Source organism: Arvicanthis niloticus, chromosome 26 (genome assembly GCF_011762505.2).
Source record: "Arvicanthis niloticus isolate mArvNil1 chromosome 26, mArvNil1.pat.X, whole genome shotgun sequence".
NCBI lineage: Eukaryota > Metazoa > Chordata > Mammalia > Rodentia > Muridae > Arvicanthis > Arvicanthis niloticus.
This window is the reverse complement of record NC_133434.1, coordinates 38,989,475-39,061,563: the sequence shown is the minus strand read 5'-3', so window position 1 is coordinate 39,061,563 and position 72,089 is coordinate 38,989,475. Positions and strand designations below refer to the sequence as shown.

General features: G+C 42.7%; 1 protein-coding gene across 2 annotated transcripts; it reads right to left on the bottom strand.

Annotated features, from left to right (window-relative positions):
- Positions 1-46,362: 46,362 nt before the first annotated feature.
- On the bottom strand, positions 46,363-63,902 carry LOC143439451 (uncharacterized). Of its 2 annotated transcripts, none has more exons than XM_076925890.1 (5): positions 63,673-63,902; positions 61,185-61,298; positions 57,021-57,196; positions 56,760-56,820; positions 46,363-55,425 (listed from the first exon to the last, which is right to left on the bottom strand). In XM_076925890.1, exons 3-5 carry the CDS (start codon positions 57,052-57,054, stop codon positions 53,976-53,978), a joined length of 1,545 nt encoding a protein of 514 aa, XP_076782005.1. In that variant the 5' UTR covers positions 57,055-57,196; positions 61,185-61,298; positions 63,673-63,902; the 3' UTR covers positions 46,363-53,975. The 2 variants fall into 2 exon arrangements, with proteins under 2 accessions (XP_076782005.1, XP_076782004.1); XM_076925889.1 differs by having other exon boundaries at positions 57,021-57,147; positions 63,673-63,898.
- Between the last annotated feature and the right edge of the window lie 8,187 nt (positions 63,903-72,089).

Genomic DNA, 72,089 nt, shown 5'->3' with positions numbered 1-72,089 from the left:
TTCACTTGGTTCTTTCACAAGGAACAAGGGATGTCCAGAGAGATGAAAACTTAGCAAAAGGTACCAAGGAATTTAATGTTTGTATTTGTTTGTTGTTTTTGTTCATTAAGGGGAGTCCAGAAGTGTTCACTTTGGGATAAGTGGTCCTAGAACTGCCAGTAGAAGATTGGGGCAGCAGATAGGCCTGGTGTTTGTTTGTCTTGGTTTTGCCATGTGATTTCTTGGGTCCCAGGTCTTAACAATTGCTGGGAGCCAAACCCATGAAATTACCTGCTGTTCTCAGAAAATCTAGTCAGTTAAAAGTACAAGGTTAAAAAAAAGACGTCTACCGTTTCAGATTCCAGGAGCTTAAAGAACGTCTGGAATTTCCTGGGAGCCAGTTACAACAGTGGGATTATCTTGGGCAATGAAGATACAATAGTGGAATAGCTTTAAGCAATGACCCTTGCCTAAACTTCCCATTTTGCTGTATCTTTATAGCCTGCTGCCTGAAATTAAAGTTTGAGAGCTTGATCAAAATCCTCCACTTGCTCTCCTTCTTTTTGTCTCTTGTCCCTTCATTCTTTTGCTCCCTTTCCTAGGGTCTCGTCAAATTCCCCACAGGCCAGGGCAACCAATAGTATGAGGCTCCTGAACGGCCGACCCACAACTGCTGCTCAGTGAGCCTTAGCTTTTCTTCCCTCCTTATTTTACTGGGTCTTTTTTGATGAGGACAGTACATGGTTGTAGTTCTCAGACTTGCTGAGCTCTCCTAGCTGGGAGTTGCCTAGTTTGTTAATTCTCACATAAGGGCAGACTCCAATGTGCCATGTTCTAGGCACTGCAGGAGAGGGTGGGCACTACCCCTTCACTCCCTCAGGCTTGCTCTAACCTTTGGGGACCCAGCTCTCTCCTGTGCCTTTTAGCTCAGTGTTCCCTGCTAGGTTTCCAGACACATTGCTGGTGTGCTCAGCACGTCCACTTCCTCAGGAAGCTGCCTTCATTCAAGCCTTCATCCTCTACTTGACACTAAACTTTGTCTACAATTTTCCCCATGAAGTTCTTCCTTCTGCAGAGTTCCCAGTCTCCAGCCAGCTTCTACGTGATTGGATTGCAGTTGCCAGCACTTCCTGGAGCTAGGTCACTGGAGAGCCATAAAAATCCAGGAGTGGGGCTGGAGAGATGGCTCAGAGGTTAAGAACACTGGCTGCTTGCTCTTCCAGAGGTCCTGAATTCAATTCCCAGCAACCACATGGTGGCTCATAACCATCTGTAATGGGATCCGATGCCCTCTTCTGGTGTGTCTGAAGATAGCAACAGTGTGCTCATATAAATGAAATAAATAAATCTTAAAAAAAAATTCCAGGAGTGTTTCTAGCCACCTTTCCATGTAGTCTGTAGTTCACTGTCACACGCCCTTGGAACACGTGAGTTTCACATGTATAGTTTCATGTGTGTATAATAGTGCACATGCTCATGGGTGCATGCCCACTGTGTGTACTCAGCTTTGACGGAGCTTTCATGTTGGGTTACCTATGCCATGCATCCCTGGCTGCCAATCTGAATTCCTTAAGTGGATTTTCTGACTCCGGGCTATAGGGGCCAGCCCCCTGTATGTCATTGGAGTGGGCACCGAGCCCATAGCAGAGTGTATTTGGGTCTTGGCTGCACACAGAAAAAGTGCCTGAGAATAACCCTGGGTTGAGATTGCCTGTGTAGAGGAGAAGCTGTGGCCTCCTCCTCGCCTTCACATTTGGTCCCTCTTGGCCCCTTCAAGCCCTTCCCTCCTACCTCCTCTTAATGGTAGATGAAACCAGCTGGGTGGCCCACAGGGCTTCACATGTCTGTCAATAGTTTAATGAGCTGACCAGCTTGGCTGCTGCCCTCTTCTCACCCTTGGAGGCTGCCGCTCAGGTGCCTATTCCTAGAATTTGTTCTCCACACCCAGATATGGAACCAACTGGGATGGCAAATAATGACATCACTCTTTCTCTCTCTTCCTTCCTGCATCACCCCTCTCTTCTTCACTTTCTTAAAAACAACAACAAAACCCTTTGAGCCAGCCTGTGGAATTGAACAGAAACACCAGCCATCAGGTATAAGTGAATCTGCTTGCAGATGGAAAAGCCCACTGGGTTGGTGTTCGACTGGGGCTTTTGGCTCAGATGCTCTCCACTCTCAAGTAGGTTTTCCTCCTCCTCTTCCTACTTCTCTCCTCCCCAGGGACTTCATAGTGGAAAATCTCTCCCTGGGGAGTCTGATCTCATTAGAAACTGGAGGCAAGGACCTTTCTTTCTGTTTTCCAAGGCAACTACTTTTTGTCACAGGAAGGCACTTGCCACTTCACAGCCCCTTGGTGCTCAGCTACCCAGGATGCCATTAGGGATTCAGTTCTTCTGGTTGTCTGCTTGCCCCCAACACCCAGTTCCTCTCTCACTTACCCATCAACCCTTTGCTGAAGGATGGGCTGGGCTTTGTGGTCCTCCTGTCCTTCTGCCTTCATCTGTGTTCAGAGGCCCCAGCAGCAGAAGAGACAAAGTGTATCTTGAAAATGAATGAATGAAGAACAGTCATGGGGACTCACAGGGAAAAAGACAGATCATGACGTCACTGTGGGTCCACTGGTATGAGATCTATGCTGTTCTGGGCTGTCTCTAGCCTGGAGGCCATAATCAGAGTCACTTTCTTTCCTTACATGGCACCAGAACGCACACTTGGAATCCGCTGTGTAAATCACAAAGACATAGAGGGTCCTGCACATGTAGTGGGTAGGGACCCCAGGGTGGCAAGAAGTCTGTGCTCAGTGTGGAATGCCTTGCCTCCTTTGATAGAATGTGGTGGGGGTGGTACGGGGCATGCTTTCTTTGAAGCTCTCAAGACTGCAGACTGATTGATGACACTCTTAACTTAGCTCCCGACCCCGTAGCATCCCCTACTGGCCCAAACGTGGCAAAGATGTCCCACCTCTTTCTTACCACAGTCTGTTTTTGGATCATGCTAGTTTATTTCAGGGTCAGAAGCAGCTGGGCTTATTTTTTTCATCTTTTTGTCTTTTAAATTTTTTTATATTTTATTTACATTTCAGATGCCATCCCCTTTCCCCATTTCCCCTCCCTAGAAAAGCCCTATCCCATGCCCCCTTTTCCTTTTTGCTTTTATACAATTTTTTTAAAATGTTAATCAAAGGCTTTATAAGTTTGGTAGTGCTCAATCAGAAGTGTAACCCAATACCCAACCTCGATATATAAACTATCTTTGACTGATGGAGACACGTGAATATCTGCCTCCATGCCCCCCTCTTTCTCTTTCTTTTTCTCTCTCATCACCTAGCTTCTTCTCTCCTTCATCTTCTCCTCTCCTTACTCCATCTCTTCCTCTCAATACTCCTTCCCCCTTAGCTCCTCCTACATATCACTCTTCCTGTTAAAATAAAGCTTTTCTCTCACAATACAATTAGCGCATACTTATTCCTAATTGTACCAGTGAGGTACAAGATAGTCCTAATACCCAGTCCATCATTTTGTTGGCTAACCAGAACCTCTGTCATCTCTCCTAACTAAAACACTTAGTTTTGAACCTGGCTTTTTTCTTGGCTTTAGAATGAATGTCAGCTGAAAACCATCCACTAAGATCTTTTCTCTCAAAGTAAATAGCCAGGATTGGCTATGAGACTATAGGTCTTCAACCCCGTCAGAAATCCAGAATGACTGAGTTAACTGAAGTTATGGGAAGCACTAAGCATAGCTTCTAAAACTTAGCCAATTTATAGAGACCACTGAACACCTGGAAAGCCCCTATACTACAGAACGTTGGAGCATCAAATCTTCAGCCTTCTGGCCCGCAGCTGGGCATTTTTAAAGAAATGTATCATTTTCTAAATCATGCTTTATAATAAGAATGCAAATCAAAGAGATAGAAAAAGCCTCACAAGCGACTGTCCTGATAAACCAACTTTCCATGGTGTCTTCACCCATGTTTGCTTACGAACATGTTGCTGTAGTCGTAATGTGCACAGGATTTTTGCATTGTTTGCTTTATTTAATATTCTACCACAGGCTCCATAATTGTCACAGGCAGACTTTTAAATGAACAGACTTTTAAATAGACTCCATTTCCCAGTAGCTTGTATATGTTGCTGTGACATTACATGTGTGAGAGTCCAGTGGTTAGTCTCTTGTAGGTTCCCACTGGTGGACAGCTGAGACCAGAGGTGATGAATATTCAGGAGAAAAGAAAAGGAATTTTCAGCTCTCTGGCTCCTTAGATTCAGCCCTCTTTTTTCTTCCCCTCAGCACTATCTTAGAGGAGCAGATATGTCCCTTGGGTGGATTTAAGGGAAGTTAGCGAGTCAAGTTATGGTTACTCCAGGCTCTAGGCTACACGCTGCCCTTCTCTCCCAAGACCACTTCTGCTGACTCTGGAAGCTCAGCCTCCTCACCCAGCTGATGCTGGAGGATGGAGTCACCTGTTGGCCAAGGTAGCAGTGTAGGACAGTGAACTGCGAAGGGCTCCGGCCTTCCCTATAATGTTGCCTGTGGGAAGGGGAGGGTCTTTCTTCAGGTACCCATGGACCGTTCCAGTAGTCCAGTGGCCCATGTGTTTTCTGCAAACTTTTTCACACTCCTTTCCATGGTGCCTGGCCCATCAAGGCCAGGCATTTCCATGCTCCTTCCTGCTGCCCACTGGCTGCCCACTGGCTGCCCACTGCAGAATCCTCATGGCCCAGAGGCTGCCTGGTGCTATCAGTTGGTGATGCATGAATGACTGCCTTGTCTCCTGAGCTCAGGCTGTTTCTCTCACTTCTGAGGGTTGTCTATGGGCCCACACTCACACCTGTTGTTGTTGTTTCATTTACTCTTTCGTGTTCCTGCCTGTCTTACCACTTCCTTGCTCCAATAAAATGTTTGAGCACAAGTCTTTCTTAGAACTGACACACCATGCATGGGGGCAGGGTCTGTATTGTACTCCTGTGTTTCACCCCACTTCTTCCCTGCCCAATCTGTTGTACCCACTCGTTGTGGATATTGTGAAGCTTACAAGGAGTAAGCGTGGTGTTCTCCATCTGTCGTGTAGGATTTGCATCTATCTGTGTAGCTAGCATCCACATGACTGTGTTCAGAAAGTATTACACTTGACTCTTGGCAGGAAGAATTGTAGCTGATAAGATGATGCTAATCCCTTGTTCTGCCCTGGAGGATGCAGAAAACCTCTGGTGTGAGCTGTGGCTTTGGGGATATGAGAGGCTCACCTGCTCTCATTGATGCCTTTTTGTGTTTCTTGTTCCTGCTGGGAAGGCAGCTGCAGCCCTGGTCAGCCCTCTGTTACAGGTTCTGGCCTGCGGTGTGGTGGTGAGCTGGGATGGGGGCCAGTTGGAAAGGCACTAAGATAAACAATGGTAGTGTCCTTGGATAAAGGACCCTGAGATTAGGGCTTCAGTGTTCATTTTATGCAAAGCTTCTAGTAGGAGAATAGGGAGGAAAGAAATGATGACCATGCTTTATACTCCTTATTATTCTTCTGGCCCACTTGTTCATGCCTCTTTCAATTCAAAAGCAAGAGAGGAGCCAGCCTGGGCAGGTTCCCAAGTGTGCCTGATGCCCAGGGACCCTGGAGGAAAGAGACCAGGATGTGGGAACATGCACTCTATGTCCAGCATGAGCAGAGATGGAGCTCAGATGGGAGCTTATCTCTCAGATGAGAGGATAAGTGGGTGGCAGAGATGTCACATATGGAGGAGCTGGCAGGGCCAGGATGTACATTCCTCTTTTCTGCCTCTTCTCCCTTTTTTCTTCCCATGAACCCTCCCTCTGTCTGCTAATCATTAGTACTTGCTTGCAAGTGGATGCATCCAGTCTCTTTACTGATGGGTGTCTCCAGACAGATGCTAGGGTTAGGGGAGACTTGGGCTCTGGCTGAGGAGGTTTTGGCCAGCCTCAGTTCTCTTCATAGCCCAGACCCTGAGCAGCCAAGATGTCACCTTGCTTCCTTCCTTTTCTAAGCATCTCTGTCAGTACATGGAACAAATGAGTAAGATGTGGTCTATCTGAGGCCCTGCTCTCTCTTCCAGCCAGCGTGGGCATGCAGATGGATGAGCTCAGGTTTGGACATGGCACAGGAGGAAGGTAGAAGAGGAGTATCAGATAATGATGTCGTGTGGTATTAAGTGGAGCAGAAGCAGGATGAATACACACACTCATCCTGTCTCTCACTGTCTCCACAGTCCAAACTGTCTGGCAGCAGGCTTCCTGGATGGGCCTGGCTGTGGAGTGTAGTCAGAAGAGAGAGCTGGCTCTGCTTCCACTCATGTGAGCCTTCTCTCAGCCCCCTGCAGCTTCCATGTGAGGGCAAGAGCCCTAATACTTGGGCTACCTTCCTTCTCTGTAAAGTGCTCTCTCTTTCTTCTTAGTGTACAAAAGCTACCCACAGCGTTTCAGGTGGTTGGGGAAAGTTTAGTGACTTTGGTGCCCTCTGAGAGAAGTCAAAGTCCATGTCTGGGAAATTATGGGGAGAGTCAGAGGGAAAGGGAAAGAGACAGGGAGAGAGGGAGAGGGGCAGAGATGGAGAGAGGGAGAGAGAGAGGGAATATGAGAGAGAGAATAAGAATGAGTGGAAGAATGAATGAATGAATGAATGAATGACGGCTTAACCAAAAGCTCCAATTCAGAATCCAACTAGTTTGGTGTTCATGTAAATCCCTTCATTCTCCTTTGTGATGCTATAACATTATACTTGAGCTAATCAACTTAATAAGGGACAGAGTTTATTTTGGCTTACAGGTTTGAATGTTTCAGTCCAAAGTTAGTTGGCCTGTTGCTTTGGGGTCTTGGCAAGCAGATACAATAATGGTAGCATGCTGCACCTCTTCCTGAGGAGACAAATATGTATCAACCTCACATAAGGAATCAATGACAGGGCAAAAATACCTCCTCCATTCAAGTCCTGCTTTTTGAGCCACAGAGTTGAGTTTTCTTATAGCAGTATGGATGATAACCTCACAGAAGACTTATTGATGCGGTTCTCCTGCCCCCAGGCAACTTTCCACCTCCTGTGTATTCTAACACTGTGCAAGACCACGAAGAGCTGGGACTTAAGTGGGTGATTCTCAGGTGAGGGTCTGATGGCTCTCACCCTCCCTCCTATGAGGGGGGCCATTGCTGCATCCTCAATGGCCCTCTCTGCTTGGCTGTGGCTGCCTCTGACCTCTCACTAGTTACCTTTCTTGTTGCTTGGTCAAATACCTGGCATGAAGCAGCTGGGGCCTATCTCATCTACAGTTTGAGGGTATCAGTGGGGTGAGGGGGTGTCGAAAGGCCCTTTTGGGCAGCAGGAGTGCAGCTGAAATGTGCTGCCAGCCTCATTGGCTTTCTCCAGTGATCCACTTTCTCCAGAGAAGAAAAGGTGGTACCATCTTCTAAAACAGCACCAGCTAGGGACTAAGTGTCTACACTGAGTCTTCACTGAGTGAGGACATACCACATCCAAACCATCATATGGTGCACACACCCCAGCCAGTGTGGTAGTGGATGGGCCCTAAAGTAGGAACCTGGTGTCTCAAGCTAGGGTAAGGTGGGCTGTTCTCTGCCCATCTCCTGTTTCCAGCTGCTTGAACTTGAGCAAGTCCGTTTACTCCTCGGGTTCCACATCTGTCATCAGGAATAACAACACCTGTCTCATGGAGTTGCCATGAGAAGTGAGTGAAGCAGGAGAGCAGCTGGGAAATGGAAGGTTCTCAGAGGGTGTCAGTTAGATCTGAATATCTGTCCCATTCATCTCAGTTATGGTGTTTGGGAGGAGTATGCCAGAGCAGTCTGACACATCCTCACTGGTCCATGCCAAATCTCAATAGTTTCCTTCTTCTATTTACAGAGACAAACTTTTCAGTCACCCTAGTTTCCTGTCTACTCACAGCATCTTTGTATTGGGCTCTCTGTTCTGAACATGTATTCACAGGGACCCCAAAAGCAGTTTTTATAAGAAAACCTCAAGAAGCAGGCATTTCTCTCTTCCCTTGTTGTCCAAGTCACGATGCTGACAAATCTCATTTAGTGGATTGTGAGGCATGGGAGTGAAGCCACCAAGCTCAGTGCCACAGTGAGGTGGACATGGCCTTAGGCATCAGTATCCCTCCTCTGTAGCAATGACTCCACATAGACGAGGATGTTAGGGGTACTAAGTGTGGTGACAAGTGGGGCAGAGCCAGTGGTACCTGCTAGGAAGCAAACAGGCAAAGATTTAAGCTCCTCTGTAACACCCTGGTCTTCTGGCAAAAGCTCCTCACTCAGCAGATCCTAAGGTCTCTTTATTAACAAAGTTCTTTGACTCATAAAATCATGAGCTCCATGTTCCTACCACTGGGACAACTGGTACGTGTCCCAGTGCATGGAAAAGCATACGTGTGTTCCCCTGGCCCAATCAATCAAGGTCATACTTTTCTTGCTGCTTTTGCAGCTATGCCCCAGTCCCAGGCTCCAACTGCCCCTGACACCTTCCCAGACCTTTCTGCTTCAAATAGCTACTGGTTATACCCCCCTTCTCTTTTTTTACTTTCTTGATAAAACATCATGACTTTTCTTAAATCTTCATTGCTGCCCATATAAGCTGTATAAGGCTTATCTGGTTTTATTCTGGTTTTCTGTGTTGCTATGAGTCCAGTAACTAGGTTGTTTACTTACTTGGTAATCTTTAGAAACTGTTGGATTTATGTCTGGGAATAGTGATCCACCCCCTTGTTACCTTTGATGTCAGCACCAGCCCAGAGAGTCCTTGACCCTGAGTATTATGATAGCTCTGGGTTTTCCCACCCCCTCAGATCTACCCCTCTTTAGGGTAATCATTAGTAATCTGTGCCTGTGTGTACCTGTAATAGATCTAGTAGATAAGAGAGTTGAATACTTGGCTTTGCTTTGCTAATCCTGCAGATCCCAGATACAAAGCCTTCCTCAGTATCCTCAGTAGGGTTGGTTCTAGGACCACCCCCTTTTAGATGCCAAAATCCATAGACTGTCAAGTCTCTTATGTAAAATGGTGTAGGTAGTATTTGCATATCAACTGCACATATCTTCCTACAGAGCTTTCTGGGTTACTTAGGGAGGTGATGCTATGCAAATGCTATGCAAATAATCATCATGCAATATTGTCCAGGGAATAATGACAAGAGCAAAATGACTGATGTCATTTTTTTTGATGTTTCATGTAGTTTTGATCTGAGATTGGTTAAATGTGTGGATAAAATGCCTTGGGCTCAGAGGAATGGCTGTAGTAGTAGAAGGCATTCAGGAAATCTAGTATTTGCTTACTTGCTGGCAAACATTTTAATGACCTGTCATTGACAAATTTGCCATTAGAAGTGCTCTGGGCCTTTGGAAGGTGTGTCATCTGTGCCATGGGATGCTATCTGCATTCATAGGGAAGAAACTGAGGCTGCAAAACGAGGCACTAGACATGTTGAGCACTTCTGCACTAAAGAGAAACTCCTGGGGTGTGCTGTTCCAAGTCAGTCCTTTCCATAGACTCCTTGTTTTCTGGAAAGTTTAAACCTCTAGCTCTCTCTTGGCTCCCACAGGCACAGCACAACGGTCTAGGATTTTTAATGTACTGAGAGGTAGTAAGTAAAAGGAGCCCAGACCAACAGGAAGCATTAGGAATCTGGCTTGCCACACCCAGGCTCCCTTCCTGGCATCAGTGGAGCCTGGTCCCATAACTTCTCTAGCGGCACAGGCCTGAATGCCAATGTCCTGGTTCCTTCTGTTTCTCTGTCTCACCCATGTATGACCCAAAGTCTAAATACCCCAGTACTTCCATGACCAAGTCCAAAGAAGCCTGATCCCTCCCATGCCCTACCAGCACCAACCACTCTGATGCCTTCTCTGCATCCAGGTCACTCAAAACCCACACATCATAATACCACACCAGCTCATCTCTCAAGAGACATATTCACAGAACACAGGGTAAGTCAGAGGCTTGTCCCAACATATCACATCACAAGAGACAATGATGGCAGCAAAAGCCTTTGAGTCCTACTGGCCACTTACTCAGAAAACAAGAAGGTACCAATGAAGGAGGCAACTGTCTTACACTACTACAATAAGAGGCACTATCTGTACCTTCATGTGAGTTGAAACCACAGGTGAGCAACTGGGAGCATGTGCTGGGCCTGAGACAGGGAAGCTCTGTGCCCATGCACAGGACAATGGACACAGCCACCTTCTCACTGTACAGGAGTATGGGATGTCATACTTTTGTCCCACTCTGTCATGCTGTGTGGTGAACTCTGTAACTGGCATTTCAGCATTGCAGTGAGGGTTGCTTTATAAATAGAATGATACTTAATATCAACCTGATACTTAATATTATGCCTGAGAGGGACGGTGGCTTCTCCAGCTGCACTGGAAACATGAGGATAGACATGTAGTTTTTGGAATCTGCATTAAGCAGCACCATGCTATTGGGTCCAGGCTGCATTCTTATGGGGGGATCATGCATTGCCCACCCAAGCCAGTTAAGTCTGAAGAGCCATGGTTTGATCGGGGTTTAGCCTGACCTCCGCCTCCATGGGCCTTCCCAGTCTTGAATGCTTTCTCCATCCTCTGTCAAGAGTTTCCATCCATCCCCATCAGCTGTCATTTGTCAGCTAGGCACTCTGTTAGATTCTGGGGTCCAAAGATCAGATAAGGATAACCCCATCCCTAGTTTCTCCAGTGTTAGGATGAGGATTCACAACAGTATGCAGAGCCTTAATTTTGGGGTGCTCAGAGAGTGGAGATGAACATGTGCACCTGGGGAGAAGAAGACAGTGGCTCCATAGAAAACCAAGTGACCCGGAAAGGATGTGCACTCCTTGCATGTACCAGGCACCTCCCTGCATTACTCTTGTGGATGGGAGGGCATTCTAATGGGCCTTGCCTGCCCTTTCCGTAGCTCGTATGGTCTTTGAGGACACCTACCACCACCTGCTAAGAAGTTAGAATGTTTTGTTTCTAACTAATTTCAAGCAGAGTGAAAATGTTACTTAAAATACACTCAATAGTTGAATGACTTCCCTGCCACTGAGGTGCCTGTCCCTACAATTTGGTGTGTTGGACTCTGTTCTAGGACCAGGTATAGCTAAGAAGACATCAGCCCAGGAAGAGAAAAACCTGAGAGAAGATTGAAGTGGCTCTCCAGTTTTACTGAATACTAGGTCCTCCCCACTCCCATCATTTCACTGAGATTTAGATACTGTTTCACGTTGCTTGCCTACCTATTCTTGTTTGACCCAATGCACACTGGAGCCATTGAGGTCTCTGGAGGGTTGGAAGTGTTGTAAAAGTGGCCAACATTTGAGTAAAGAGAGCCCTGGGTAGGAGGGGTCACACAGGAGATGTGAGAGGTCCCTTGGGAGCCACTGGGCAAGAGGTGTGGGGAGGTGGAGGGATTATGAAGGTGGAGAACCCACATTCTTACTGTTATCAAGAAGCCTTGTTTAAATTAAATTAAAAAAAGAATGTAGAGGCTAGAGGTGTTTATGGTTTTAATTTGCATAGTTTCTGCTGCTCCTTCGATCTTGGTAGCTAAGAAAGGAAGCATGGCTGGGGATGTCTATCAGGGTAGAGCATTTACCTGGACTGTGTGAGGTCTTGTGTTCTGACACCACACCCACATAAAACTGGAAAACAACCAAAAAAAAAAAAAAAAAAAAAAAGAACAAAAATAAGAAAGGGAGTTGTGAAATTTCTCACCACAGAAATGCAGACAGGCTTTGCCTTTTAGGGTACAGTGGTCCAGAGGCCGCAGAGGATGGGCAGATAATGAGCACTTTTTCTCAAGAATGTGACTCCACGGTTCAGCCTCCAGGAAGTATTGTGCCTGCCAGGGGCCTCTGGGCAAGTGTGAGCTCTGTTAGGCTCATCTGTCTAGGGTCTTGCACGTGATTTGGTGTCATTTCTGTAGACAGCTCAGTGCTGGGCATGCAGCCTGTGTTACCACATAGTGGTCATGGGCAGTTTGAGCTCCATGTAACCCCATGTTTCTCTTTCTTTTCTTGATGATCTTTTGTTTCTTCCCTCACCCTTTCTTCTGATCCCTGCATGCATGGTGTCTTTTTCTTCCAATCTGCATTTTTCTCTTTAGCATGATGGGTGAGCCATAGGGATGGAGGCTTTTGAATACCCCTGTGCCTGACACTTGCATGACGCAAATGTAGTCACTAGCTCATTCCCAAAAGCTTATGTGCTGTCTTCACATAGTTTGAGACACTGAGAAGGAGCTGTGTCCAGGCTGAGGGTACAGGTAGGACTCTGCCCCCACTACCATCTACTTGTGACACTGGGGTGGGAGGGCGGGCTTAGCTAGTGGGTAGGGGCAAGTGATCTTTCTGGGTACACAGCAGCGGGTCTAATGGACAGTTGTGAAAATGTTCTGTGGTTCCTACCTGCCTATTTCCTTATGCCCCATCACACAGAGATCTGGTTGCTCACCCTTTGAGGTAGTTTCTCCTGGGAGGATAAAGGAATGAGTTGTTCTGTAGCTTTTTATGCAGAGGAATGTGTGATTTGAACAATGCTGAGCTAGAAATGCCCTGGATTCCTCTGATGATGCTGGCATTAGACAGGACCCATCAGGATCTGGAAATAGGCTGTGGCACCCTGGGGAGATTCACCTGTTTGTGGCAACCCCAAAGCTATCACTCGGCCTCATCCTGGAACCAGGGATGCCGCAGACAGGAAGGCGCCTCCCAATGTCATCTAGGAAGGAAGGGAGTGTGAACAACCATACAGGGTAAATTACACAGTTTGACACTTGGCTGTGTGTACCCCAGTTGGGGCAGGCTCAGCTGGCCTAGGGTTACAGCTAGCACCTGCTTGGGCCACCTGTTCCTGTCCTTAACAGTGCCCCTCTGCAGGATTCCTGTTGCATTTAAAGCCTGTTCCTCTCTTCATCCCTGAATAAAACAAGAAGTGAGACCATCATTCTTCATTGTGGCACCTTGGGACTCAAGAGGGTATGATGTTTCCCTTCTGTTTTGGAGACCCAGTGGGAGGTTCCGTCTGCTACACACAGATGAGACAGGCAGCTGAATGAAATTTATAACAGATAAAATATTGGCTCAATTTGGAATTGGTTTTCTGTAATCTAATAGATCACAAAGGTATAGTTCTGTGCTGAGCTCACGTTTTTAAAGCTGGTTTTTAAAACCCAGCTTTGAATTGTTTCAGCAGTCAGGCAGTGAACCTATGAGTGAAGAGCCTGGGCTATATATTGTGCACTGGAGAGCTGGTGCCCTGCAGTAAAGCAAGCATCCAGAGTGCACATTCCTAACCAAAATCTGCAGCTGCCATGGGCTCAGATGGCCCAGGGACACTTTCCACAGCTACGATTCTGATTCCTTTTCTTCTCATGGTATGCCTAACTTCTTGGCAGCCATTAAACTCATTGTCATCTTTGACAATCCCCAGGTATTTCCTTCAGTTGGGTCAGCCTTCCTGGCCAGGTATGGCCCTGCAGGAGACAACCAGCTCAGAATTTCATGTCTGGGAAGTATACACTCCAGTGGGCCATCAACCCCCATTCAATGAGACTCTTGTGGGTGAGCCATGTCTTTACAGAGGTGCAGGGGCTACTTCCCAAGCCCTATGATCTCTCTCTTTCTCTCTCTCTCTCTCTCTCTCTCTCTCTCTCTCTCTCTCTCTCTCTCTCTCTCTCTCACACACACACACACACACACACACACACACATCTATAATGGAAAAAATCTCATGAAGTAATTAATTTAAAATTTATTATTATTATTAATTATTGTGCATGTGTAAGTGTGCATGCACACACATGCCAGAGCAGCAGTGTGGAGGTCAGAGGACAACTTTGTGGGAACAGTTCTTACTTACCTTAAATAGGTTCTTACTTAAATAGGTTCTTACGTACCTTAAATAGGTTATGGGGATCAAATTCAGGTCACCAGGCTTGTGTGGCAATTGCCTTTACCCACTGAGCCATGTGTGACTAGGGTCTCTGTCCACCCCCTCCCCTGCTCTGCTTCATTGCCAGAAGTAAAGATCCAGTGGACACAGGCATCAGGTCCCAGGTCCCAGATCCACACATTTGTTCTGTTTTCCCACAAACTCTCTGCTGACCCACTCAACTAATTCAGTAGCCCCTGAACAGACCACAGCCAGTGGTTTGAAAAGCACTGATTTGGGGTTGCCAACAGATTAGAGCAAATGGAGACAATGAACATAGAAATCCATTTGGGTCACAGCACAGGCCTAGTTAGTGTAGCTCAGGTTCTTTAATTCTTGAAATTGGATTTCCCATCTTCATAGTCATTGGTACATTCAGAGTGAGTGCCTGTCAGCCCTGTGTCTTCCATTGAGACCTCTCTCTCATCAGTATCCTCACACCATCTCTCTGAAGGAAACTGGGTCTCAAGTCAAACACGGCTCTTTCCAGGCATTGATTGAGGGTTTTCATTTATAAAATTACAATCACAATCAGAGCCCTGATTTGTGATTTCATTAGTTCAGCAACATTCATTGAGAAATTTTGGGGTCTAGCAGATCAACACACTGAATAAATCAGCAAATTCGGATTTGTGAGCTAGAGGCTCATAGAACCCACAGTGCCCTACCTTCAAGGAACCTTGTTTGGAAAGGGGGCATGAGGCACACAGGCACCACAAGCATGAAAAGTACCATCAAAGAGACACTGAGTAGTCCAACCAGAAGAAATTCAGAATGGGAGGAAGCAAGCAAGAAAGAGTAAGGTTTGAGTTGGGTCTTGAAGCTCACATAGGAGTTTGATTGGGAGAACTTGCCAGACTATGGGAATGTACTCAAGGTTTTCTGAGTTTAGAATAAAAGCAATGATTTCTAAGGTGAAGCAACTTATGACCAAATTTATCTCAGAAAGACAATTGCAAAGGCTTGTGTAGTAGAAGGCAATGAGAGCATAGGGAAGGACCTGGGGGAGAGCAGGCAGGGTATGTGATCATCTTTAGTTGGGTTATGGAGCATGACTAGGGAGGGATTGGTGGTCGGGAGAGGGCTGGGTTGGATGCTAGGCCTGGGGGCTCCCTCGGGAGTGTGAGCAGAGAACTAAGGGAGAAGAGCTCTCTCTAGGTTTCCAATCAAGAGAGCTTGTTGATGCTCTTTTCAGCAAGAGAAGAGAAGTAAACTCAGTGTTGAGACTCACATCTTTCCAGTTAGAGCCTGCTACCTGGATATTCCATGAGGCTAACCAGTGATAATTAGGATGAAACAATCATTCTCCACTATTTATTAACTGTACTTTGTGCCATGCACTGAACTCAGGTGCCATTGGCATACAATCACCATTAATACACACTGTGAGGAATTTACTGGGAATTCAGATAAGGAAACTGGGAAATGTTTTAGGAACAGAGCTGGGACTTTAATGCTGGTATGATGGATTTGTACACCATACACTCCCTTCCTAAAGCCGAGGCAGAGGCAGGCAGGTAGGGCTCAGTCAGAAAGTGTTATGATGGTGGAAACTGAGGCATGACCTGGCTATTTCAGCAGAGCTTGAGCAGAGTGTAACTGCTACTTCTGTGGCTGTTCTCTGTGATTTCTGGAGAGGGAAGAGAGGATAAGTAAGTATACCATGAACCCACTGCATCTTGGGACAGCTCAGCAGGGAGACAGGGTTGATACCCAACTTTGCCTGCAGGAAAACTGAAGGCCACAGAGGTGAAGTGACTCATTCACAGTCAGAACCTAGATTCACATGTGAGTCTTCCAGCCCCTCCTCCTGTGACCCTCCCTCTGGTCTCCACTGCCTCTCCAGAAGAACCATGCATTTTATGATCTGACTTTCCCCCAACATTCTGTCCACCCACTCCCTTGACTGAATCTGCCAGGTTTCCCATGATGTCTATTCATGGCTGAGCTTAAAACAAGCCACAGCCAGAATCTAAGTTGACTGAATAGTTTTTGTCATGGTACAGATGTCTTAGGGGGCCACAGAAGGCCTTGAAGTCTCTGTGAGGAGGTACTGTAAATGTTTAGGAGTAGACTGGGTTTTTGGCAACTTGTAGCTGGTGGAGAAGCTGTGGGCTCTAGAGCCTTGGCTTCTGATCTAGAAGCCCCTCCTGTCCAAAGAAAGGGGTGCAGCTGTGGGAAGATAATTACTCAATTAATTCTAATAGCAGTTAGTGTACCTCCAGGGTTCTTGGACCATGGCGTGCTTGAGTGTCAACCTTGTTGGTCTTAAGTGAAGGAGTAGCTTACCCACTTCTGCCTTTTTCCCCATGATTTCTTGCTCCTTAGCATTTGGTTTAGAACAATTTGTTGGGTTTCATCCACCCATCCATGAACCCACCCATCTATCCACCCATCCAACCATCCATCCATCCATCCATCCATCCATCCATCCATCTATCCATCCATCCATTTATCCATCCATCCATCTATCCACCCATTCATCCACCCGCTCACCCATCCAACCATCCATCCATCTATCCATCCTTGCTTGCTGAGTAGTGGGCACATGATGAAGGTGGGGTAGATGCTAAGGGAGACTTGCAGTGACGTGTTTCCTGCAGCTGACAGTCAGGTGCAGTCATTGTGCCCTCCTGGGCTGTCTAATCAATCAGTTACCTTGAGGTAGTGCAGGAGGAGCTGTGTGTTGTGGCCACAAGAAAGATCTTTAATTAGGCCATCAGCCTGAGGAACTTCCATGTCAAGGGGCAGTGGGCTGATTGAAGCTGAGAATTGGGACAGGTTGGTAGCATACTTAGTGAAAGTATGCAGTTACCTCTGTGGACAGATTGTACAGGATGGAACTGAGTTAGAAGCAGAAGGAGGAGAATCAGCAGCATGGCTATAGATAGATGATGTCTGAGATCAGGTTAAAAGCTGCCTGACTTATGTTGGGTACTGTTTTCATCTCTTTAGCTGTCTTTTGCCAGGGGTTAAAGTGTATGTAAAAGTAAGAGGAGAGGTCAGGGATCTGAGATGGTGCTTTGGTAAGCAGGATGGGTCGAAGTGAGGGTGATCTTTGGGAGATGGCACATTGCCCAGGGGATAGGGCTGAGCAAAGTTACTTTGACAGACATGTCCCTTTTGAAGATGGGAGAAGTTATTATTGTTGTTTTTAATTTATTTTTATTTTTAAATGATTTTTCTTACCATGATTATACAGTATTTGAAAGAAAGAAACAACATAAAGAAGGCCATTATGGCAGTGGACATATGGTGGTAGGAGTGTTTAAGACCAGCGCAGCAGGGGTGTAGAGTAGCTGGTTACATAATATCCTAGTCAGGACCTAGAGAGGTGGCGCTGGAATTAGACATGGCCCCCGTGTCTCCCAGATAGGCTCCGTCTCCCAAAGCTCCCTGGTATCCTGAAACACTGCCACCAGCTGAGGATCAATTGTTCAGGCCCCTGAGTTTTTAAGTGACTTTTCATCCCCATTTCATAATGGGGTGTAACTTTAGAGGCTGACAGAAGTGTCTTGAGATTGCTTTGATCTATATGCAAACCCCTTCAGAAGCGGGATCGAGGGATCGTGACAGTGAGGAACTTCTGCCCATGCATCTGTAGCTGAAGAAAGTTCTCTAGAGGTGGTAGAACACAGCTCCTGCATGTGTGGGAAGAGGAAGAGCCAGTTAGAGCAGGTCCACAGCCTTCTAAGCAGCAACCCTTAAATGGTTGCACATTTTAGCTGCAAAGTTTATTAACAAAGATGCTGTGTCAGGGTTCTGTCTCCAGATATTCCAGCTTTAGCTGGAGCAGTATGGGCCAGGACATTGCCTATGACTCAGATTCTAAATGCGGAGGCTTGGGAAGCACACTTAAGAGAAACTGCTTAGAAAGCACTCTGCATTGTGGAGAGTGTTGGACCAGGAGTACGAGGAGGTGGGTCTGAAAGGTAGGTGATCGGCCTTAGGTGAGGTCTTTTTGCTGGGGAGTGATGGTGTGTGCGATGGTATCTGCTGCAGTTATTTCCTGATACTCTGTGAGGGTCATGCCAGGAAGCTCCCTCTGACCAGCTTACATCTTCCTATACACAGAGCTGCTGTCATTGCTTATAAAGTGTTAGCAGATATGTTTAGAAGAGTCTGTCCAGATAGGTTGGAGCCACAGACAGGAAGGGAAAATACAAGGACTGTTCCTTCAGTCCAGAAAGTGAGACTATTCCTTTAAGGTGTGGGTAGCTGTTTCTAGCTCAAGGTAGACGGTGACAGGGAGCCAGGTCCCAGAGCTCCCTAATTAGAGCACCTGCTGGTATCTCTTCCCCTTTTACCAGTGCAGATACTGCTTAAACTAGGCAATTTGAGTTGTAAGATGATGCTGGTGGCCCCAGGCCTGTGTGACCTGTCCTGCCTGGAGTGATTTTGCTGATGTCCTGAAGCATGAGGTTGGATTGGGTACAGCTTGTGACCAGAGTGCCTGCTTTCTCTATCTCTTCTTGAGCCAGCTTCCAGTCACATGGGTATCTTTTGGTGGTGTACAGGTTGGAATATGGCCACTATGTACTACAGAAGGATGATGCCATTGTGTGTAGTTCCATGAGTAGCAGTATTTTGTTGCTAAATTCCATTGGTCCCTTGGTTCTGCGGTCTCTAGTCTTAGTTTTTGTTGTCCAGTGAGGTCAGAGGACATCACTAAAAATGATAATGACAAAGCTTATTTCTAGACTTCACCTTAGGCTTTAGAATGTTGACTGTGGCCATGTACCTGGCACAGTGCTGGGAGGGACTCCATGTTAGGGAGGGACAGGAGTCATTGTAGATACCATAGAATTCATCTCTTGGGACTGTGTTTTTATCTGACTGCTGTACTAGCTTTTGCTTCCTTGAAACTTCTGAGAATTGTAGGGTGAGGCTAGGAGAACTTTTGCTGTGGAGACTGGGTTCACACTCAGAAATGGAATCTGGGTATGCCTGAGGCAGCCCCTGAGTCATGTTCCCATGACCTGTAGGTTGGAAGGTGTGGCCTGGGGGTTTCTGGTCTTTTTACCAAGGGCTGGTGTAAGGAGATGACCAGTCCCTCTGACTCCCAGGTCAGCCCCTTCAGTGAGCCTAGCTTCTCAATCTCCTGTCCCGACTGGCTGTCTGCTATGGCTATGTGCTACAGTTAGGCCTGCAGAACTTAAAATAGCAGTCAGAGCTGTCTGCCTTGCATGTGGAGAGCCTGCCCGAGGCATGATGGAACAGCCTATTGGCCCTAACCACTGGGGTAGAGGTTCTAATCATTTGGGGGTGGGGGTTCTTCTTGGTTCAGAGTAGGGAATGGGGGATCATAGTGGCTGGAGACATATAACGGGTGTCAGGGGGTTTAGAGGGCTTGTCTTCTCTGGACCTTTTGAGGAACACATCAATCCTCACCTCAGATCTCCCACTGTAGCTCAGTGAAGGCCTTCAGGCTTGGCATCCTGTTTGGCCTCCTCCCTGGGACTTTCTGCGGGTCCAGGTTAGCCATATAGGGCCCCATTAAAGCCTAAATGAAGAAAGCAAGTGAAGTGCAGAGTTAGGACAAGGGACACTTGTCCTACATCCCAGTGGAAAAGCCAAGGCATCTGGGGTCTCTGCTGAGCAGGGAATAGCCTTCAGCCTAGCTATCCCCTCTAAGAAAATCAAGATGGTAGCTAAGGGAAACCACCTCCAGGCCTGCCTGCCTTCATTCACTGATGCAGAAAAATGTTCAGACCCCCCTGCTGCCTCCGCCCCCCCCCCCCCACATACATGTAGAGTTCTGTTCTTGGCTGTGGAAATGTGGCAGGGAACAGGACAGACACACCTTTGCCCTTCTGAAGATAGTTTCTAGTCGGTTGACATCATAAACAGTTTCTGTAGTAAAAAGACATGTTCCCTTGTGTTTGGGGAATAAGTGGATTGGAGGAAGCAGAAGGTGTCAAGAGTGTGCTGGGGACATCCTAGAGAAGGAGACATCTGAGTGAAGATTAAGAGGCAGGCGAATTGGTGGTGTGGAGATCTGAGGAAAGAATACTCAGGTAGACTGAACACCTAGGCTGAATTCAGGCTCTGAAGTAAGAGAACAGAATGGGTGGCTGGCCAGAGTGAGGAGGGTGGGAAGGGAGGGAGGAAGAGATCGATGGATTTTTGTAAGAACTTCATCTTTTACTCTGGGGGCCGTGGGAAGTGTAGAGTTTTGCACGGAGCACGGACTTAGCCTGCCTCATGGGACAGGATGACTGCAGTTGTCTTTCTGTGGTTCATGGTCTCTCTGAGGACGCCCCAGCGGACTGAGAAAGCTCCCTGTCCTGTTTTCCCTGTGCCTTGTTCAGCCTCCAACACTAAGCCCCAAACTCTAACCACTGAGACTTTTACTGGGGGTAGGGTGGGGGTGGAGGGCCCTGGATGGTGCTGGATTTGTTACAGTGTATTGCTGAAGTCTGCTTAGATGGCCAATTGAGAGCTTCATAGCAGTAAGTAATCAGAAAATTTGCTAGCTGGTGTTAATGGGTTGTTTGCAATTGGCTATGGTGGCCATTGGTAAGCATTGTGGATCAGGGCTTTCCCCATGGGCTGGTTGGTAAGCACTTAGTATCTATTGCAGTTTTATTATTTCTACTCTGCTGGGCCATGGTTTTGGAAGACAGGGCCTGTCTTTGCTTTCATTTGGCAAAGTGTCTGTGTTCATAGTCTGTAAGTGTGAAAGAAAAAGGGAGCTCTAGACGGAGGTGATGAAGGTGGTGTTTGGGGCAAGCAGCTAGCTGTCTGTTATGTTTCCCAGGATAGATAAGCTGCCTGTGTCCCCTGAGGTTGCAGTGGATATGGAAATTTTATGATTGTCCTAGCTTGGTAATCCTAATGGAGGATTGCTTCCTCTCACCCCAGCTTCTTTCCTTTCCTTTGTTTGTCTCTGTGTGTACAGGATGGTGTGAAGTACGGCTTCATGTGGGCCAGCCTTGTACACAGAAGCATAGCCTCAGATAATGCTGTTCTCAGAAAAAGCTGCTAGGTCTGTTTTAGAAGTCAGGAGACATAGATTCCACCAGCTCTACAAACTCATTTTTCATTCAGAACTTGGGATGCGTTTCTGGATTATCTCGCAGGGGTCTGGTGTGAGGATCAGATATGATCAGAAGTATGAAATTTCCTTAAAGAGAACGAGTCCTAAGAAATGTTGCTTTTGCCTATTCCCCCCTCCCCCATGTTTCTCCTGATAGGACATTGTGTAAGCCTCCCCGCACAAGCCACTGTCATGTAGCCTTCTTCCCCTGTGAGCAGGGCCTCTCAGCACTCACAGTGGACAGCAGATGTCCACTCTTTTCTAAGACACAGACTGAGCAGGGATGTTCCCTGATGACACCAAGGTGGCGAACCCAGGATGGGCACTCTGTGGGTGCTGAGGAACTCTAGTGGCCGATTAACTTATGCAGGGTTTCCTTTGTTTTTGTCACACTCCTATGATGCGCTGGTCAGCTGGAGTGTGAGTGTGAATGGCTGTTCTGAAGGGTGGTGTCTTCTAGTACATAGGAAAATTCCTAGATCATCTGTCCTTCATGATCACACTCAGCTTCATTACATGGATAAGAAAATACAAGTGTGCTCGCTCACTCACTCACTCACTCACTCACTCACTCACTCACTCACTCATTTATTCATTCATTCACCGCATGCCCTGTGCTCAGAAGGCCTTGCCTCTTCTGTCTGTCCCTCAGTCTCAGTGTGCTTGCTTCAAGCCCATCTCTTCAGGGGATGGATGGGGTGTGGGTGCCTTTGTCAAGGCTTTCATCCTTTTCAGGTCTGGAGAGGAAGAGGAGGAAGAGAAGGAAGAGGAGGAAGAGGAGGAGGAAGAGGAGGAAGAAGAGGAGGAGAGGGAGGAGGAAGAGGAGGAGGAGGAGGAGGAAGAGGAGGAGGAGGAGGAGGGATGTTCTGAGCCCTTTTTTGAGTCCCCTTCGCCCTCGAAAAAGGACACGTGACGCAGTGTTCCGGTGGTTACTACAGCGAGGCTTTATTCTTGTATAAGCAGAAGCGGAAAGATGGAAAGCCAGGAAAAGGCACTGCTTAAATACACCCTAGAGTGACGTGTTCACTTCTGATTGGCTGTTCACTCATTACCCCATATTATGCCCCGGAATGGGCAGTGACTTTGGACCGCTTTTTGCCTTTTGCACCTGCGCAGTCAGTTGTTTACTAGTGGGAGGACAGGATGCCTATGCCATCTTGTAATGGCGAATGTTGACACGCTCACTGTGGCTCCCAACAGAGGGAAGTGGCTGCTCAGTGCCTGTCCCTGCTGGATCCAACCAACCATGGGTGTGGCTGGCATTTCCTCTGGCAACTGTAGGGAAAGGGCAGAGCAGGTGTGCACTGGAGTCTGGTCTTGGTAGGATATTAGAAGACCTCTTGAGATCAGAGCTTGAGGAATGAGTAATGCACAGCCACCTGGACACACAGAGGCTCACAGAGTCCAGGATGGACATTTGAGCTCTTTTATAGTTTCTGGAGATGGCTGAATCTGGAGGTGGCTATAGATGCATGGCCTGCAGAGGAGGCCAAGATGGTAGGGAGGCATCCATTGAGGTAAAGGCACACCAGGCAGACAGTGGGCAGTACTGTGGGTGTCACAGACATGTATGATGACTCTGCCCTGGGGCAATGATGCTCAGCACATAGCAGGGTGAGGAGAAGCCCAGGCAGAAGCCTGGCCTGGCTGGTGGAGGCAGTAACAGGGAGGGAGCTGGATGCAGAGAGTGCGTGTGTGCCTGTGCCTTCAGAGTGGCATGTGCATACAGAACTTGCATTCTGAGCACATGTGGAGGAAGCATAGCCTACTGGGTCATGGTTGGGCATATGTCCAATTTGATTGGACCACAACTGGGATAAATTTCTGTTGACTCAATCTAAAACTTTGGAAAGACTTTCTAGAACTGCTGGAGGTTTCAAGTGCTGCTTGACCTGAGGAAAGTTGTTTGGAGATCTTGGGAGGACTGAGTGCTTTCAGGATGAACTTCCAGCTGGAGGCACCTTCACTGACTTGAGCCAGCCTGAAGAGGGAGGAGAAAAAGAACCAAAGAACAGTTTTCAGAGATGTAACAGGGAGGCCCATGCTTATTGGCACTGTTAGCCCTCCAGTGGAGATGAAACACACGTGGCTACCTCTGATGGTTTCTGAGCAGAGCAGACATCTGGTACATTTCCATTTTCTGAACTGTAGAGCATTGCTAAGTGCTTCTTCTGTTCTGTCTCCTCCAGGCGACTCCAGCACCATCCCTATAGCCTCCAGGCACAGTAGAGGGAACCAGGGATGAGGGACAGGAGAGAGTAGACCCTGAAGTCAGCAGAAAGGAACCAGCTGCGAGTAAGTCATGATAGTGTGTATAATATAGAACTTCGAGGGAGAGAGCGACTCTCTAGAAGATGCAGCCTACCCTGATTTGTGATATGAACTAAACAATTAATTTATCCCTTCTTAGAACTATGAGCGCTCCCACTGAGGCAAATCTTATTTGTTTTCCTCATTAGTTTTAGGAAACACACACACACAGCAGATTTTTTAAAAAGTATCTTTAAACTCCCTTTCCTTCTCCTTCCCTCCCTCCTGTGTAGCCTAGCATGGCCTAGAACTCATTGTCCTGACCTAGCTTCCCAAGAGCTGGGATAATTGGAGTAGTGTGTGTCCAGCTTCACTTTGCTCCCCACTCTCCACCTCTTCAGTCATTGTTAGCCTCCATTGTGAATCCAAATTTCAGCTGTGTTTTTGTTTCCTTGGGGAGTGGCCCCTGTGTAGGGAGTCTCCATGTAGACTTCTGGAAGGTGGGCCTCTGCTAGCCACCACTCACTCACTCTGAAGGAGTTTGCTTGACAGTACTCCTATAGCCAAAGATGTCAAATGTGGAGTTTAGGACCTGGGTCGAGAACCTGTCCTCTACAGTGGTTGCCCAGCCTGCTTATTTCTGGCCATCACAAGTAGCACCTTGGTCTCCCCTGGTTTCATGGCTAAGCTCAGGGCTGTGAGATTCTGCAACATCCTGTCACATACAGGAGTGGCCATCTTGAGACAGAAGGTATACACCTGGTGAAGAAAACATGGGAGACTGAGCCCTGTCTCACCTGGAGCCTGAGAAGTTCTGTAGAGGCACAGAGTGCTTGGCATTTCCCAGGGAAGCCCTTGTCTCCTGGCTGCTAGTCAGATCTGGGATGCCGGCTTCTCACATTCACTTTTCTTGCCATTCTTTGAGAATTCTGTACTTGCTGTACTCTTTTCTTTTTGTCCTTAAAAAATTAAAGCAGGGCAGAGAGGAAAAGCTGGTCTGCATGCAGAGAGCCCCTCAAGTCAGCCTGTGCCTTCAGGCTCTTCTAAACCTGATAGGGTGCAGAGGATTGAGGGGATTGGGAGAGTAGCTTCTTGGATCCCAGGTCTAAAAAACTGCAGCAGCCAGTGCTAGCTTTCACTGTCTCCCTGTTCCCCCTGCTGCCAGGCACAGCTTCCCAGGCTCCACTGTGGTAGCCATAGGTAGCTAAGCCCCAAGGTAGCCACAGGCTCTAAGTTTCACAAAGTACTCAAAGTAGTTTGCAAAGTCGCCCCTGTTCTCACCCAGGCCTGTCCCCTCAACTGCTTCCTGAGTGGGCCACATTCAGGACCTTCCCCTACCCACTTCAAAAAACCCTGGTCCAAGGCAGGGCCATAGGGCAGCTCCTCATTCAGCCTGCTGTGTGGGCTCTGCATCACTCTGTTGAACTTCTGTCGGTACAAGTAGAGCCAGGATAGAAGGCTGGTGAGCTCCTGGGACCCCTGGGTGTCCCATCCATCCTGGTGTCTATGCTCAGGAGCCTGCCCATAGTGACCTATCTGTTACTAGTGGAAGGTTTCCTCAAGGGGATGGGTGTGATCGAGCTCCATCTGCTTTTGTCCTAGGACAGGGTAAAGTCCCTCTCTTCCTCACTGCATTCTTCTGCACTTCCCTCTCTCCATCCTTTATTACCACCCTTTGCTGATTACCTGTCCTGTCCAGAGTACCACCCCAGCCAACTTCCTCCCTATTCCCCTAATTCAGCGTCCTTTTACCTTATAATCCCATCCCTAACCCCAAATCGGGACATGCTACCTCAGGCTCCATCTCGTGCCTTTTCTGTTAGACTGGAAAACTGCCAAGGGCAGCAAGTGTTTAAAATCCAAGAGAGGAGGACACTGGGCTTGGAAAGCTACCCAAGCCAACCATTTCCTTTTCCATAAAACAGAACGGTCACCATACCTATGTAGTAGGGTCAGCCTGGTGAATGTAAGGGCTGATGAATTGCATTTTCCCTTATTAATCTGATAGTGGCTCAGCCCAGGTGTCACTGTGAGACTTCACTGTAGCATTTACAAGCATGACCAGGGGGAGCAGGGCCGTGACACTGGACAGCCTTCTTCTCTTGCCTGCCTGTTAGCATCTGGCTGTCTGGTCCCAAGCCCTAGAGGTATATATTCATTTCTAATCAGCCACAATGATGGAGTAGTCCAGGGGCCAGGGGATACTGGTGTGACCAGTGCAGGTGTGAGCTAGGGAGAAGACATGGGAAAACATTAACAGGTTGAGGGTTCAAGGGTCGACATCTCTACTCCTAGGAAGGGCATCATCCATCTAGCTGTCCCTATGGAGTGCCTTCCAGAGCCTGAGCTCCTTGTTAGATGCTGGGAGCCTGGTAAAAGTTAGCTCCCACACTGATTCATTGCACAAAGGAGACATTCGGTCTCTGTCCCCCGCCCCACTGCAGTCTTTTAGTTTTTATTGTTTGCCATGACCTGGTGGCCCCAGGTCAGCAATGCAGACTCCTGCATAAGCCCTTCCTTGCAGTGCTTTACAAGAGGATCAAAGGCTATTTTAGATGTTTCCCTCACAGGCTTTTCTCCAGTCTTTTCTCTGACCTTGGCTCTGAGAGGACCCGGGTGTGACCAAAAGCTTTGCTACCTTGCTCTACTGCTGGCAAAAGCAGTGCCCCACTTGAGCTGCTTGCCCCTTGAAGCCTGCTGACGCTTTGGGAAGCTGCAGGAGTCTCGGAAGCGTGTGTACTCGTGAAGGGGGCAGGGAGGGCGGAGACCAGAGGGCACTTTCCTACACCTTTCATCTCTGCTGCAGTTTCTCTACCAGTGCGCAGTAGCCATTCCCACATGTGCAAAAGCATGGTGTGTGTGTGTGTGTGTGTGTGTGTGTGTGTGTATGTGTGTGTAAAGGTACTGCTTAAGACCATGTGCCCCAAGCTAGACAGGCCTGAAGTTCATAGGGTGGGGCAGAGGCAAGCCTGGTAGTGGCTACTGTTTTGTTTTCTTCCAGCCTTTTCTACTAGACCTATCTTCTGGCTTCCTTGGGTTCTTGGTGTCTCCAGTTCTCTTCATCTACTCGCTGTCCTTGCTGGGGCAAGAGACCATTGTTAGTTCATTGCCAGCCACTGAGCCCTCGACATTTAGCAGGGCTCTGGCACACTAGTTTAGACACACAAGGGGACCGCTAATGCTAGTGAAGATATTGTGTCATTGGGGAAGGGAGTAGCTCCCCTACCAGAGCCAGACAAACCTTGACCCTATTGGTCGGATACAAAGCAGGGGGTGGGGCCCAGAGACCAGTGAAGAAACGCTAGGCAATTTCAGAGTGAAGAGTCAGGGCTGGGATATTTTACTGGGCAAGCCCAGCGGTTGCAGCTGCAGCGGTTCCCAAGGCTCTCTGCCAGTGGCCCACCCGGGCAGCCCAGAGCTGGCAGAGGCTCCTCAAAGTCACAGAGCAAGGGAGGCTTAGTGCCCACAAGGTGGGAGGGTGGGGGGCCCTGGGCTGGAAGAGGCATGCCTGGGGAGCCAGAATCCTGGAGCCCTTTCACCTCGAGTGCTGTGTCTGGCCGGTGGTGCAGTCAAGAGCAGTCAAATTGCAGTCTTTCCAAAGAAGCCTAGTTATGCAGTCGAGCCCGCTCCCCACGTGTGCTTATAGCGGTGCTGCAAAGCCCTCCAGGGCCAGCAGGCTAAGGCTAGGAGCGGGGCACCGTCCCAGAGGGAATGAACACCCCCCTCCAGCTGGTTGCTCCTCTAGTGCTCTTGGGTGCAGAGAGAAGGCGAGCGAAGCTCCAAAGCAAGCTTGCTCAGTACCCATGCCCGATCGGGGTGCCCCCTCCGTCCCACTCTGGGAGCAATATGCCCCACGCCCCTTGTGCCCCCAGGGAATGAGGCGAGCATGGAGAGGTCGAGTATCGAGGATTCTTTGTTCGACCGGAGTCCATCTTTGGACAGCAAGGACTCGGACTTTGCCAAGTTGTCCACCTCTGGCTTCATGGATGGCGCCTACTAAGGCACTGCTGGTTCGTGGATCAAAGCCGCAAGTAGGCCGGCATTAAGACTGACAAGTACAATGCGTCCAAAGGCAGCAAGTATGTGGTGTTTTACCTGGACCTGTCCTGTGTGTTCCTCCTAGAATTTAAGAAGTGCAGCTTGGCCAGGGGCTGTCTCAGCTGCTTGAAGCACATGATGTTCCTCTTTAATTTGATATTCTAGGTTAAGTCCTTACTGTTGAGTCTTCTGTTGCTGCTTCTCCTTGCTTTCCACACTATGAATATCCTCTACTTCCTCCTCACGCTATCTTACCCATCTCTGCCCAAAGGTAAGTGTTTTTAAAAATTGCAGCACCCTCCCAACCCCTGCAGCTTTCTGTTCCCTTTTTCCTCTTGTTTATGACTGAATGGAGGCTTCAACTTGTCAGTCTTCCAGGAGAGACATGCTCTGCTTCTAGAAAGATGGCAAAGTTTGAAACTGCCTTCTTCTCCTAAGGAAAGGTACACTGAAGTACCTGCACCAGGAAACCTGCATCCGTGTGTGTGAGTCAGACTGCGCAGCTGTGCCCCTGTGTTGGTCTGGGACAGTGAGGATGGTTTCTGAGTTTCTTCTATTGCTCCTGAAAACAGGCACAGTTTGTAGCATGGTGGGAGTGGGAAAGGGGTGTGGAGGTCACAGTTTCCTGCTCACTTAGGTGGCTCCCAGGAAGAGGAGGAAGCAGCGATACAGGATGGAGGGCAGGCTGCTGCTTTTGAGGAATTGCTGTGGACTGGGCAGCCAGCAGTCTGGCAACACTTTCCCAGGCTCCAGAAGGCTCCAGGATGAGAAAAAGACAAAGGGAGATGATTTTTTCTAGAGAAAGTGTCAATGGATGGGCTGGCTTGGAAATATCCTGTTTTATGTGTGATACTGGTGACTGTGCATGCACAAGTACTTCCTAGTTACACAAACTGGATAAAAATGTGATTCATATCTGCTTCTTTCATCCTCATTACTGCCTCCTCCATCTCATCTCTCTCCACCAGAACTCAGACTACTCAGCACAGATATTTAGCTCATCCCCAGGCTCCATCCTGCCACTGGCTCAAGGCCGTCAGCTGCCAAGCATGGTCCAGGAAGAGCCTGGGGGCCAGAGAAAGACATCCTCAGGGAGGCTGCATGGCAGTAGTATGCACCTCCTGTGGAGTGATCCACTTTTAAGAAAAACTTTTGTGTGTGTGTGTGTGTGTGTGTGTGTGTGTGTGTGTGTGTAGAGGGCAATTTTTCTGGAGAAGAAAAAGGAAGCTCTAGGCTTCGAAGGAAGAAGTGTGAGTCTCATCTGCCTTCTGTTTTTTGTTAGAGTCTTGTGTGACCTTGAGTGACTCATGTGTCTCTTAAGACTGGGGCTTCTTCTCCAGTCCAGGCTGTTAGGATGGATGGTCTTCTTCATGGTCCTTACAGTATTAGCTCTGTGATACCCTGGGGGTCAAGGAGGCATCTGAGTGCATTGGTTTCTTTTCCTGTGAGACTGGTCTGAGGTGAGGTGGGTATTTCCATAGTTGGGGGTGGGGTAGTGAGGGGGGTCAGGGAGAGGGGCACTGTAATGATTAGTGTTACTGGTCACATGGTTGGTGTTTTAGGAAAGCTGGGTCAGGTATTCTGATTCACTTTCTGGTGACAAGAACCATTGGAATGTTAAGAATTACTCTGTCACTGTCTTGTGGGCCAGTGCCTTATACTCTTTCCATTCCTTTGCCAGGATCTGTGTCCACCAAGTACTTGTGTGTGTTTCCCTGGTGTCTCGGTCTACACGAGTGCTGTCATGTTTGTTGTTCCCTCCAACCTTTTCTTTCCTATTTTATAGTTTCATCCTACCGTTTTGGTTTGCCCACTGCACAAATATTAATTATATAAAGACTCCGTGGGCATAGATGTTTAGTGCCTTATGACCAGTGACTATCACTCAGCAGCTTGGGCTCCTGGCAACTCTCATCTCGCCGCCTGCTGGCCACAGGTGGTAGAACTGCCTGTGATGCCTTCAGAATGATTCTAGCTTGGTTTGGGGCAGGGGGACCTCTTTGTAGGCCATGGTCTGTGTCATGCACACATCATGGATCTGGAATATGTTTACAATAAACCAAATACATTTATCTTTTCTACAAGCATGGCAGCAGTTTGTTGATGCACCTGCCCTTTCTAGTGTGAGCTTAGAAGTTAGAGATCTTACAACCTGCTCCTAATTAGAACTCTTCCCTGGAAGAGAAGAGAATTTTACTATCCCACTCCCTGACATTCTAATTACTTAGTATTTTCAGAATTCCTGCGACAAACCACAAACTAGAGCAAATCAAGTTTTAAAGACACATTTCTTAAATGTCACTACCACATGACATGCTGAAGTCTGGTGCGGAACCTAGGAAGAATGGGGATTCTAGCTGAAGGGGAATGGTTCCCCGTGTACTTGCCAGTGCTTTCTGGGAATTGGATGGATGTGGGGATGGTGGGTGGGTCCTCATGCTATACTCAGGTGAGGACCTCCTCTAGCTCAACTTGGAGCAGCTCAGTAAGTCAGTGGGGTGCACATGCCACAAGGCAAGATTGGTTTTGGCATCTTCCTCAGCAAGGAGCCGGACAGTTCGTGCATCTACAACCAGGGCAAGCACCCCATCCTCCTCAACTCCAGGAAGATGGATGTGCCTGGAGGCCATGGCCTGGTAATGTGCAAGGTGTCACAAGGCTACTTCATCAAGGTGTTCGACTTTTTTTTCAGGGCTGCTGCAGCATGCAGTCCCTGATCATGACCCCTAGAACCCACACAGCGTGCTCATCAGCTTAGCCAAGGTCTAGGGACACTGCTACTCACAATAGTTCATCACCTCTTGCCCCTGTTGACACGAGATCCTACTCAACAACCACAGATAGCAAAGCTGCTGCCATCATGCCACAGCATCCCTCAACCTCTGGGGGCCAGCACCCAGAGACAACACCCCAGGGGCAACCTCTCTCTAATGCCAGATGTCATTACCTAGATTTAATATGAAGTTTTATATATTATATAGAAATATATATTATACTTGTAATTATGGAGTCATTTTTACAATGTAATTATTTATATACAGTACAATGTGTGAATATGGAGAAACAAGAAAGATGCACTTTGGCTTGTAAGCTTTCAATAATGTTAGCAAGCCAGCAGTGGCACAGCCACCTGCAGAGGGTGAGCCCATGCCCTCTGCTCTGTCTCTCCCGGTTCGAATCCTGCTTTCCCCATGTGACTCCGCCCGAGTTTAATGGGAAAAAAAAGTTCAATAATGATATATTTTTTCTTTTTTTTTTTGTCTTTACTATTTTAATGAGAATTATACAGCAGAACTAGGTGGAAAGCATGGGTTTTGTGTATTGTTTTCTAAAAATACTAATGCAGAGACCAAAAAACAAAAAACAAAACAAAAACAACAACAATTAAAAAACCCATGATACACTGTAATGCAGTACCCATCTCTACAAATACACAAGAAGAAAAGCGTGTGTACTGAGTTAAAGACAAGTCTTAGAGGCTAGAAAACACAAAATACATGTTACTTGTGCAGTTTGAGTTAAGACGTGTTCTTTTGATTTTGGTATAAACCCGGTATTAGCCAGCCATGCATTGTTCTTTGTTTTGTATACCATGTACCAATAAGTACATGTATTACTGTTAAAACACTAGATACAGTGAAATGGGGTACCCGTCTGTAGAAATACACAAGGAAAAAAGCATATGTACTCCCTGAGTTAAAGACAACTCTTAGAAAGCTAAAAATCCTAAATGCACATTAATTGTGCAGTTTGACTTAAGATGTGTTTTTTGATTTTGGTATAAACCCTGTATTAGCCGGCCAAGCATTGTTCTCTGTTTTGTATACTATGTACAAATATGTACCTGTATTACCATTAAACACATGATACAATGTAATGCAGTACTCATCTGTATAAATACACAAGGAAAAAAGCATGTGTACTATCTGAGTCAAAGACAAGTCTTAAAAACTGGGAAACACTAAATATACGTTACTTGTGTAGTTTTAGTTAAGACGTGTTTTTTGATTTGGTATAAACCCAGTATTAGCTGGGTAAGCATTGTTCTTTGTTTTGTATACTATGTACAAATAAGTACATGTATTACTGTTAAAACCCATGATATAATGTAATGCAGTACCTGTCTGTATAAATACAGAAGGAGAAAAGCTTGTGTATCTGAGTGAAAGACAAGTCTTAGAGACTAGAAAACACTAAATACACATTACATGTGCAGTTTGACTTAAGATGTGTTTTTTGATTTGGTATAACCCAGTATTAGCTGGCCATGCATTGTTCTTTGTTTGTATACAAATCATTACCTGTATTACAGTTAAAACGCATGATACAATGTAATGCAGTACCCGTCTGTTTAAATACACAAGGAGAAACATATATGTACTTAATGCACCTTACTTGTGCAGTTTGACTGAAGATGTGTTTTTTGATTTTTGTATAAAAAGTGTATTAGCTGGCCATGCATTGTTTTTGTTTTGTATACTATGTACAAATAAGTACCTATATTACAGTTAAAACGCATGATACAAAGTAATGCAGTACCCATCCTTATGAATACAGAAGGGAAACAGCATGTTTACTACCTGAGTTAAAGACAAGTCTTAAAAACTAGAAAACACTAAATATACGTATCCTGTGCAGTTTGAGTTTAGATGTGTTTTTGATTTTGGTATGAAATCTGTATTAGCTGGCCGAGCATTGTTCTTTGTTTTGTACACTATGTACAAATAAGTACAAATAAGTACATGTTAAGACACATGATACAATTTGATGCAGTACTCATCTGTAGAAATGTACAAGGAGAGAAGCATGTGTACTCCCTGAGTTAAAGACAAATCTTAGAAAACTGAAAACCCTAAATGCACTTTACTTGTGCAGTTTGAGTTAAGATGTGTTCTTTTGATTTTGGTATGAACCCTGTATTAGCTGGCCAAGCATTGTTCTTTGTTTTGTATACTATGTAGAAATAAGTACCTATATTACTGATAAAACACATGATACAACGTGATGCAGTACCTGTCTGTATGAATACAGGAGGAGAACAGCATGTGTACTACCTGAGTTAAGACAAGTCTTAAAGACCAGGAAACACTAAATACACATTACTTGTTCAGGTTAAGACATGTTATTTGATTTTGGTATGAACTCTGTATTACCCGGCCAAGCATTGTCCTCTGTTTTTAATAATACGTACAAATAAGTACATGTTTTACTGTTAAAATGCATGATAAAAGTAATACAGTACCTGACTGTATAAATATATAGGGAGAAAAGCATCTATACTATCTGAGTTAAAGAATAATCTTAGAAAGCTGAAAAAACTAAATGCACCTTACTTGTTAAGTTTGACTTAAGACATATGTTTTGATTTTGCTATGAACCTTGTATTAGCAGGCCATGCATTGTTCTTTGTTTTGTATATTATGTACAGAAAAGTACCTGTTTGACAGCTAAAATGCATGATACAATGTAATGCAGTAATGGTCTGTACAAATGCACAAAGAGGAATGCATTTGTACTACCCGAGTTAAAGACAACTGGTATACAGCTGTAAACACTAAATGCAAGTGACTTGTGCAGTTTCAGGTAAGACAGGCGCTGAGGCACAAGGTGAAATCCTGGTCTTAGGGGAGATTTAGCCCTGGTTGCAAGGCCTTGTCCTGTCCCCTAAAGCACCCATGCCTGCATCATGGACTTCCAGCACTGACCTTGAAGGCAAAACTGGGAGTGAGGGCATGGCTTCCTCCTCAGAGAGCAACCTGGACCAGAGAGAGAGCCTGAGGCATCTGGCCCTGGAGACCATAGACCTCAACAAGGACCCATATTTTATGAAGAACCACCTGGGATCCTCTGAGTGCAAGCTCTGTCTGACTCTGCATAACAATGAAGGGAGCTACCTGTTCCATATCCAAGGGAAGAAACATCAAACTCTCTTGGCCCAGGGAGCTGTCAAGGAAGCCAAAGAAGCCCTTGCTTAGCCTGCACCAGAGATGGTAAAGATGAAGGTCAAGAAGTTTGTAAAGTTCGGCGACCCTGGTTACAAAGTGACCAAGCAGAGGGACACAGAGATGGGCCAGCAGAGCCTGCTGTTCCAGAGTGACTACCGTGAGATTGCAGATGTCATCATGCCTTGCCACCACTTCATGCATTCTGACAATTGATACACCCATTAAAAAAGAAGAACAAATGAAAGGTTTCTACATTGAATGCACACACATTGACTTTTTGTTCATTGCAGACATGATTAATGTTTCTTCATGACAACATTCTTGACTCTCATAAACTGACCTCACCATAAACTTAAAAGTTTCACTACAAGTATATGAGTATCACCAACTTTATCATGGAGTATTTGCTTATTAGAAGGTTATGGATACATGTTTATCACTATTCAATGTGCAACATCTAAATATTATGAGACTATACAAATTGGTAGTTCCACAACATAGTTCTAATGGAGATAAAAATCAAATAAAAAAGTCACTTAAGGCATTGTTTCCTTTTCTTCTTTCTTACAGAATTGCCTTGCAAACACAAATCAGATAACTTACATTGAGGTATGTAGTTTTGGGAGAATATTATAATCATAGCTACAATAAAAGGACTGATATTTTACACACTTGCTTCCCTTTAGAGCTTCCAAATAATATTAAAATTTCCTTAAGGCATATTTGTATATCTTAAACATTAAAATTACCTTTCATGACTTCTAGAAGTTTGATGTTATTCTTCTGTATGATGGACTTTCAAATTATAGCCTGAAACCAAGTTACCAGAAAATGAATGATATTGTATTAGAATTAGGCAAAATTCAAGTGACTCTGAATTTTCACAGCAATAAACCTGATTTATGCAACTCAATATTACTTGTTCTCTATTGAAATAAAGAGATGATCATCAGTAACCCAGAAACATTTTTTCTTTTATATTGAAAAGCAAAAGAAAATTCACAGACTTACTTATAGCAGTGAGGTTCCAGTAGGTCTCAAGCATCACATCTTTGTAGAGTTTCTTCTGGGAAGGATCCAGCAAATTTCACTCTTTCTCAATGAAGTTCACATGCACATCATCGTAAGTCACTGCATCCTAAAATATACCATACATGTGTACACCACAAAGCCTAATACTGATGTCACTACAAAGTAAAGGCATGCTTACTAGACAATATAATCTTATAATTCAAGTGATTCCTCCACTTATTTGCTGACACACGAATTATAATATAATCACCATGTCAGTTTAGAAGAAACTTGAAATATTGACACTTGAACCCTTGACACAGGGTTCACCTGTGTCACTCCTGAGCCCTTTGAATAGGATATAGCCTTGCAACACAAATGGCAATTGAGAGGGATATGCAGGGAGATACAGATCAACTGTACTGAGCACACATCTGAAAAACTGTATGAACAATTACTAACTATAGAAGTGATGGGCAAGCTGCACATATTTGCTCGTCTTTAATCACAGAGGTACAGGCAGGTGTATGTCATTGAGCTGGATCCCAGCATGGTCTATGCATTGAATTTCAGGACAGCAAAAGTTACATGTTAAGAACCTCACTCTGCTACAAAAATAAACCAGGAAACAAAAATGATAGAATGAACTCACAGTTCTTTACTGAAGTTCCTGCAAAGAATTATAAATTCACTGCAGTTTTGTCTTCCTCTTGCATAAACATAAAGTGAACCAGTTTAAACAGCAACATTAATTAAATTTTACTAGAAGTGAATTCATGTTTAAACAGTTAAAAATAGACAGATGAAAAATATTAGTAATGTATATGTTGATCAGAAATAAAGAACATAGTTCAGGAGACATAGCTCAGGAGTTGAAAGATCTTGCTGGTCTTCCACATAATGGTGGTCAATTTCTAGCATACACATGTGGACCAACACCTGTCTATTTCTTCAAGATCAGGAGCTCTGAGGCCATCTTCTGACAACAGTAAAGATGAGGAACACATGATATTCATATTCATGAACCCAGCCATAATATACTTATTTACTCAAAACTTTCAGAACAAACACAAGAGTTAGGATGAACATCATACACCTGCAATTCAATGACTCTGAAGAATCAGATAATATTGATGACATGAGCATAAGCCATCCAGAGAAATAGAATATAATCTATATATTTTGCCAAATTCAAAATTAAAGATGTGGACGAAGAGCAGCACAAAAGCATGTGCTTATTGAACAAAACATGTCAGGGGGCTTATGTGGTTTCTATATCTACAATCAGGACAGGAAGGGCTTCACAGAAAAATTTGGTCTAGAAAAACAAAAACAAAATGAATGGATTGATTTGCATCCTTCTACATGTTGACCTCCAGTTGAGCCAGCACCATTTGTTGAAAATGCTATATTTTTTCCACTGGATGGTTTTAGCTCCTTTGTCAAAGACCAAGTGACCATAGACGTGTGGGCTCATTTCTGGATCTTCAATTCTATTCCATTGATCTTCCTGCCTGTCTCTGTACCAATACCATGCAGTTTTTATTACTATTGCCCTGTAATACAGTTTGAGGTCAGGGACAGTGATTCCCCCAGAAATTCTTTTATTGTTGAGAATAGTTCTCACTATCCTGTTTTTTTTTGTTATTCCAAATGAATTTGTAAATTGCTCTTTCTATCTCTATGAAGAATTGATTTGGAATTTTGATGGGGATTGCATTGTATCTATAGATTGCTTTTGGCTTGATGGCCATTTTTACTAAATTAATCCTGCCAATTCACAAGCATGGGAGATCTTTCCATCTTCTGAGATCTTCTATTCCTTTCTTCAGAGACTTGAAGTTCTCGTCATACAGATCTTTCACTTGCTTGGTTAGATTCACTCCAAGATATTTTATAGTGTTTTTAACTATTGTGAAGGGCGTCATTTCCCTAATTTCTTTCTCAGCCTGTTTATCTTTCAACTATAGGAAGGCTACTGATTTGTTTGAGTTGATTTTATATCCAGCCACTTTATTGAAGTTGTTTATCAGGTTTAGGAATTCTCTGGTGGAAGTTTTAGGGTCACTTAAGTATACTATCATATCATCTGCAAATAGTGAAATTTTGAATTCTTCCTTTTCTATTTGAAATCCTTTGACTTCCTTTTGTTGTCTAATCACTCTAGCTAGGACTTCCAGTACTATATTGAATAGGTAGGGTGAGAGTGAGCACCCTTGTTTAGACCCTGATCTTAGTGGGATTGCTTCAAGTTTCTCTCCATTTAGTTTGATGTTGGCTACTGGCTTGCTGTATATTGCTTTTACTATGTTTAGGTATGGACCTTGAATTTCTGATCTTTCTAAGACTTTTAACATGAAGGGATATTGAATTTTGTCAAATGCTTTCTCAGCATCTAGTGAGATGATCATGTGTTTTTTTTCTTTGAGTTTATTTATGTAGTGGATTAAATGAATGGATTTCCAAATATTGAACCATCCCTGCATTCCTGGTATAAAGCCTACTTGATCATGATGGATGATTGCTTTGATGTGTTCTTGGATTCAGTTTGTGAGAATTTTATTGAGTATTTTGCGTCAATATTCATAAGAGAGATTGGTCTGTAGTTCTCTTTCTTTGTTGGGTCTTTGTGAGGCTTAGGTATGAGCGTAATTGTAGCTTCATAGAATGAATTGGGTAGTGTTCCTTCTGTTTCTATTCTGTGGAATAGTTTGAAGAGAATTGGTATTAGGTCTTCCTGGAAGGTCTGATAGAATTCTGCACTAAAACAATCTGGCCCTGGACATTTTTTGGTGGGGAGATTTTTAATGACTGCTTCTATTTTTTTTAGGGGTTATGCAACTGTTTAGATGGTGTATCTGCTCCTTGTTTAACTTTGGTACCTGGTATCTATCTAGAAAATTGTCCATTTTATCCAAATTTTCCAATTTTGTTGAGTATAGGCCTTTGTAGTAGGATCTGACTTTTTTTTCTTAAATTTCCTCTTTTTCTGTTGTTATGTTTCCCTTTTCAGTTCTGATTTTATTAATTTGAATACTGTCTCTGTGCCCTTTGGTTAGTCTGGCTAAGGGTTTGTCTATCTTGTTGATTTTCTCAAAGAATCAGCTTCTGGTTTTGTTGATATTTTGTATAGTTCTTTCTGTTTCAACTTGGTTGATTTCAGCCCTGAGTTTGATTATTTCCTGCCGTCTACTTCTCTTGGGTATGCTAGCTTCTTTTTGTTCTAACCTTTTCAGGTGTGCTGTCAAGTTGTTAGCTCTTTCCATTTTCTTTTTGTGGGCACTTATATCTATGATTTTTCCTCTTAGTACTGATTTCATGGTGTCCCACAAGTTTTGATACGATGTGTCCTCATTTTCATTAAATTCTAAAAAGTCTTTAATTTCTTTCTTTATTTCTTCTTTGACCAAATTGTTATTGAGTAGAGCATTGATCAGCTTTTCCACGTAAGTGGGCTTTCTGTTGTTTTTGTCCACATCAAAGACGAGTCTTAGTCCATGGTGGTCTGATAGGATACAAGGGATTATTTTAGTCTTTTTGTATCTGTTGAGGCCTGTTTTGTGACCAGTTATATGGTCTATTTTGGAGAAGGTACCATGAGGTGCTGAGAAGAAGGTATATTCTTTTGTTTTAGGATGAAATGTTCTATAGATGTCAGTTAAGTCCAATTGGTTCATAACTTCTGTTAGTTTCATTATGTCTTGGTTAGTTTCTGTTTCCATGATCTGTCCATAGCTGAGAGTGGGGTGTTGAAATCTCCCACTATTATTGTGTGAGGTGCAATGTATGCTTTAAGCTTCAGTAAAGTTTCTTTTATGTATGTGGGTGCCCTTGCATTTGGGGCATAGATGTTGAGAATTGTGAGTTCCTCTTGGTACATTTTTCCTTTGATGAATATGAAGTGTCCTTCTTTATCTTTTTTGATTACTTTTGGTTGAAAAACGATTTTATTTGATATTAGAATCACTACTCCAGCTTGTTTTTTGGGGCCATTTGCTTGGAAGATTGTTTTCCAACCTTTTACTCTGAGGTAGTGTCTGTCTTTTTCACAAAAGTGTGTTTCCTGTATGCAGCAAAATGTTGGGTCCTGTTTATGTATTCAGTCTGATAGTCTATGTCTTTTTATTGGAGAATTGAGTCCATTGATATTAAGAGATATTAAGGAAAATGATTGTTGTTTTCTGTTATTTTTGTTATTGGCAGTGGAGTTATGTTTGTATAGCTACCTTCTTTTAGGGTTGTTGGAAGATTACTTTCTTGCTTTTTCTAGGTTGTAGTTTCCCTCCTTGTGGTGGAGTTTCCCATCCATTATCCTTTGAAGTGCTGGATTTGTGGTACGATATTGTGCAAATTTGGATTTGTCATGGTATATTTTGGTTTCTCCATCAATATTGATTGAAAGTTTTGCTGGGTATAGTAGTCTGGGCTAGCATTTATGTTCTCTTAGGGTCTGTATGATATCAGCCCAGGATCTTCTGGCTTTTATGATCTCTGGTGAGAAGTCTGGTGTAATTCTTATAGGTCTGCAGTTTTTATGTTACTTTACCTTTTCCCCTTACTGCTTTTAGTATTTTTTCTTTGTTTTGTACATTTGATGTTTTGATTATTATGTGGCGGGAAGTATTTCTTTTCTTGTCTAAACTATTTGGTGTTCTATAGGCTTCTTGAAAATTTATGGACATCTCTTTCTTTAGCTTAGGGAAGTTTTCCTCTATAATTTTGTTGAGGATATTTACTGGTCCTTTAAGTTTGGAGTCTTCACCCTCATCAATATGTATTATCCTTAGATTTGGCCTTCTCATTGTGTCTTGAATTTCCTGTATGTTTTGGGTTAGTACCTTTTTGTATTTTGCATTTTCTTTGACAGTTGTGTCAATGTTTTCCTTGGTATCTTCGGCACATGAGATTCTCTCTTCTATCTCTTGTATTCTGTTGGTGATACTTGTGTCTATGACTCTTCATCTTGTTTTTTAGGTTTTCTTTCTCCAGGGTAGTCTTCCTTTGTGATTTCTTTATTGTTTCTACTTCCATTTTTAGATATTGGATGGTTTTGTTTAATTCCTTCTCCTGTTTGGTTGTTATTCCTTAAAGGATTTTTGTGTTTCCTCTTTAAGGGCTTTTATCTGTCTACCAGTATTCTCCTTAAATTCTTTGAGAGCATTATTTATGTCCTTCTTAAAAAGTCCCCTATCATCGACATGAGAAGTGATTTTAATTCTGAATCCTGCTTTTCCAGTGTGATGGGGTGTTCAGGGCTTGCTATGATGGGGAAAACTGGGTTCTGATGATGCCATGTAACTTTGGATTCTGTTGCTTACATTCTTGAACTTGCCTTTTGCCATCTGGTTAACTCTAGTGCTACCTGTACTTGCTATCTCTGACTGAAGCCTGCCTTTCAAGTTATCTTGCTTGTGTCTGATCTCCTTGGGGTCCAGATGTCTCTTTGATCTTCTCCAGCTGCGCTGAGTATAGTGGTACCTCTAGGATGCCTCAGGATATGGTGCCTCCAAGGTAGCAGACCAGCTAGGTGTCTGCTGTTCTGGGTACAATGTCTCCTCTAGGATGTCTCATGATCAGGTGCCCACTGCTCCGAGTGCAGTGTCTCCTCTAGGATGTCTCAGGATACGGCGTCCACTGCTCTGAGTGCAGTGGTTCCTCTAGGATGTCTCGGGCTATGTTGTCTGTTGCTCTGAGTTCAGTTGCTCCTCTGCCACTCTGGGTTCAGCGGTACCTCTGCTGCTCTGGGTTCAGTGGACCCTCTATCACTCTGGTTTCAGTGGACCCTCTAGGTTGTCTTGGGAGGAGTCCGGTGTCCACACAGGAGCGGACCGGGCATGGGTCTGCACCTGGCCTCAGATCTGGGAGAGGGGTGGAAGGGGAGAGCCACTTTGCAGGGGCAGGGGGTTGGGTTTCTGCTGGAATCTGAGCGCTCCCTGACCCCAGCTATGGGCATAGGGCAGTGTTTGGGTCTTCTTACCTACCACTCTGGGTTCAGTGGACCTTCTGTGATGTCTCAGGAGGAGTCTGGTGTCCACACAGGAGCGGATCAGGCATGGGTCTGCACCAGGCCTCAGATCCAGGAGAAGGGCTGAAGGGGAGAGCCAGTCCAGATTACCTTACATGGATAGTTAGTTTTCAAAATGTCAGAACTCCACAGAATTGATGTTACAAACATTTCTGTAATAACGTTCATTTTTATGAGACCTGTCTGCTCCTGACAGCTTCCTGTCTTATATTCTAAAAAGATATTGAGCATCTTTGGAGTTACTCCATTTGTGGTGAGACAGCCACTAGGCAAGAATTGCCTCTTTCCATCTACAGACAAATTACTGTCCAGAAAAGGACACACTTGCAGAATAGTCGACTGATTATATCTGCCTAGACAGAGTAATCAGCCCTTAATAATTCTGCATCACTGAGGTCTGTCAGATGATCCTGAGCCAGAAGGATGAAGATCAGATGGTCCAATGTTTTGTAGTATAGGGAATGTCCAGGTGTTCAGCGGTATCTATAAATTGGCTAAGTTTTAGAAGCTATGCTTTGTGCTTCCCATAATTTTAGTTAACTTTGTCATTCTGGATTTCTGATGGGGTTGAAAACTTATAGTCTCATAGCCAATCCTGGCTATTTACCTTGAGAGAAAAGATTTGAGTGGATGGTTTTCAGCTGACATTCATTCTAAAGTCAAAAAAAGCCAGGTTCAGAACTAAGTGTTTTAGTTAGGAGAGATGACAGAGATTCTGGTTAGTCAACAAAATGATGGACTGGGTATTAGGACTATCTTGTACTTCACTGGTACAAATTGGCATAATTACGCTCTAATTGTATTTTGAGAAAAAAGTTTTATTTTAACAGGAAGGGTGATATGTAGGGGGAGCTAAAAAGGAAGGAGTACCAAGAGGAAGAGAAGGAGTAAGGAGAGGAGAAGAAGGAGAAGAGAAACTAAGTGATGAGATAGAGAAAGAGAGAGAAAGCGGGAGGTGGGGGCGGGAAATGGAAGCATATGTTCACGTATCTCTATCAGTCAAAGATAGTTGATATATCTAGGTTGGGTAGTGGGTTACACTTCTGATCGAGCATTACCAAACTTATAAAGCCTTTGATTAACATTTTTAAAAATTGTATAAAAGCAAAAAGGAAAGGGGGGCATGGGATAGGGGTTTCTAGGGAGGGGAAATGGGGGAAAGGGATGGCATCTGAAATGTAAATAAAATATCCAAAAAAAAAAAGCAAGAGGAGGAGGAGCTCACAAAAACCTGCCCCTATTTGAGGATCTATAGGCAGTTGCTAGTTGCTGGGAGAGGACCACTTTTTTTTTTTTAGCCCTATACTCATTGGTAAATTGCCCATTCCTCAGTAAGCAACCCCAAAGACACAAGAAGATAAGGCAGTTGGAGAGATGGCTCAGCAGTTAGAGCACTTGCTGCTCCTCCAGAGGTCCCAAGGGTTCAGCACTCACATTGGACAGCTCACAATTGCCTGTCACTTCAATTCAAGGGGAACTAATGCCCTGGTCTCCTGCATCTGCACATACATGGTGTGTGTGTGTGTGTGTATTGTATATGTGTGTGCATATACATATTTTATATATTATCCAAGCTTACACACCCATACATAAATACATACATACATACATACATACATACATACATACAGATAAAGTAAGTAAATCTTTGAAAGAGCAGTATGAAAGTAGAAGAGAAACTAGTTGAGAGGAGGAAAGGATCAGTGGGAGATCAGAGGGAGAGGGTGATGAGTGATAAATATGAACAAAACACATTATATTAACACATAAAAAAGTCACAATGAAACCAATCATTATACCTAACTAATACATGCCAATAAAACATTTAAAATGTCCATTTACTGGCCAGTTAGCATTCTTTAGGGTTTTATGATATATACACAAAACATTACTTCTCCCATAAATGCTGGTTTTGTTCTGCTTGTTTTGTTAGGTGTGTGCATGTGTAAACATTTATGTACACATATACATGTGGCCAGAGGTCAACCTTGGTGTTGTTCCCCAGTGGCCATCCACTTTATTTATTTATTTACTTCTTTATTTATTTGAGAAGGTCTCTCAGTGTTCTTTCTCCCCCTCTCCCCCTCTCTTTCTATCTATCTATCTTTCTTTTCTTTCTTTTTCTTTTTTTTTTTGTATTTATTAATGGGAGTTCTCAGTGGCCTGGAACTCATCATGTAGGAGAGGCTGGCTGTTTAGTGAGCCCCAGGGAACTGCTTGTCTTAGTCTCCACACTTCTGAGATTACAGGTGTGTGCCTGCTACCATGCCCAGCTTTTCTGTTTTGTTTTGTTTTAAGGAACCCGACTTGGGTCCTCTGGAAGTGCAGCAAGTACTCCTAATTACTGGGACATCTTTCCTCATTACCAGTCTTCTGCTTTTTCCCACATAGGCACTGTATGCTCTTCACATGTGTCCTGGGGATACTACTCAGGTTCTCGTAATTGCAGGGCAAACACTTTACCAACTGAACTATCACTCCTCTCCATAAAAGTTGTTTTTGCATTTGTTTTAAATCACATAAAAATGAAAAGGGAAAAAACAGGGCTTCCACTAAGAATGTAGCTCACTAGTAGCAAACTTGTCTAAGGTCCTCAGGTTGGTCTCTAGAACAAAGAGTAAATAAAAAAATAATTTAAAACAGAATAGAGGGGGCTGGAGAGATGGCTCACCGGTTAAGAGCACTGACTGCTCTTCCAGAGGTCCTGAGTTCAATTCCCAGCAACCACATGGTGGCTCACAACCATCTGCAATGGGATCTGAGGACAGTGACAGTGTACTCAAATATATAAAATAAATAAATCTTAAGAAAAGATGTATAAAAAAAATAAAACAGAATAGAAAGTAGAGGGTGGAAATGAACATTTATATTCACATGTATGTGGATGACTGAACACAAGACTGTGTATGGCCTGATCAAGTGCCATCTATCTATCTATCTATCTATCTATCTGTCTGTCTGTCTGTCTGTCTGTCTATCTATCTATCATCTATGTTTCTAAGACAGGGTCTCACTATGTAGCTTTGGCTGTCCTGGGGCTCAGTACGTTGGCTAGACTGACTTTGCCTCCTGAGTGCTGGAATTGAAGGTGTGTGCCCCTATATCTGGCTCATTTTATTATTTAAAAATTGGTTTATTTACTTTTTTCATGTGTGTGGGTGTTTTGCCTGCACATATATTATCTGTGCAGCATGTGTAAGAAGTGCCCATGGAGGTCAGAAAAGGACATTGAGTGGATTCTTTGAAACTGGAGGTACAGATGATTATTATCTGCCATGTGGGTGTTGGGAACTGAACCTGGGTCTGTGGCAGGGGTGAAAAGTACTTTTAAGGGTTGAGTCAAGTCTTTATTACTTTTAGTTTATGACAGTATTTTCTTCCATGCATATCTGTACCATGTGTGTGCCTGGTGTTCATGGAGACTAGAAAAGGATATAAGATTCCAGGAACTGGAGTTACAGACAGTTGTGAGCACATCTTATGGAATAAAAAGAAAATGAAAACTGTCTCCAAGATGAAGGTTCATAGCACAAAATCCCTACATGACAACACTGGCAATTTAACAGAACACTTTAAGGTCTAGAACACAAAGAAGGGAGTAAGCAATGAAGAAGAGAAGTAGACATCAAGATATCGTCAAATCAGGAGCCGAAATCCATAAAATAGAAAGAGAAGAACACAAAGAAGTAATGAAACATGGAGTTGGTCCTTTGAGCCTTTTATTAGACAAAATGGAATCACTTATTAAAAGATAGAGAATATCCAAATTAATGAAAACTAAAATGATAATGGTGACAAAATAACAGACAATGAAGAAATCCAGAGAATGGTAAAGACAACATAGTTTTTAAATGCCTGTACTCCACCAAATTGGAAATTCTAAAAGAAATAGATAATCTCCTCAATAGGTTCCACTTACCAAAGTTAAATCAAACTAAGGTAAATAACTTAAAGAGACCTAAACTCCAAGAAAAAGAGAAGTCATTGCATGTCTGCCAACAAACATATCCCAGGGCCATGAGTTTCAGGGTAGAATCCTACCAGACTTCCAAAGAGGAGTTCACAAAAATACTCCTCAAAGTATTCAACAATAAAGAAGAAACCTTAGCTGATTTTATTTTGTGAACCCATAGTTACCCAAATATCCAATCAATATAAAGACTCAGCTACAGAGAGAGAGAGAGAGAGAGAGAGAGAGAGAGAGAGAGAGAGAGAGAGAATTACAGACCAATTTCCCTTAAAACCACAGATGCAAAAATACTTAATAAAATAATTAAAATAGAAAACATGTCAAAAGATCATCATCCATGAACAATGAGGCAGGCTTCATTAAGAGATCCAGGAATGGCTTAACATAATGTGCTTAACATGTAAGAAAATAAAACAACTCATCATCTCATTAGATGATGAATAATTCTCTGACAATATTTAATCCCACTTCATGATAAAGTTCTTGGAGTGATTAAGGATACAAGGGACAAACCTAAACATAATAATGTCACTTTACTGCAAACCTATAGCCAACATTAAATTAAATGAAGAGAAATTCTAATTAATTCCACTAATTCACAAACAAGACAAGGTGATCCATTCTCTTTTCATCTATTTAAAATACCATCTAAAAGTTTAGCAAGAGCAATAAAACTGAAGATGAAGGTAATATAGATTAGAAAGGAGGAAGTAAAATTATCTTTATTTGCAGATGATATGATAGTATGCATAAGTGAACCAACACTTCCCAAAGGCAATTCCCAGAGCTTATAAACCCTTTCAGCAAAGTTGTTGGATACACAATTAACTAAAAAAGAAAAAGAAAAACAAGTGGCCTTTGTATGTACAAATGAGTTTGCAAGTGCAAACAAAATACAGAGACATTGTAAAGTTTGAAATGATTGTTGACTCTTGTCACATTTTTTCCTCATAATAAATAACCTCGAGTAACTCAGTGTCAGTGTGTTGGGTAAGATCTTACCAAATTCTTTGTAGTCACAGATTACTTTTGATATTATTGAAGGTGCTCAAAGACTACTGTAATATACAAAGTCTTTAATAGATTGATTACCTACTAAAGAGTTTAGTCTTCTATAAAGATACCAGAAAGTACAAGACTTTAACACATTGACTATGTTTATGTGGTTTCTCACATTATGACTTTTTCTCACTGTTTCTAGGACTACTGCCACATGCAAAGCCTTTACCACATTGCTTATCATGGCATTTCTCTCCAGGATGTGTTCTTTTATGTTCATCAATAACTGTTTTGTGAAAAGGTTTTATCTCATTGATTACATTTGTAAGATATGTCTTCAATATGTGTTCTGTTATTTATTCAAAGATGACCATGATATCTAAATGTTGGGAAGAAGCAAAAGAAACTTGTCCTAAGGACTGCCTTATTGTTACCAACTTCCACTTAATCATAAACTGAAACTAAGTTCAAGTCCCAGGTCATAAGGGACCTGTGTACTTAACAATATCTGACCAGCTTTCATCATTTATGTTTTGTTACCTAAAACATAACAACTGTTCCTAACCATGATTTCTGTTATTCATGTTTTATTCCTCAAAATATAATACATGTTCCTAACCACAAAGGAACAAATGGCTGTGATAGTGTAGACCACACAACTTATATTCTGTATCATTTGACATAGAGTAACAACAGAAAAAAACATGATTGGGAGAAAAATGTTTAACTGTAACTTGGCACAGGACTTTGTGGTTTTGACTTTTGGAAGCGTGGGGTGGGGGTGAGGTTGGGGTATTGCAGCTGAGCTTCTGAGTATAATTTTGTGCCCCTGATTTATCAGTAGTGACTAGATTGCAATAAATTCTTATCATTTGCCTTGTCTTGTGTTTGAGTTGCGTTGGATCTCAGTGAACTCCATAACATAAAGGTTTTAGCACAGTATGTAACCACTGTCCAGTATGAATAGTTTCATAATGATGAAGACTACAGAAGTCTGCAAAGGCTTCATTATACTAAACACATTCATAAGGTTTTTCTCTAGCACATATTCTTTCACAATAATGAAGACTAGAGAATTGTGCAAAGGCTTGACGATATTAAATACACTCATAGGATTTCTGTCTTAGTGTTTCCATTACTATGGCGAGAAATCATGAACAAGGCAACTCCTATAAAAGCAACAGTTTAATTGAGACTGGCTTACAGATTCAGAGATTTAGTCTTTTTTCATCATAGCAGGAAGGATGGCAGGCATGCAAGAAAACATGATGCTGGTGAAGAAGCTGACAGTTCTGCTTCTTGATTTAAAGGCAGCCAGGAAGAGACTGTCTGCCAGGGAGCTAGTAGGAGGGTCCATTCTACACTGGGTGGAACCTCAAAGCCCACCCCCATAGTGATGCACTTCCTCCATCAAGGCCACATCTCATAATAACTTTCTCCCACTCCCTGAGCCAAGCATATTCATACTACCATATTCCACTGCCTGGCCCCCATATGATTGTGCATACACATGAGTGTATGGAGACCATATTTAAAAAGAGCATAATACAAAATATGTGAGGTTCAAATTTTAAAAATTCCATTATTTATAGCATTCTCAAATGTTAAAAGTCCAAAGATCAAAGTCTTTTTTGAGATTCATACAACCATGTAACTATAAATACTTACACTTTTCAAAACAAATAGCACATCATATATGTCCAAATTTACAGGACTTTACCATTCCTCATCACCATTGTGAGGACATACTGGGCCAAAAGAAGACCAAAAGATAACCATGCAACTTCCAAATTCTGCATCTCCATGTCTGATATCAAAGGGTTCTTCAGAACTCCAACTTCTTCCTGCTTTGCTCACTGCAGCACAATTCTTTCTCTTTGGCTGATTATATTTCCTGAAAGTAGTTTTCCTAAGAAGGTTGTTTTCCCATAACTCGGGAACCTAAAAATCTTGGGGTCTCCGAAGTAACTTCAAAATTACAGCTTCTTATTCCAGTATCTGGAATCCACAGATGATCCTCTGCGCTCCTCAAAAGAAAGAAGCACGGTCTTATCTCCAGCTTTTCCCTTTATAGTACACTAGGTTCTGCTTGACACTGCTCAACTGTGCTGCTGTTCTTTCTGCTCATCCCATGGGACTAACATATTCAATATATTGGGTTCTTCTGTGACAAACAGTCTTTACTGTGTTCCTCTCATGCTCACTTCCTGGTGCCAAGCCTTAGCTGCACTGCATGAAATATTCATGCCTAAAAAACAGTGCCACCTGGGTGACTCTTACACAGGACTGAGTCAAGCTGCACCACAAGAGGCAACCTTGGCTACCTCTGGAATACAACTTCTTTCTCCTCTCAGAAATCACTTACCAGACGATGTCACCTCAGTGGTGCTGATTTCTTCTTCATCCCCACTAATGTTTTAACTACAGCTAACCAGCATCAGTTGTCTCAGTCATCCCTTCTATTCTTTCCTCTAAAAGTAGAGCCACATGGACAAAGCTGCTGAATTCCTCTGGTTGCTGGAGCTGGAACAGGGCCCCATCTATTACATCATCACAAGCTTTATATTTTTCAACAACTTCATTGCCTAAACTCGGCTGTCCTTGAACTTGCTCTGTAGATTAACCTTGAACTCAGATCTGCATGGCTTTGTCTCCTGGAGACTGGGTAATACATGGGTAACAGTTTGCCTGTACCTAAGCTTTTCTTTACCTAAAACATGTTCTGTACCAGGATAACTTGAATCAAAAGGATGAGTTAAATCAGAAATCTGCCTGATGCTCATCTCCTAGGATTTAAGGAATGTACTTCCATGCCTGTACTTAAGTATTTTATTTTAGATCTGAAAATGAAAACCCAGAAGTGTAATCACAGTTCATTGATAGTCAATTTCACACATACTGGTGACCCTTGCATCCACATGAAAACAATAACCAGGTGATAATAAAGCTTAACATGATACAGTTCTCCTTCGTACAACTTTAAATCCGTAACTTTAGATGGATGGAATTTTGCCCTAATATCACCATTCCTTTAATACCATTTAATATCATTAATCACAGGATTTAGCTTCATTCAACTTCCTGGTGAGGCTTTTCTCTTTTGACCTAACATTTTATATTTTTTTCTTTCTAAGATTACTATGTGTTGCGCGCACCTCTTTTGTGTCCCCTTCGCCCGCGAAAAAGGACATGGAGGCAGTAATCGGGTATCACTACAGACGAGGCTTTACTTCTTGTAACAGCAAAAGCGGAAAAGACCCCAAGCCTAGGAAAGGCACTGCTATATATACCCTAGAGTAGCGTGTTCACTTCTGATTGGCTGTTCACTCATCACCCCATATTACGCCCCGGGATGGCCAGTGACTTTGGCGCGTCTTTTGCCCTTTGCACCTGTGCAGTCCGTTGTTTACAAGTGGGAGGACAGGATGTCTGCGCCATCTTGGAATGACAAATCACTGCAGCTCCCAACATCTCCCCCTATCTATATATTTAAGATGGAACAGCCTATTGCCTATCAAGCGCGGCAGCAACTCAGTGAGGGAAAGCAGAGGCCTGATCTCCTATGCAAAATGAGATATTGTAATGGGTTTACTTCCCATACCCATCTCGATGCCTTTTGACGGGGAAAGGGAGCCTCCACCCCGGGGCGCCACCAGGGGAGGTTTCTTGGCATCAAACCTTTGTACAATCAGGCATACTTTCGGGAAATCTATCCACACTCATGGAACTTTCCCTGTACCCACTCGCAAACACCTCTAAATATTCAGGTACCAGTTATTCAGGCAAGGGCTGGCTGGACTTAGACCTCTCATCGACCCAGTGCAATGGGCTGAACCCTTGGGGTGCATCGACTGAGGGTCTCAGTCATCAGCTACTTTCTTGGCCTAGATAGCCAAATTTCAGGGGGAGATGCTTGCTCCAAGACTACTAGTGCTTGGGCGATAGCGACCTTGTCACATTTTTGTTGGGCTCTGAGCATACAGACCAACCATAACATGAACACTAATCCACAACATAGGGCTGCACCAAGCAGGCCTATTCCCACCCTTTAAGAAAGAGAGAAAGAAAGAAGGAAAAGGCGGAGGTAGGCCAAGAAGTAAAATCGCCAGGGGTAACAGGGTCCACTCGAGTTCCATCAAGGCTCGAAATCCGGATCTGCAATTCCTACTGCATCTGGTCCAACTTCCCAGTCCAATTCTCTTTTAAATAAGCAGAAAGATTATGGCTTTAAATAAATGTATCATTCACAAATCTCAGAGGCGTAATACCTGGATGTGGGGTTGTTGACACGCAGTTTATTTGAACCACATCCGTGAGCTGCTCCACATGGGCTTGGAGCAAATCAACTCTCTGATTGACCAAAGTCTCTTTTATATCTCAATAATGATGTAGTAGGGAAAGTTTCAGGATCAGCTTCTACTGGGATGGGCACAAAGGTAGGCACATGCACAGCCAAGGCTAGGTCTAGTGATCCATTCCAACATTGTGCCAAAAAGGCATGTAACATTCTTACAATCCAAGATATTAGAATTATTCTGAAAGTTGGATAGCATAAAGAAAAATGGAGGGTCCACACACACTGACACCGGTTGTGCAGATGCATTCCTAAAACACCTTATTAATTTTAATGTCATCCAAATGGCTAGAGATATTAAATCTTGTAGCCGAAACATTCTGTACTTCATGAAGCACACCATTCAACAAGACAAAGGCAGATACATCCTTTTTAAACATTCTAAACAGTGGCTACAACACATAATTTAATTGTGTTGAAGCAGGATAAACTCTAGAAAATACACATATGATTTAATTTAGGACTTGCATCCCTTTGAAAACATTAAACAGAGGTTTGAATCCTCCTATGGTAAGCTTAAGATGAGGTTTTAGCCAAATAATATCTCTTAACAACTTTTAAAAATCACTAAGAGCAAATCAAGATTAAACGTAAACCATTTTCTTTTGCATGTACACTCGCAAGTCAGAAGATGGCATTAGATCCCCACCACAAATGGTTGTGAGCCACCATGTGGTTGCTGGGAGTTCAGCTTTTATATTTTAAAAGTCTAGCCTTTAACGGGTGAGCCATCTCTCTAGCCCCATCTGATTAGGATATAACTGAGGTCTCAAATATTGAAATTCACTGTCTTTGAATCCTTTTTTGGAGTAACAAGTACTCTAAAAATTTTTAAAGCTCGTTATATTGGAGCAATGGCTTGCAGAAAAAACTTTTTTAGAGAAATCTACTAATAAAGTATCACACAATGAATAATATACACTAAAAGATTTAACCTCTTAATTTTTTGTATTAAAGCAACAACAATATTTGTATATATAAAATGTAAAACAATTAACCATTTTCTGAAGCAATTATTTTTAACAAATATCGCTTCATGGGCTCTTAAAAATTATGAATAAATTTACTAACTGTAAATCTCTCACCTTTACCAGAAATGTAAAGGGATGGTATAAAAACATCTTTTATATAAGCATTTACTGAAATGGCAGCTGGAGTAGGCAAGTTAGGCTGTATAAATCTTAAATTTGAACTTTATTTTGGATTAATTTAATAACCAATATTTTTTTGTCCCATGAGAATATCAGATAAAAGCCAACTTTATTCTCTAATAATTGTTGTATATATTAAAGGAATCCAAAGCATCTCATCCTCAACAACTCCAAATACAAAGGAATTAAAACAACTTGAACCATACTCTACCAGCAGACACAGCTATACTCATGGAGGGAAGCAGGCATAATTTTAATTTCTGCAGCATAAACATAACTTTTAGCCCACAGACTGTTGTAAAGTCTTTGGGTCTTAGGTTTACCCCTCCTCTCACAAGAAACAATGAGGACAAAAGACGAATTCCCTTAAGCACATTTCTAGGGCCTGGTCTGAAGACCCAGAACAAAAGGGATGCTTTGCACCTGGGCTTCTGTAGTTCAGTCTGCATTTTCTTAATTCAAATGTAAATGTAACCTCCCTCAGGCCTGTTCTCTGAGGCTTGGCTAAGCCTGAACTGTGCCATTTTGACCTTAACTTTAAACCTTAAATTTAAACTGTAAACCTTAAAAGACACATGTTGTATCTTTTCACTATAAACATAGGCAAATCAAAAAACCAATCTTTAACGATGAAAGCAATCTATTTTCTCTCAAATCAACACCAAGTGGATTACCTTTATGTTATAAAGTTTTGCTGCCACAAAATAAAGTGTAAAATCTAATGGAAAACTTGTAGCATTTATGACCCAGCCTGTCTGCGCATGTGCCTGAGGCCAGGGCAACCAAGTAACTCTCAATAGCTGTAAACAATAGGCAGTACTTCAGCATTTGAATATACTGGCAAGGGAACAGGCCAAGATCTAATTATGTCCCACAGTGGTATACTTATTGCCAAATGGAACTTCAGTATTAGGAGACTCAGAGCTGTAATCTTGCAACCTAGCTTCATTCTTCACAATCTGCACCAGCCGTGTAGGGACCCAAATTGAATTGTTTTCACCTGTGGAATAAGCACAAACAGCCTCCCTTCCTGGGCCACAGAAGGCCCTCAGCCAATCTTGTAGCCTCTTGTTCCTACGAGGGACAATGGCTGCACGGCATTCAGCTGTGGCATTTTCAAAGATCATCTGTTCTATCACTGGCATTGCTTGCTCTGAGCTCGCGGGGCACTCCCTGTGTGCAAGCCGCGCTTCCCAGGGCAGACTATCTCCCTCCTCTGTCTGCCTTTCCCGCCACGCTCTCTTGTTCTCGCTCTGCCAGGCTGCAAGCCGCTGCAGGTAGCAGAGCGAAGACGCTTCCCCAAAGATTCTGTCATAAAGGAGGATCCTTTTTTCCTCCACTCTCTCTCCACCCGCCGGTGGAGGTTCCATAAGCTTAAAGAGCTCTGCAGTAGCCCTTGTTCCTTTTGAGTACTCTATCTCTCCAGGCTCTTTGGCCTGACCCCCAGACCCTTTGGCCTGATGCCGGCTAACACGCTCTGGTTCTGATAGCCTGGAGCGGACCAGTCTTGAAACCTCTTGACTTGCCCTAATAGCTGAAAGCAATGCAAACAAGAGGCTAGCTATTGTTGCGGTGGCAATGGGTGAATATCCACCCGCAAGGAAGGTTTCTACCCCAGGCATACCTTCCAAAGGTGTACCTCGAATCCTGTAGTTTTTTAACCCGCCCCAAGACTTGGGGGGTCTTCTGCAGCGCCTTGAAATTCCCGGGTTCTCGGCACCAGATGTTATGCGCACCTCTTTTGTGTCCCCTTCGCCCGCAAAAAAGGACACAGAGGCAGTAATCGGGTATCACTACAGACGAGGATTTACTTCTTGTAACAGCAAAAGTGGAAAAGACCCCAAGCCTAGGAAAGGCACTGCTATATATACCCTAGAGTGGCGTGTTCACTTCTGATTGGCTGTTCACTAATCACCCCATATTACGCCCCGGGATGGCCAGTGACTTTGGCACACCTTTTGCCTTTTGCACCTGCGCAGTCAGTTGTTTACAAGTGGGAGGACAGGATGTCCACGCCATCTTGGAATGGCGAATCACTGCAGCTCCCAACAACTGTGCTTGCCCAAAACAATCATCATGAGACATAAACATAGGTCAACAGCTTTGCTTGCTTTACTAAGAATTCCTTTGTCAATGCAATGAACATCAACCTCTTTACCTTATCTTCAAGGACACTCTACAGACCAGGGCAAAAGGCAGCAACATTCTTCAGCAAAACATCATAAAAACTATATGCAAAGTTCAAATCCCCCTCATTACATATGTGTTTCATATTCCTACTAGGATGGCTCATTAAGTTCCACTTAATGCATGTACAAATCCAAAGTTTAAAAATCCACATTGTTCCATAAAACAAAACAAAAGAAACATAGTCAGGCCTATCATAGCAATGCTTAACTCTGGGGTACCAACTTGTGTCTTAGAATCTCCATTGCTAAGAAGAGATATATTAACTAAGGCAACTGTGTTAAAGGCAAATACTTAATTGGGCCTTGCTTACAGTTTCAAATGTTTAGTCCTTTACCATCATGGCAGAAAGAATGTCATCATGCTGGCAGCCTTGATGCTGGAAAAGGAGCTGAGAGTTCTGCATCTTCATGAGAAGGCATCAGGAAGAGACTGTCTTCCAGCCAACTGGTAGAAGGGTCTCTTTTGTATTGGCCTGATCTTCAAAGTCCACCATCGTAGTAATTCATTTCTTTCAAAAAGGCAACATCTACTTCCACAAGGCACATCTCGTAATATTGCCATTTTTTAGGGTTAAAAATATTTAAATCACCACTTTATTTCTACTATAAATTCTTTCATGCTTTTAAAAATGATTAGGATACCTGGGCAATGTTGGCGGATGCCTTTAATCCCAGCCCTTGGGAGGCAGAGGCAGGCGGATTTCTGAGTTTGAGGTAGCCTGGTCTTCAGAGTGAGTTCCAGGACAGCCAGGGCTACATGGAGAAACCCTGTCTCGAAAAACAAAAACAAAACAAAACAAAACAAAAAAATGATTAGGACATGCAGAGGCTTTAAACATGTTGATTACTTTCAGATGGTTTCTCTCTCATATGTGTTCATTTCTCTATTCAGAAACCACTGTGGCACATAAACAATTTCCCAACTTTAGTACAATCAAAAGGTTTCTGCTCAGTTTGTGTTCTTTGGAGACTACAGAGATATGCACAGGCTTTACCACATTCATTACATTTGTAAGTTTTCTCTAAAGTGTGTGTTCCTTTAAGTGTTTGGAGAGTACAGTGATATGCAAAGGCATTACAATCATAAGGTTTCACTCCTGCACATTTTCTTTTGTGTATTCAGAGATGACTGCATCCTGGAAAGGCTTTACCTCATTGATGACATTCAGTTTCTCTCCAGTATGTGTCTTTTTATTATATTGGAGACCACTGTGACATGAAAAGGCTTTACCACATTGATTACATTGATAAGGTTTCTCTCCAGTATGTGTTCTATAATGATACTGGAGACCACTCTGATATGGAAAGGCTTTACCACATTGATTACACTGATAAGGTTTCTCTCCAGTATGTATTCTTTTATGTTTTTGGAGACTATGTTTAAATGAAAAGGCTTTACCACATTGATTACATTCATAAGGTTTCTCTCCAGTATGTGTTCTATAATGATACTGGAGACCACTCTGATATGGAAAGGCTTTACCACATTGATTACATTGATAAGGTTTCTCTCCAGTATGTATTTTTTTATGATATTGGAGACTACCGAGACCTGAAAAGGCTTTACCACATTGACTACATTCATAAGGTTTCTCTCCAGTATGTGTCCTTTTATGATATTGGAGACTACTGTGACATGGAAAGGCTTTACCACATTGGTTACATTCATAAGGTTTTTCTCCAGTATGTATCCTTTTATGTCTTTGGAAAGTACTCTGCTTTGAAAAGGCTTTACCACATTGACTACATTCATAAGGTTTCTCTCCAGTATGTGTTCTTTTATGATCTTGGAGACTACTGTGATTTGAAAAGGCTTTACCACATTGATTACATTCATAAGGTTTCTCTCCAGTATGTGTCATTTTATGATATTGGAGACCACTGTGACCTGAAAAGGCTTTACCACATTGACTGCATTCATAAGGCTTCTCTCCAGTATGTGTCCTTTTATGTTTTTGGAGAGGACTGCTATGTGAAAATGCTTTACCACATAGATTACATTCATATGGTTTTTCTCCAGTATGTGTTCTTTTATGGATATGGAGATGAGATGGTTGTGAAAAGGCTTTACCACATTGATTACATTCATAAGGTTTCTCTCCAGTATGTGTGCTTTTATGATATTGGAGACTACGTTGACATGAAAAGGCTTTACCACATTGATTACATTCATAAGGTTTCTCTCCAGTATGTGTGCTTTTATGATATCTGAGACTACGTTGACATGAAAAGGCTTTACCACATTGACTACATTCATAAGGTTTCTCTCCAGTATGTGTCCTTTTATGTCTTTGGAGATGACTGCTATGTGAAAAGGCTTTACCACATAGATTACATTCATATGGCTTTACTCCAGTATGTGTCCTTTTATGAATTTGGAGATCAGACTGTCGTAAAAAGGCTTTACCACATTGGTTACATTCATAAGGTTTCTCTCCAGTATGTGTTCTTTTATGATATTGGAGACCACTGTGACCTGAAAAGGCTTTACCACATTGATTACATTCATGTGGTTTTTCTCCAGTATGACTTCTTTCATGCCTGCAACAATAATAGGCACATGTAAAAGCTTTACCACATTCATTAGCCTGATCAATCATTTCATCAATGTGAATAAATTTTGCAATTGATATAATAATAAAGTATGCTCAGATCATAAGGATTTATGCTTTTGATGTTCAAGGTTGTACTCGCCGACTATGGGTTGCCTTACCTCTTTGAAAATACTTGTGATGGTAAGATCATTTACTACATGGCTCACAATTATAACATCCTTTTTCTATGAGATTTCTATATGATGTATATGTGATTTAACATGTCTAAAGATATCAGGGTATTAAAACTCTGATTGCTTTCTTAGTTTTTCCTGTAGTGTGCATCACACCACAGCAGCACTGTGAACCAGGACAAACAGAAGAATTTCCAAACCTCTAGTACCCGTAGAAATTTTCTGCAGTGTGACTTGGGGATGTCCCCAGTAATGTCAGAAAACCAATTAATTGCAAATATCTATCGTATTCAGAAAGTCTACCAAAGGCCAAATACTACATATCTTCTCATTTTTCAGGAGTAGAAAGAGGTACATTGCTTCTTTCAACATCCTAATGCTCACAAGATTTTATTCATTCTTACAATTGATATACCCATTAAAAGAAGAAGGATGAGTGAAAAGTTTCCATATTGAATTTACACTATTTGACATTTTGTTCTTTGTAGACATGTGGTATATAGATTAAGGTTTGTCCACGACTTGCTTTACTCTCATTAACTGATCACTCAATAAACTTAGAAATATCACTACAAGAATATGAGTATCACCCAATATACCATAAACTATTTGTTTATTGGATGGCTTTGGATATACATTTATCACTATTCAATGTGCAACATCTAAATATTATGAGACTATTCAGATTGGTAGTTCCACAGCAAAGCTCTAATGGAGCTACAAATCAATTAAAGGTATCTCTTAAGGTATTGTTTCCATGACTTCTTCCTTAGAGGAATGCCTTACAAACATAAATCAGATAACTGACATTGAGGAACATGGCTTTGTGAGAATATTATAATCATAGCTAAACTTAAAGGACTGATTTTTTTTTTAAAGATTTATTTATTTTTATGAGTATGGGGTAGCTGTCTTCAGACACACCAAAAGAGAGCATTGGATCTCATTACAGATGGTTGCGAGCCACCATATGGGTGCAGGGAATTGATCTCAGGACCTCTGAAAGAGCAATCAGTGTTCTTAACCACTGAGCCATCTCTCCAGCCCAGGCCTGATTTTTTTACACACTTGCTTTTCTTTAGACCTTCCAGAACACATTAAAATTTCCTCACAGGCATATTTGTATCAGCTAGCACATGAAAACTACCTTTCATGCCTTCTAGAACTTTGATGTTGTTCTTCAAGATGATGATCTTCCCAACTGTAACCTACAACACAGTACCAGATAATGAATGATATAATATTGTAAATTAGGTAAAATTCAAGTTACTGTGAATTTTGACAGCACTGAACCTGATTTATTCAGCTCAATCTTCCGTGTTCTCAATTGAAATAACAGAGGATCATCAATAACTAAGAATCACTTGTTCCATTATTTTGAAAAACAAAACAAAACTCACAGTCTTACCTATATCAGTGAGGTTTTGGTAGGTCTCTAGCATCACATGTTTGTAGAGTTTCTTCTGGGAAGGATCCAGCAAATTCCATTCTTCTGCAGTGAAGTTCACATGCACATCATCATAAGTCACTGCATCCTAAAGTATTCCATACATGTGTACAACAGAAAGCATGATTGTGACATCACTGTAAATAAATGGATACATTCTAGACAATGTAATAATGTAATTCTGGTGCTTCCTCCACTTATTTCCTGAAATAGAAGTTATAATCTAATCATTCTGTCATTTTTAGAAGGAAATTGAATTATAAGTTTCACCTGTGCTGCTTCTGATCCCTTTGAATATGATATAGCCTTGCAACACAAATGGCAACTGAGAGGGATATACAGGGGAAACAGATCAACTGTACTGAGCAAACATCTGAAAAGCTGTATGAACAATTACTAACTACAAATGTGATGGGAAAGCTGTGTGTATTTGCTCATGTCTTTAATCACAGAGGTACAGGCAGGTGTATGTCATTGAGCTGGATGCTGGCATGGTCTATGTGATGTGTTGCAGGACAGCAAAAGTTACATATTAAGATCCTCATTCCCCTGTAAAAGTCAACCAAGGAAACAAAAATGATAGAGAGAACTCACAGTTTGTTACTGAAGTTCCTACAAAGAAATATACATTCACTGCAGTTCTATATCCATCTTGCAAAAACATGAAGAAAACCAGTTTAAACAGCAACATTAATAAATTTTACTAGAAGGGAATGCATACTTAAACGGTTAAAAATGGACAGATGAAAATATTAGTAATGTATATTTTGATCAGAAATAAGGAACATAGAGCAGGAAAGATAGCTCAGGAGTGGAAAGCTCTTGTTGGTCTTCCACATAATGGTAGTCAATTTCTAGTATTTACATGGGGATCAACAACTACCCATTTCTTCAAGATCAAGAGGACTGAGGACATCTTCTGACAAAAGTAAAGATGAGGCACACATGATATTCATGTTCATCCACACAGGCACAATACTCTTATTTATTCAAAAATTTCAAAACAAACACAAGAGTAAGGCAGAACGACATACACCTAGAATCCAATGAGTGTGAAGCCTCAGGCAGTATTGATATCATGGACATACGCCATTCAGAGAAATATAATATAATATAATATAATATATTTTGCTGAATTTTAAATTTAAAGTTGTGGATGAAGAGGTGCACAGAAGCATGTGCATATTTTAGAAAAACATGTCAGGTGGCTTTGGTGGTTTCCATATCTACCATCAGGACAGGAAGTGCTTCACAAAGAAATTTTGTCTTGAAAACAATAAACAAAAGATGTAAAGTTAAAAATATAAAACCACCAGGCTTGCAAAATAGCTTAATATTGAATAGCAAATGTTTATACTGTATCTTATGTGATTTAAGGACTGAGACCAAATGGGGAATGTATGGGAGCATGAGAAGAAAGCTGAAGGATCAGTTTCAACCACAACACAGTAGACACACAGAACAAAATCTGTCCTGTCTAAAAAGAAATACAGGGGTAAAGCTGGAGCAGAGAGTGAGGGAATGGCCAAGGAAACTTGCCCAACTGGAGACCCTACTTATGAACAAGCACTAATCCATGATATTATTATGGATAGTCTGTTATGCTCCTACACAGGAGCCTTGCATAATTGTCCATTAAGAGGCTCCAGCCAGCAGCTGACTTGAAACAGATGCAGAGAACCACAGTCAAACATTGAAAGGTCCTTGGGGACTGTTATGGAAGAGTTGGGGGAAGGACTGATGGACCTGAAGAGGATAGGAACTTCACAGGAAGACCAACAGAGTCAACTAACCTGGACCCTTGGGGACACTCACAGACTGATCCACAAACAAAATAACACACACAGTCTAGACTAAAGCCCCTGGAACATATATAGCAGATGTGTAGCTCAGTCTTCATGATGGTCCTCCAACAACTGTAGCAGGGGCTGTCCCTAAAGCTGCTGTCTATCTTTGGAATCTGTTCCCTGAACTAGGCTGCCATGCCTGGCTTCAATGGAAAGAATGAACTTAACCCAACAGAGACTTGATGCACCATGTTGTGAAGATATCCAGGGGCCCACACGTTCTCAAAGGAGAAACAGAGGATATTGCAGAGAGGGATTCTGTGCAGGTGGGAGAGCTAAAGTAGGGACTTCACAAAGTTCATGGCCATTTTATTTATAACAGCTTGAAACTGGGAGAATCCCAGATGTCACTCAACAAAAATATGGGTATAAAAAATGTGGTACATTTACAAAAGGAAAATCTATTCAGCTATAAAATACAAGAACATAATGAATTTTGCAGGCAAATGGATACAGCTAGAAACTATTATCCTGAGTGAGGTAACCCAGATGTAAAAGCACATGCATGTGTGTACTCACTTCCAAGTGAATAATAATCATAAAATAAAGGAAACCCACACTACACTTCAAAGACCCAAAGAAGCTATAGAAGAAGGAAGGCCCAAGTGAGCAAAGGTGAATCTCACTCAGAAGAGGGAAGAAAAAAGTCATAGGAGGCAGATGAAAGAGAGAGAACTGGATGGAAGAGAGACAAGAAAGGGGAATCGGGGAGAACCAGCAACAGGTGTGGTGAGATAAAAGAGAGGACCAGAGGGGAAAGTGTATCAAAATTTGCAGCTGGCTGGGGGGAAGAGTTACATTTAGGATGTGCCAGAGACCATGAATTGGAGGGTGACAAGGAGTCTATGGGGTTGATCTTCAACGAGATGCATAGCAGTTAGATATGGACACTGAAGAGGGCTTATCTGCAGTCAGGCAGGACTCCCAGTGGAGAGTTAAAGACACCAACCAATCCAAAAACCTTTCTACCCAAAATTTCTCCATGTCCACAAGAATGCAATCTACAACACAGATTTTGTAGAGCAGCAAAATAACCCTTTGATACCATGTTGTTGTTCTAACTGGCTGCTCTGCTGCTGTGATTGAATCCTCTAAGCAAAAGCATCTCAGGTAATAAAAGGTTGTTGTACATTGTTCTGTCAGATCAGTCCATTATTGTGGGAGATTAGATTAGAAAGTGAAGGCAAAAAGCATGGATAAACACTGTCTCCTGGCTTTCTTGCTTGCTGGGTCATTGTCTCAAGCTCATCTAGCTCTTTCATCCAGCCCAGGACCACTTGCTTAGGGATATCGCCACCCTTAGTGGAAGAGTCTTCCTAATCAATCTTCAACACTATCTTTCACGGACATAGCAACCAGCCATTCTGATGAGGGCACTCCCTCGATTGAGGTTAGTTCAGATGACTTAAGCTCTAAAATGTTGAGAACTGAAAACAACTATGACACAGACACAATAATAAATTAGGAAGTTGTAAAAACCCAAAACCAATGATTTAACCATATCAATACAGAAGCTCCTGCCACCCCATGAGAGACTTGGAGTTGTAGCTGAGCGAGGACAAAATAGGGATGGCACCTGGCAGAGCAGGGAAGGATACACTGGAAGGGGGAGATCAGAGGCTGTGCTGACCTGGGGTGAGGGATCTTTAACCCTGGGTTCCCAAGCCAGTACTACCAAAAAGGAGGCTAAAGCAGCTGGAAGGTGGACAGAAAAGCAGATTGTCTCACAGACCTGGAAATGACCACCAATGAAGACATTATTTCTGACCCAAGGAAGATATGCTAAATTTGTTGGAATCAATGAATCCATCTCATGACAGCTCCAAGTTCAAAACAATAGAGTCATATATTAACTCGGCAGAGAGTAGTTCAGGAGGTGGAAAATGAGGTCTTTGTTTTTCCACCCTGTAAAACAAGGTAGGCAGCGCCTGAGTTTGCCCCAGATGCTGTCTGGAAGAGCTCTCTGTCATGGAGTAGTCAATGGGTCTAAGTTCTATTGTTAAGAAGGATTTAACCCAAGGTGTGGGGCTAGTAACTAAATCTAATAGGATGGAATCTAATAGATTTAGAGAGAGAATTTCCTCAGTGAGAGAATAACAAAGTTCCACACACAAAATAGACAGCCACAAGAAGGCGATAAAGGCCACCTAGCAGATTTCTACACTTGGGCAGAGGAGAAAATGAAGACAGGATGGCAGCAGCTGTGAGCCCTGTCAGGGTTCCAAGTCTGTTTTAACCTTCCCAGAAATTAAGACCAGAGAAACACCATCCACTATACCATGCTCTGGAACATCTTCGAAGCACTTCAGGGCTATGACTCTCCAGGGTATCCACTGTAGCAAGGTTCCATGTTCAATTTAGTCATCTCCCTCCACATATACTCAAGAAAGACCTAAAAACCAAGGCACACAGACACAAATCTGGCAGATAAGCCACTGACATAGAAACAATGGTTCATCTTAACAACCAGCCTTTCAATTATTTAGTTGGGAGTCCTGAGGGTCTTGGGGTTCTAGTCAATGCATTAAGATGTTATGTCCAAGTCACAGAGACCCCAACAACCAACAAAGAGCCTATTGTAATGCAAACACATGGAGGTCTTTATCATGAGCTCTGTAATAAGGATTCTCACCAGTCAGCCTCACGTGAGATCGAATCTGAGAGACCAAGTCTAGGGGTGCTGGGTATTTTTTGCAGTTACAGCAAGATTGGGACATTAACATGCAGGCCAGCAACTTAATATTTTAAAAGCTACATGTCTGGCATAATCTGCAGAAATTAATCAAGGGGGCAAAAATCATTTGACAACCGTGATGGGTAGGCTAACTTTTTCTCTGTAAGGTGTATTAGTTATTTATACCTTGCAGTTGTATCTTGACTAGCTGTTGACAAAAGAGGGGTTGTCACAAAATGTTTGCTCAAGTGGACTTTGTGAGCTCTCTAAAACAGAATTGATTGGGCTTTACAAACTCATCTTTGTGCCTGAGGTCCTTATTATTGAAAAATACTCCTGTTCAAGCACAAGCAATGCATGGTAATCGAAAAGGTACTTCGTCCAAAATCTGTTACTGCACTATCTGAAACTGTTTTCCTGAGCAGGTAGCCCACAGCTCTGGAATCTCAAAATATTAGGTTTTCAAAGGTAACTTCCACATTACAGCTTCTCATTCCAGTATCTGGGATCCACACATGATCATCTGCCCTCCTCAAAAGAGATTGGGTCACTTCTCCAGCTCTTCCATCTATAGCACCCTAGGTTCTGCTTGACTCAGGTCTACTGCTGCTGCTGTTCTTTCTGCTCATCCCATGGGACTGACATCTTCAATATGCTGGGTTCTTCCCCTGCGACTAGGATTCACTGCACTCTTGTCATATACTCCCTTCACCATGCCAAGCCTTAGCTGTTCTGCATGAGATTCATTTATGCCTAAAAACCAATACCACCTGAGTGAGTCTCACACATTATCAACTCCAGGTGCACAACAAGATACAGCTTGGCTATCTCTGGAACACAGCTTCTTTGTCCTCTCAGAAAACACTCACCAGAAGATTGCACCTCAGTGATGCAGGTTTCTTCTTAATCCCCATGAATTTTTTAACTACAGCTAACCAGCATCAATTGTCTCAGTCATTCCTTCTATTCTTTCCTCCCAAAGCCACATGGACAAAGCTGCTGAGTTCCTCTGCTTGCTGCGGCTCCAACATGGCCCCTTCTATTACATCATCACCAGCTTTATATTTTTCAACAACTTCACTGCCTAAGCTCAGTTGTCCTGGATTTTACTCAGTAGATGAACCTTGAACTCAGAGATCTGCATGGCTCTGTCTCCTGAATGCTGGGTAATATGTAACACTTTGCCTGTATCTAAGCTTTACTTCACCTAAAACATGTTCTGTACCAGGAAGACTTGAATAAGAGATCTACTTGGTGCTCATCTCCTGGGATTTAAGGCATGTACCACTGTGTCTTTACTTAAATATATTATTTTAGATCTTAAAATGAAAGCCCAGAATAGTAATCACAGTCCATCAATGGTCAGTTTTTCACATACTGGTGACCCTTGTGTCCACATGGAAATGACCAGGTGACAATTGAAAGGTATAAAAATTTATAAAGAGTATGAAAAGTTTTTATGACCCCTAGAGCTGAGCCAAGAATGTAGGTCAGCTGGTTCACTAGCTCCAGGTTTCAGGAACTGGCTGACCACAAAGAAAGCAAAACTAAAAATATAGGTCAGCTGGGCTGTTCTGGGAACTGGCTGACCACAAAGTAGATGGTTGAGCAAGATTCAATTCCTGAGAAAAACATGTATAAGATGTTTCCCACATGAGCAAGTGAATTATTGGCTGGGAATTTCCACTATTTTTATGATATTCTTCCTTGGTTTCCCCCTAAATCTCCTGGTTTGTGGTTTTGTTTTGTTTTTTGTTTTTTTTTCCTTTAAATACTCTTCTTTCTCTGGCCTCAAGGTCGACACTCCCTGCTCTGAGTCTGGACCTCAGCTGGCTGATTCTGGAAATAAAGCCTCTAGCTGTCTTGCCAGTTACTGGCGACTAGAGTGAAGGTCTCCCCTCTTGGAGGTCTTTCAATAACAACGCTAATATGATACAGTTCTCCTTTCTACAAGTCTGGGGCCGTGTCTATAGGTTTGTCAGCCATGGTACCTGGAAGCAGCTCTGGTCACGTCCCTGCCTCAGATTCACAGGCACCGTCACCCACTCATAGGCAGCCTGGGGCCTCCACTTCCACCCGCCCGCCAAGGTACCTGTAAGCTCCGGTCATCTCCCTGGTCTGCGGTGGCCCAGCGGCAGGCAATCAGATTGCGTTGTGCGGTCTGTGATGTCAGAAGGAGCCCTCCAATGCCACCAGGACAGAGGTGCTCGTCCTGGACCTAGGTGGTGGCAGCAGTGGTTCCACAGTGGAGTCTCTCAGGCCCTCAGTGAAGTCTATTGGCCCCTGTGGGGATTTCCGAACACAATGCATGTGTGCTGGGCCAGATAATTCATGGGAAATGTAGTCTGCCGCCGGCCACCATCTTGCTTTTTCCGAGGTATCATGGGATATGTAGTTTGTCGGCCGGCCGCCATCTTGGATTGAGTTTGGTGAGCATGCACAGTTCTGCTACCGCCATCCTGGCACGCGTCCTTATGGGAAATGTAGTCTCGGGCCAGCCCTGTCTCTGAGTAGTCCTGGCAGTCCAGGAACTCACTCTGTTTTTCAGGCTGGCCTTGAACTCAGAAATCTGCCTGCCTCTGGCTCCCAAGTGTTGGGTTTAAAGGTATGCACCATCAATCATTGATCATTATTGGCTATTGATTAGTATTGATTATTGACTAGCACTGGCTGCAAATTATTCTGTAGTATTAATTATCACGATTATTGATCACTTTGGTTATTCACTAATATTGATTATTGGCCATTGATTAGTATTGATTATTGATTACTATGATTATTGATCATTATTCCATCACCATCATCCCCCTCCCTCTGCCTCCCGAGTGCTAGGATTAAAAGCATGCGCCACCACTGCCCTGCTATACCTGTCTTCTTAATTTATACTATAAAAGACAAAAGGATTTGGACAAATGTGCTGCAGAGTCAGAGAAACCACCCGTGTTTCTACAAGAAAGCCACTGGTTCAAATGTTTTGGACAGATTCAGAATCAGCTAAGACAGTGCTGTTACTCAGACGTCACTGCCTGATATAACAAGTGAGGAGCATCACCAGGGACCTCACAGGTGGTCACATCTGGCTGATGCTTCCCATGCAGCCCTAGAGAGGACCCAGCACTCCAGTTCCCACTGCTCAGCCGCCTGCCATTACCTATTGTGGGCAGTGATCCTGTGCTCACCATGATTTGATTTTAAAGCTTCCCTGAACTCTCCACACAGCACTCTACAGCAGAGCTCAGAGTAGGGCACAGATGACCATTCGAGCTTGCACAACCACCTCAAACTTGCAGAATGGCACCTGGAAGAACCTGCCTCCTTGTCTGATTGGCAGGTCTGCCTGGAAGCCTTGATAGGCCAGTGAGTTTTACCACTCTTCAAAGTTAAAGTGTGCTTCCGGACCAGGGGCAGAACTTTTTCAGATCTCAGGAGTGGTTTGCACTCCATTAGCATTTGTTTCTGTCTTCAAAGAGGAATCTCACCCCACTCAACCCTTAGGGAGGGCCCACCATTCCAGCTCTGGCTGCCTGCTCCTTTGCTCTGAGAGCAATGATCATCCTACACTTACCAGGACTGTTGGGAGCCCACTTTTAGCAGAAAGCGGCTATCAGCTTTGCAGCCATCTTGAGCCATTTGCCCTGACATGAGACTTGTTTTTCAACAGCCTACAATAGCTGAAGCACACTCTGATATCCCACATATTTTGTTTTGCTGTTTACTGCCCCCAGCTGCAAGGCACATGTGGTAGCCACGCCTGAAAGGCATGCTATCCATACTATACATGCCTGTAAGTCATAGCCACACCTGCAAGGCACTTGGTAATCATGCACCTACAAGGCACATGGCAAAAGCCTATGAATACCACAGATTTCCCTTCAATAAGGGAGACTTGATCAGAGACTTGATCAGAACCTCTGTCTTGTCTCCATTCTTCGCTTCTCTTCCCTTTTATCCTCTCTCTCTCTCTCTCTCTCTCTCTCTCTCTCTCTCTCGACCCTGACCTGCAGACAAGAGTGGCAGCTTGGGCCAGGAAACAGTGGCCGCAAAGCGTGGAGTGGAGAGGGCCACAACACAGGACCTGACTTCAGACCTTGTATGAGCTTTCCTCACAGCACTTGCCTTCTTCCTGTAATCAAGTTGAATAGCTTCCATAGCCCATTACTCAAGGTGCAGTGGACGTATCAATCTGACATACAAGTGGAAATATACCCTGGTTATTTCTTAGCATTCTGTCTAAATTCCACCCCAGTTACCTGGCAACAGCTGGGTAGGCCTGACCCACTATATAGGTGGTTTCTTGCCCCTTCCTCTCTCTTTAAATCTCTTGCTTTTTTGCTCTCTCTTTCTCTTGCCCACTTGGGCTCTTCCCTTCTCACCTCTCTCTTCAAATGCTTATGTCTGGCTTCTACTTCTCTAATCTGCCTCTCTCTGCATTTTTCTGCCTCTACTACCCTCTTAACTCTCATCCCCATGTCCTGAATAACATATATTCTATACTATACTGTCTTGTGGTAAGTTGCTCCTGGGGAAGAGCTGGCTCAGCATGAGGCACGTTTCCCTCAGGGGAAGAAATATCTCAGCAGGAGGCATGAGCCTGCTGAGACATCCCCTTCCCCCACACATCCCCACACATCCATAGAACATATTCCATCTGTCTTTAAAGAGAGGTAGTGAAAGACCCCCAAAGGGAGATCCCCACTCAAGTCTCAGGACTGCACGCACCCAAGGACTCACCAGAGACTGGTTTGATGTAAACACATGAGGCAGTTTAATATCAGAGCTCTGGGTCAGCACTTATCTAACTCAGGAGACAGTAGAGCTGATCCTGAGGCTTCAAGGAATAGGCCTTTTATACACAAGGGGTGGGGAAAGTGGGAGATTTTCATGTGGGTACACATGATTGGTTGCTTTACATTTTGAACATCAGCAGGCTGTGCAGGCCAAGCAGGCCCAAAAGGGGGAAGGGTGGAAGAACACCAGATGGCCCATTACTCATTTGGACAAATCTCTGTTCTTTTAAGAATGTCCTTGCATACTTTTTATCTTTCATGGCCAGTTGGTTTCTTGGATGATTCAACAGGCCTTTGTCTTGTAACTCCACACCCTCTGTAACTAACTGGGCCCAAACCTGCTGACAGGCATTTCTAACTATTTAGGTTAGGAAAAAGAAATCACAAGTCCCTACTATTCTTATTAATTTAGGCCTATTTTAAAATTTTCTTTCAGTAGCTATAGGGAGGATACCTGGCTGTCACCAGATAAGTGTGAGGTAGAGTTTTAGACAGAATGCCAACACCATTAACATTAAAGAGGGGTTTTAGAAAACAAGTTTTGTAGTGGGCTCATGGAAACTCCAGCTCCCTTTCACCAGATGATAGGTATCAATCAACCCTGGAGAAAATCCAGAATCATAAGGGAAACAGTTGAGCACTATTGTTAGCCAGCACATCTTCATCAATGGCAAAGTGAAGAAAAAGCATAGTTAGATTAGTACAGGTTCTGTAGATAAACTTATCTCAAATCATAGAGAGAATGAATCTTTGTATACAGAAAGGTTATTTAATAGAATGCCCCAATAAAGACTGTTAGACAAGGTAAATTAGAAAATTTTATTTTTACGGGAAGGGTGATATATAGGAGGAGCTAAGGGGGAAGGAGTACCGAGAGGAAGAGATGTAGTAAGGAGAGGAGAAGAAGAAGGAGAGGAGAAGCTAGGTGATGAGAGAGAAAAAGAGAGAGAAAGAGAGGGTGGGTCATGGAAGCAGATGTTCATGTTTCTCCACCAGTCAAAGATAGTTGATATATCTAGGTTGGGTATTGGGTTACACTTCTGATTGAGCATTACCAAAATTATAAAACCTTTTATTAACATTTTAAAAAATTGTACAAAAGCAAAAAGGAAAAGGGTCATCATATAGGGGTTTTCTAGGGAGGGGAAATGGGGAAAGAGGATGGCATCTGAAATGTAAATAAAATATCCAATTAAAAAAAAACAAAGACTGGTTCTTTTCATGTTGCACGATATTACACCTGATATTCAGTGTATACCAGGATTCTGAAGAGATAAATACTTACTGATGCCAGTTTTAAAACACAAATATACAAAATATCCCACCTTCATTTTGTAAAAAAGTAGGGCAAGTACAAAAAACAAAAACACCACGCTGTTCAATGTTCTTTACATATGTAGGTTGTCAAAAGAATTTGTAGCCCAGATTAAAGTTGGATCTGAACATCTCAAAAGATCAAGATTAATAAAGGGTTTCTCACTTCAAAAGTTGTAATTGAGAAATATGCCCCAGAGCAAGCACAATTTGAGTTAGGGTTAGGGGATTAGAGAGTCATGGTTAGGATTAGGATAATGGATTTTAGAATTAGGTTTAGGAGGTTAGGAAATTAAGAGGTGAGGGTTAGACTAGGGTTAGGCTCAGGGTTAAATTTAAGGTGGCTACCATTATTCTTGATAGTCCCACTGAGTCAATATTATCCCTATTACACAAAAAAGAAATATCAGACCTACAAGATATTCATTTTATATCTTAATGGTTTGTTTTATTCTTACTTTGATAGCTTCTCTCTTACGTATAGAAAGGCTTCTCAAAACAACCTAAAACCTTTTTAGCCATTTGCCTCCAAAACTAGCATACTAACAAATGAAGCAAAGACTTTGATATTCACAGAACTCAACAGATAATCAAATAATAAGTTTCTAAGAGCCAGACCGACTGCTGCCAGCAAAGAACATTTATTCTACCCTATGCTGGGTCTCACCATGAGCTATGTCTGTAGTTAATTTTCCTCTGAGATAAAATGCCCTCAGTACTCTTCTGCTCTAGACATATCCGGTTTACTTTCTTCCCAACCTAAAAATATGTTTAATAAAGATTTCTTTCTTCTTCTTCTTCTTCTTTTTTTTTTTTTTTTTTTTTTTGGTTTTTCAAGACAGGGTTTCTCTGTGTAGTCCTGGCTGTCCTGGAACTCACTCTGTAGACCAGGATGGCTTGGAACTCAGAAATCTGCCTGCCTCTGCCTACCAAGTGCTGGGATTAAAGGCATGTGCCACCACTGCCCGGCTTACTAAAGGTTTCTATGTGAAGTTTTCACTTGACAATGAAAATTCTGAAACAGGAATCCCAGATAAGCAATAGACACAAATTCATGGATTATTAAAACTTGCTTTTTTATTAGTTATGTGTAGAATATACTCATGAGACATGGTATGTTATTCACATCATGTACTTAATAGCAAATGAATTACAAGTAAATTAAACTTGTTAACTTGACCCTAGTTCATTTTGTTCCTAATGAAAATAAACTTAAATATTGATATGAAAAGACAAAAATATATTTAACCAATATATCCACATGGGTACAATAAATATATAATGATAATATGGGTCTGAATCTTTCCTTGGAATAGGTAACATGAGGATGTATAATTAAATTTTAACATCTACTTTTAAAAATATGACACATGTAAACATACAGTTATGGGTACAGTGATATCTCTTTGAACCCTATCCTATTTCTAGTATACAACGTGGTCTCTATCCCTTAAGATTCTAAGTTACTTTCAAAGAGTTTACTACTCCTAGATCAGAAGATGTTATTAATACTGGACACTGTCCTCACTCATATCTAACAATAACATATCTATGTTTTTAGTTATGATATACACATATTTTAAATTTTATGGTGGCATAAACATGTTAGTAATGTAAAGATATTTATATTTAGCAAAACTTCTTTAAAAACAGATAATATACAAAGATAGGAAGATCCAGCACAGGGCTTATCTTACCTTCTAAATTAAACTACAACTATTTTCATATCTTCGGCTCTGTTGAGTTAAAATAATCACAGCAGGGCTTTTAAAGATTGTTAAACCTTTGAGAGAGAGAGAGAGAGAGAGAGAGAGAGAGAGAGAGAGAGAGAACCAGTATTTGTACAGTATGAAAGTGGAATAACTATTTAGGTAATTTGTCTCCTGACATACTAAGTAAAATATCTTTGATGTGATAGATTGTTCTTTCCAGTGCTTTATTCTTGTGAAGATCTCTAGAAAGAATCTGATTTCTGAGCCTGATAGTGAATCAGCTAGTAAGTGTGTGGGACAAGAAACTGTAGGGTTCCCCAGACTGATGCTGTAAAATCAAGGATTAAAAGAATCTCCTGTCACCTGATCTTCATGTGAATAGGGGTGCCAGGTCTTGGCCTACAGAAGCTAAGGCATTTGTTTTTCCATTCCTCACTTAATCTTGAATCTCTCTATCTGAGGTCCTTATATAATTGTATTATTTGTGTTATAACTGTTATACTTTTGCTATTGACTTTCTTTTCCAATAGCTGTAACAGCCCAGCATCAAAGCATCAACTGAACAAAACGTTAAGGGAAGGTGGCCATATTGAATTTGTATCTGAGCTGATATGGTTGTGAGGCCCAAACTGCTCTAAAAGTATTCAGTACTTGTCTAGTATATTAGTCAGAGTTCTATAGACTACCTTCAAAGAAGACTTATTACCATTTCTCTGTAAAGTGTTTTCCAAAATAGAAACAGAAGGAACACTACCCAATTTATTCTATGAAGCCACAATTACACTTATACCTAAATCACACAAAGACCCAACTAAGAAAAAGAACTCCAGACCAATCTCTCTTATGAATATCAATGCAAAAAATACTCAATAAAATTCTTGCAAACTGAATACAAGAACACATAAGAAAATTATCCATCATGTTAAAGTAGACTTTATCTCAAAACTGCAGGGATGGTCCAATATATGGAAATCCATCAATGTAATTCACTACATAGACAAACTAAAAAAAAAAACAAAACAAAACACATGATCATATCACTAGATGCTAGGAAAGCATTTGACAAAATTCAACACCCCTTCATGATAAAAGACATGGAAAGAACAGGAATCCAAGCCCCTTACCTAAACATAGTAAAAGCAATATACAGCAAACCAGTAGCCAGCATATAATTAAATGGAGACAAAATTGAAGCAATCTCACTAAAATCAGGGACCACAAAAGGCTGCCCACTCTCTCCCTACCTGTTCAATATAGTACTGGAAGTCCTAGTCAGAGCAATTAGGCAGCAAAAGGAGATCAAAGGAATACAAATTGGAAAGGAAGTAGTCACAATTTTACCATTTGCAGATGATAAGATTGTATACTTAAGTGACCCCAAAATTTTTACAGAAAGCTCCAAAACTTGCTAAACAACTTTAGCAAAGTGGCTGGATATAAAATTAATTCAAACAAATCAGTAGCCTTCTTCAATTCAAAAGATAAACAGGATGAGAAAGAAATTAGGGAAATGACACCCTTCACAATAGTCACAAATAATATAAAATACCTTGGTATGAATCTAACAAGCAAGTAAAAGATCTGTATGACAAGAACCTAAAGTCCCTGAAGAAAGATATCAAAGCAGATCTCAGAAGATGGAAAGATCTCCCATGCAAGGATTAATATAGTAAAAATGGCTATCTTGCCAACAGCAATCTACAGATTTAATGCATCCCCATCAAAATTTCCACTCAATTCTTTAGAGAGATAGAATGAGCAATTCTCATATTCATTTGGAATAACAAAAATCCCAGTATAGTGAAAACTATTCTCAACAATAAAAGAACTTCTGGGGGAATCACCATCCCTAACTTCAAGCTGTACTACAAAGCAATGGTGATAAAAACTGCATGGTATTGGTTCAGAAACAGGCTGAAGGATCAGTGGAATAGAATTGAAGGCCCAGAAATGAACCCACATACCTATGGTCACTTGATCTTTGACAAAGGAGCTAAAACCATCCAGTGGAAAAAAGACAGCAGTGTCAACAAATGGTGCTGGCTCAAATGGAGGACAGCATGTAGAAGTATGCAAATTGATCCATACTTATCTCCTTGTAAAAAGTTCAATTCCAAGTGGATCAAGGACATCCACATAAAACCAGATATCCTGAATCTAATAAAAGAGAAAATGAAAAAAAAACTCAAACACATGGGTACACTGGAAAAGTTCCTGAACAGAACACCAATGGCTTATGCTATAAGATCAAGAACTGACAAATGGGACATAATAAAACTGCAAAGCTTCTGTAAAGCAAAGGAAACTGTCAATAGGACAAAGCAGCAACCAAGAGATTGGGAAAAAATCTTTATTAATCCTACATCAGCTAGAGGGCTAATATCCAAGTTATATAAAATAATGGAATAAATTAGATTCTAGAAAATGAAATAACCCTATTAAAAATGGGGTACAAAGCTAAACAAATAATTCTCAACTGAGGAAACTCAAATGGCCAAGAAACACCTAAAAAAGTTTTCAACATCTTTAGTCAACAGGGAAATGTAAATCAAAATAACCCAGAGATTCCACCTCATATCAGTCAGAATGGCTTAGATCAAAAATTCTCGACTGTTGTTGGTGGGAATGCAAGATGGTGCAACCACTCTGCAAATCAGTCTGGCAGTTCCTCAGAAAACTAGACATAGCATTACTTG

Coding starts and splice junctions, on each gene's coding strand:
- LOC143439451 (XM_076925889.1), bottom strand. Junction 56,821..57,020: donor CCAAAACCTCACTGATATAG/GTAAGACTGTGA, acceptor ACTGTGTTGTAG/GTTACAGTTGGGAAGATCAT. Junction 55,426..56,759: donor AGTTCTAGAAGGCATGAAAG/GTAGTTTTCATG, acceptor TTATTGTTGCAG/GCATGAAAGAAGTCATACTG.